Genomic DNA, 72,089 nt, shown 5'->3' with positions numbered 1-72,089 from the left:
ACTGAAAACCCAGAAATATCACCAGCATCTGCGAACTGCAATCAGCCAGCATATAACAGAGAGGCCTAATTAATAATCCAGTGCAGCTGGCCTATTGCAGGACTCCAAGCTGACAAGATGCAATTAGCAGCCAGATGAGGCTGAACACATGGGAACAAGCTGCAATTGCACAGACTCACCAGCGGCAGCAGACAAGAGTAATCTAAAACAGAGCAATGGGAAATCCTGGCATGCAAGACAACTAAATAAACATAAAATAGAAATGAACCACTACCTGTGGTTCATAACACAAGACACCAGTTACTATACTATACTGGTAACATTGGGATATGACAAGAGCGGCACAAGACTCCAGTTACTATACTATACTGGTAACACTGGGATATGACAAGAGCGGCACAAGACACCAGTTACTATACTATACTGGTAACACTGGGATATGACAAGAGCGGCACAAGACACCAGTTACTATACTATACTGGTAACATTGGGATATGACAAGAGCGGCACAAGACACCAGTTACTATACTATACTGGTAACATTGGGATATGACAAGAGCGGCACAAGACATCAGTTACTATACTATACTGGTAACACTGGGATATGACAAGAGCGGCACAAGACTCCAGTTACTATACTATAGTGGTAACATTGGGTAATGACAAGAGCGGCACAAGACACCAGTTACTATACTGTACTGGTAACAATGGGATATGACAAGAGCGGCACAAGACTCCAGTTACTATACTGTACTGGTAACACTGGGATATGACAAGAGCGGCACAAGACACCAGTTACTATACTATACTGGTAACATTGGGATATGACAAGAGCGGCACAAGACACCAGTTACTATACTATACTGGTAACACTGGGATATGACAAGAGCGGCACAAGACACCAGTTACTATACTATACTGGTAACACTGGGATATGACAAGAGCGGCACAAGACTCCAGTTACTATACTATACTGGTAACACTGGGATATGACAAGAGCGGCACAAGACACCAGTTACTATACTGTACTGGTAACAATGGGATATGACAAGAGCGGCACAAGACTCCAGTTACTATACTATACTGGTAACACTGGGATATGACAAGAGCGGCACAAGACACCAGTTACTATACTATACTGGTAACACTGGGATATGACAAGAGCGGCACAAGACACCAGTTACTATACTATACTGGTAACATTGGGATATGACAAGAGCGGCACAAGACACCAGTTACTATACTATACTGGTAACACTGGGATATGACAAGAGCGGCACAAGACACCAGTTACTATACTATACTGGTAACACTGGGATATGACAAGAGCGGCACAAGACACCAGTTACTATACTATACTGGTAACACTGGGATATGACAAGAGCGGCACAAGACACCAGTTACTATACTATACTGGTAACATTGGGATATGACAAGAGCGGCACAAGACACCAGTTACTATACTATACTGGTAACATTGGGATATGACAAGAGCGGCACAAGACACAAGTTACTATACTATACTGGTAACACTGGGATATGACAAGAGCGGCACAAGACACCAGTTACTATACTATACTGGTAACATTGGGATATGACAAGAGCGGCACAAGACACCAGTTACTATACTATACTGGTAACATTGGGATATGACAAGAGCGGCACAAGACACCAGTTACTATACTATACTGGTATCACTGGGATATGACAAGAGCGGCACAAGACTCCAGTTACTATACTATACTGGTAACATTGGGATATGACAAGAGCGGCACAAGACTCCAGTTACTATACTATACTGGTAACACTGGGATATGACAAGAGCGGCACAAGACTCCAGTTACTATACTATACTGGTAACATTGGGATATGACAAGAGCGGCACAAGACTCCAGTTACTATACTATACTGGTAACACTGGGATATGACAAGAGCGGCACAAGACACCAGTTACTATACTATACTGGTAACATTGGGATATGACAAGAGCGGCACAAAACTCCAGTTACTATACTGTACTGGTAACATTGGGATATGACAAGAGCGGCACAAGACTCCAGTTACTATACTATACTGGTAACATTGGGATATGACAAGAGCGGCACAAGACACCAGTTACTATACTATACTGGTATCACTGGGATATGACAAGAGCAGCACAAGACACCAGTTACTATACTATACTGGTAACACTGGGATATGACAAGAGCGGCACAAGACACCAGTTACTATACTATACTGGTAACACTGGGATATGACAAGAGCGGCACAAGACACCAGTTACTATACTGTACTGGTAACATTGGGATATGACAAGAGCGGCACAAGACACCAGTTACTATACTATACTGGTAACATTGGGATATGACAAGAGCGGCACAAGACACCAGTTACTATACTATACTGGTAACACTGGGATATGACAAGAGCGGCACAAGACACCAGTTACTATACTATACTGGTAACATTGGGATATGACAAGAGCGGCACAAGACACCAGTTACTATACTATACTGGTAACACTGGGATATGACAAGAGCGGCACAAGACACCAGTTACTATACTATACTGGTAACATTGGGATATGACAAGAGCGGCACAAGACTCCAGTTACTACACTATACTGGTAACACTGGGATATGACAAGAGCGGCACAAGACACCAGTTACTATACTATACTGGTATCACTGGGATATGACAAGAGCGGCACAAGACACCAGTTACTATACTATACTGGTAACATTGGGATATGACAAGAGCGGCACAAGACACCAGTTACCATACTATACTGGTAACACTGGGATATGACAAGAGCGGCACAAGACACCAGTTACTATACTGTACTGGTAACATTGGGATATGACAAGAGCGGCACAAGACTCCAGTTGTTACTATACTATACTGGTAACACTGGGATATGACAAGAGCGGCACAAGACACCAGTTACTATACTATACTGGTAACATTGGGATATGACAAGAGCGGCACAAGACACCAGTTACTATACTATACTGGTAACACTGGGATATGACAAGAGCGGCACAAGACACCAGTTACTATACTATACTGGTAACATTGGGATATGACAAGAGCGGCACAAGACTCCAGTTACTACACTATACTGGTAACACTGGGATATGACAAGAGCGGCACAAGACACCAGTTACTATACTATACTGGTAACATTGGGATATGACAAGAGCGGCACAAGACACCAGTTACTATACTATACTGGTAACACTGGGATATGACAAGAGCGGCACAAGACACCAGTTACTATACTATACTGGTAACATTGGGATATGACAAGAGCGGCACAAGACTCCAGTTACTACACTATACTGGTAACATTGGGATATGACAAGAGCGGCACAAGACACCAGTTACTGTACTATACTGGTAACACTGGGATATGACAAGAGCGGCACAAGACACCAGTTACTATACTATACTGGTAACACTGGGATATGACAAGAGCAGTATAGAACTCAGATCCAAACTGCGCATGCGTATGCACCGCAGTGCGCTGGTGCGTTGCACAGCTACAACGGGCTTCGTCGGTCAGAGACGGGATGGTGCGAAGGATTCATTCGCACGGGCGTTCATAAGGTGATTGAAAGGAAGAAGGCGTTTGTGGGTGGCAACTGACCGTTTTCTGGGAGTGTGTGGAAAAACGCAGGCATGTCCAGGCGTTTGCAGGTCTGACGTCAATTCCGGGACCTGACAGGCTGAAGTGATCGCAGCAGGCTGAGTAAGTCCTGGGTTACTCAGAAACTGCAGAAGATCTTTTTGTACCGCTCGGCTACACATGTGATCGCACACTTGCACAGCAAAAATACCCCCCCCCCCCTGTTGGTGGCGACTATTTGCAGTACTGCAAAAAGCGCTGCCTAGCGATCAGGTCTGAATGACCCCCATTGTTGTAGTTTAAGGGAGCATTGAGGATAGGGTGGCACAACGTTTTAAAACATATTGTTGGCTACTAATTGCCATTTCCTGTTTTTCTGTCCCCATATTTTAGTATTTATGTGAGCACATACATTGGCTCCATGAAGCTTATATTGATGTATTTTGATGTGTCAGGCGATACATTTTTGGTGTAACATTAGTGCGGCTCCTGGAGTGCGCAGTGATTCTCTGTATCTTAGTTATTGCTACAAATTGAAACATTGTCTTGTGCAGCTTGGAAAATTTATTTTTTATTTCTCTCTCTTTCTGTCGCTTTTCTTACATTGGGCCTAAATCAGAGCTGATCGCTGTTGTGCGAAATCGCAAGGCGGACGATTTTCGAATGAATGAGCATGCGTACGGATCGTAATGCGCAGGCGTAAGGACAAATTGCAAAAAAATCCTGCTTTTTTGATCGCTGAATGCAGACTGGTTGACAGGAAGCGGACATTTGGGGGTGGTAACTGCCCATTTTCTGGGAGTGTCAGGAAAAACACAGGTGGGCCCAAGCGTTTTCAGGGCGGGTGTGTGACGTCAGCTCCGGCCCCGATCAGCCTGTTTGTATCGCAGTGTAGGAGTAAGTCCTGAGCTACGCACAGACTGGAAAAATCATTCGATGGTGAGTTGCGAACAGATTTGCATCTGGCCTGCGTTTGCAAAGCTTTTCGCATGGCATACGCAGACCTGCGCGGGGCGGGTATTCACTCTGTCTGGGCGGTGACTATCTGATCGCAAACCTCTGCAAATTCGCAGAGGAACAATCAGGTCTGAATTAGGCCCATGGTTTGCCTGCGAGAAACAGAGAACAGCGCGTTTCGTGGCAAGCTTTGTAAGGAACGTATAGATGATACATTGTTTTCCTTAGTGTCTCACACCCATTGTACATTGATAGCGTTCATGGTACTGACCCACTTATATGCTCTTATAAAAGGTGGAAGGTAACACTGTGTGAGTGTGCACGTTTGTGTGCGTGTGTGTGTGTGTGCGTGCGTGTGTGTGTGCATGTGTGTGCGTGTGTGCGTGCGTGCGTGCGTGCGTGCGTTGGGTGTTTTGTTTTTTTCTTCAAAACTTTAACCTGTAGTTTTACTGTAGTTTTCTCCCGGTAAAGATCTGCTCCCCGCAATATGCAAATTCCTTTATGTTCAGCGTGTCTGAACCAACACAAAAAAGACTCCTTTGTCACTTCCTCCGTGTTCTCGTGAATCCCAGCTCAGTGGCAGATGTGCTATGCTTAATGGCGCATATACAAGACACATTCCCTAATCCCTAAATGAACTTTTCTCTAAATATATACAAGATAAGCTTTATAGACTCAATTTCGCCACAAGGCTATTAAGTCTACCAGAACTGAATAGTTAAAAGGAAAGAAAAGCCATTGTCTGGCACCTGTTCACAAAATTTTAAGTGTGGAAAATAAAACAAAGCAACCTTTTCCAAGATGCATTTCCTGGCTTTCACCGGGAGGTATATAGATGTATAGATATCTGTGCAATGTACTGTATGCGCACTGTAGGGACGGTTTGCAAATCCGAATGTGACTGTGATATTTTTTGCAAACTGCGCATACATTGTGGATTACATACACACTATGGCCCTCATTCCGAGTTGATCGCTCGCTAGCTGCTTTTAGCAGCAGTGCAAATGCCAAGCCGCCGCCCTCTGGGAGTGTATCTTAGCTTAGCAGAAGTGCGAACGACAGGATCGCATCGCTGCTACAAAAAAAGATTGTGCAGTTTCAGAGCAGCTCGAGACTTACTCCTAGCTAGCGATCAGTTCAGTCTGTTTAGTTCCTGTTTGACGTCACAAACACGCCCTGCGTTCGGCCAGCCACTCCCCCGTTTCCCCAGCCACTCCTGCGGTTTTATCTGGCACGCCTGCGTTTTTTCACACACTCCTCGAAAACGGCCAGTTACCACCCAGAAACACCCACTTCCTGTCAATCACTCTGCGGCCAGCAGTGCGACTGAAAAGCGTCGCTAGACCTTGTGTAAATCTGCATCGGCTTTTGTGAAAGTACGTCGCACGTGCGCAGTGCGCACCATACACATGCGCAGAAGTGCCGATTTTTAGCCTGATCGGTGCGCTGCGAACAACGGCAGCTAGCGATCAACTCGGAATGATGGCCTATATACAGTCTACGTACTAGACATCTGCGCAAATTTATGAGCAATTCTGAGTCATACACGCCTCGGCTTCTAAATGGGCATTTCTGAGTGGCAAGTGGGCGGCAACCATGCAAATGAATGGGTGTGTCAAGGGCATGCTGCCAGACTTATTTGCTCTTCTGAGTCATGCATAGGCAAAGTGGACGCCAAATTCAGACGGATCTCCTGCGCCTAATGTAGGGAAGGTGTTAGTACACACGATAATGATGACAGCCGCTCCCACGTACAGAAGAGTGTGGCAGCGTGACTGTATAGATGTACATGACTCAAAATACAACACATTAGCATCCTGTTTGCGTTCTTTGCAGGCGTACAGAATTGCATTTCTGTGACTCAAAATCAGGCCTTATATATGCAGACACACATATTACAGTCTGCTAATGTGTCAGTAGTTGTTGTTCAGTCATAGGTGGAAAGAGGTCCCCCACGCAGCTCTCCCTGGCGCACATGTTTCTCAAACTCAGTATCCCCTACAGTTCTTGTTTTCTAGGTCATCTGTGGATGAGTATAATGTGACGGTTGGTGATACCTCTGTGCATCTGCAGGGTGACCTGGAAAAAGTGACCTGTGTGGGGTCTTGAGGACCTAGTTTGAGGCCCACTGGCCTACTGGACACAGCCTGTCCTCTCCTCCCAGCATTGTCTGGCTGTACAGGCCTGTGTGCCAAATCAGCAATAACGCTTTCAGAACGCAAATGCCGGGTCACACCCGGGAATTGGAAAAATGGGTTATAATACATATAAAAAGTTAATTTTGCAGCAAGAAAGTGTAATACTATTTTGTAGTATTGTAGTAATCATCTGCTATGTATACTTTTATAGAATAAACTTGATAAATGTTAATGTTCTGATATACCGATGCCGGGATCCCGACGGACGCCGCAATCCCGGCGTCCAGATACTGACGCCGCACGGGATATCAGTGTCAAAATACCGACAGCCAGGATCACAAACGTCTATCCGGCGGGAAGCACTGGCGTCCTGCCGTTAGGGTGGGGTGTGTGTTAAAGTTTAGGCAGGAGAAGGGGGGCTAGGGTTAGGGTGCAGGGCTGGGAAGGTTAGGGTTAGGAACCAGGTAGGGAGGGTTAGGGTTAGACACCAAGTAAGGAGGATTAGGTTTAGGCAGCCGGGAAGGGAGGTTTAGGATTAGGCATCACCTGGGGGGGTTAGGGTTAGGCATCCACAAGGCAGGGTTAGGGTTAGAGTAGGGGACAGGGGAGGGTTAGGGTTCTTTAGAGGGGGCTGTCGTGAATCTGATGGATGGGATGCCTCTGTCGGTATCCTGACCTCCATCATCCCGTCCATTGGGAAATAATACTGAACCCCTAATATGGGCTGTCCACTGCAGTAAATATATACTGTATGTAGGAACCTTGTTTAAATATTCCCCAGTCACCTAATAGAAAACAATATTTAACATATCTGCAAATTGGAAAACAGATGAGCGTCTACAGTAAGAAAAGACCTCGATGCTCCATTTAATGAATGCAGCACAATTACAGTAACAGACTAACATGGTCCTGTATCTAGCGGTGCGTATACGGTATATAGCTGCACATTCACACACACACACACACACACACACACACACATTGCACTATAATGCTGTACACGTGAACGAAAATGCCCAAACTGACAATCGGATCAAAATTTGGATCGCACCTCCAGTGTGTAGAATTTAATAAACGACAAAAATGTTCCTGTCACTTTTTACCGTATCTGCTACAGGTGCTCCTCGGGTAACGGCAAGAACCATGGATTAATATTTACTTACATTAAGACGTCTCAAATTTACATCTCTATAGATTTACCAAATTTTGCTTTGTAATATGTTGACATGGTATAAATATAGGATAATACTAACAATGCTAAAAATTATATACAGACCGATAGGTCTGGCAGCCGTAGCAATGTCTTCTGGGTCCAGCTGTCATCTACGGATGACTTCCAGTGAAGCCAGTAGCACTTGCGGCAGTGAGTATGCCTGACCCAACCCTCCCACACACACACACCAGTTCCTAACCCTAAACTCCCCTCCCATAGCCAGTGGTGCCATGAGGGAGGTACTAATTACCTGGGCGCCCCCCCCCCCCCCCCTTCACCCCCTTACCTGTCAACCGGCAGCAGGCTCTTTCCCAAGCCCAGCTGCGGTGTGGTAGGCTGCTATCGTGCAGCAGTCTCCTCTGGCTGCTGGGGGAAGGGGGGGGGGGGACCAATCGCACTGATTGTGCCCCCTCCCACACCCCCGCAGTGTGCGGTCAAGTGCCGCTTCACTGCGCCTTAACAAGTACTTTCTAAGGTTCTTTTTTTTTTAAGAGGGGGCATCCATCTATATCCACTATTAGGCCATGCCCCCTTTCATTATTGGGGCCTGGGAAGCTTTCTATGCCCCTGACCACAGCCTAACCCTAACCCCCAGCTACACTAATTCCTACCCCTAACCTACCCTCCTGAAGCCTAATCCTAATCTCCCCTTGATAAATATGATCCATCATTTATCTTATATTTACTATTCATTTGTTGAATTAAAACTATTAAAATCAGAAGATTGCACTTACCTCTCATCGCCAGGCTCAGTTATGTGACAGGAGACTGGTCGTGCCTTCATTTATCTACATAGCTTCTGACCAGCTGCCACCAGGACGCAAAACACTTCAGCTGAAGAGAAGGAGAAAGGTAAGGGGGTGGATAAAGGGGAAGAGTAAGAAGGAAAAGTGTGAGGTCACAGGGGAAATGTTAGTGATGGGGGGAAAAAGCAGAAGATATAATTAGAGGAATAGGGAGAGATACACAAAGGGGGGATATAAAGGTCAGATACACAGGGGGCACACAAACACAAATGGTGGGCAAAGAGACAGATGAGAGACAGAGATGCACATAAAAAATTAGAGAAAGGAGGACAAATACACGTAAAAAGTAGACCGAGATATATATCGACAGAGGTACTCATGGAGAGACGAATAGGGAGAGAAGCTGATGCAGAAAGGAAAAGTTCAGAGAGACTGGAAATACACATGGAGAAGGAGAGAGGCCAGAACAGACAGCCTAATGCTGGGCACACACTGGCAGATATATTGGCCAATCAGTTGGTTGTCCAATATATCTTTTGCTGATCTGCAGGTGTGTACAAGCAATATGTCTGTGAAAGACGTCTTGACTTTCACAGATATATTGCATCTGCTGTGAGACACAGCAGATGACCAATATATCTGCAGATATATTAGTGCATCTTTCAGTGTGTATGAACAATCTCCATCTGCATATATAGCTGCAGATCGATTGAACAGCAGATATATCTGCCAGTGTGTACCCAGCTTAAGGGTAAGGAGGCTGGCACAGAAAGGAGAATGCCAGAGAGTCTGGTACAGACAGGAGAAGATAAGAGTATGGCACACAAAGGAGAAAAGCAGAGAGTCTGGCACAGGCAGGGGAAGGCCAGAGAGTCTGGTACAGACAGCAGAATAGCAGAGAGTCTGGCACAGACAGGGGAAGGCTAGAGAGTCTGGCACAGGCAGGGGAAGGCTAGAGAGTCTGGCACAGGCAGGGGAAAGCTAGAGAGTCTGGCACAGACAGGAGAATAGCAGAGAGTCTGGCACAGGTAGGGGAAGGCCATAGAGTCTGGTACAGACTGGAGAATAGCAGAGAGTCTGGCACAGGCAGAGGAAGGCCAGAGAGTCTGGCACAGGCAGGGGAAGGGCAGAGCATCTGGCACAGGTAGGAGAATAGCAGAGAGTCTGGCACAGGCAGGGAAGGCCAGAGAGACTGGCACAGGTAGGGGAAGGGCAGAGTCTGGCAGAGGAAGGCCAGAGAGTCTGGCACAATCAGGGGAAGGGCAGAGAGTCTGGCACAGGCAGGGGAAGGCCAGAGAGTCTGGCACAGGCAGGGGAAGGCCAGAGCGTCTGGCACGGGTAGAATAGCAGAGAGTCTGGCACAGGCAGTGGAAGGGCAGAGAGTCTGGCACAGGCAGGGGAAGGTCAGAGAGTCTGGCACAGGTAGGGGAAGGTCAGAGAGTCTGGCACAGGTAGGGGAAGGCCAGAGTGTCTGACACAGGCAGAGAAAGGGCAGACAGACTGGCACAGACAGAGAAGGGGCAGACAGCAGGGGCTGGCTGGGCAGGGGGGCAGGGTGCCATCTGCCCCCCCGGGCCAGTGCAATTTAAGTGTTCCAGGGCTACCTGACTGCAGAATCCCTATGAAAAGCTGGGCCTCTTCCTTGAGTCTGCCTCCCAGGCTGAAAGTTGCCAGCCAGCCCCTGGCAGACAGGCTGGCACAGAAATGGGACATAGATATGGAGCTAATGCAATTTACAGATTGTACCAACAGCTGTCATTGAGTGGTGGACAGGGCCATCATCAAGCAATGGGGCTCACCAAAGACCAGGGCCACTGCGACGTTGCATTTACGCCTTTGCACAATGTGGGTCCGATTCAGAGGTGGATGCAAATGCAGCCGAAACTGCGTCGACTGGCAGATAACGGTCTGCGATACAAGGTCCTTCTCTAGTGTAGATCCAGGCATATGAATGTGCTAGGGCTGAGATGACTGCTATCAGTATCCATACACGCTGTAATAGCACCTGGTGCGTCTGTAGACACCACCATCGGTCGTACCATTGACACTTGCACTAGCCTTATGTCAGCTGCAAGGTCTCTGTCAGAGTATCACCTCCAACGTGAACAACTGAGTGCACAACCTCTTCAGTGCATAATACTGGTCCATCAAAGGGTGTCCCTTAAAATAAACCAGTAAATGAAAGTATGGATATCTATGCAAATATTATGAACCAGAGACGTTTTGTGTCTCCTGCTGATCAGGGCTCCAGATTGGAAGCCTGGAAACCAATTTGCTTATTTTTTTCAAGTATGTACTATTGTACATGGGCAGACTAGATGGCCAAGTGGTTCTTATCTGCCGTCACATTCCATGTTGCTTCGTTGGCCTCTAAAGCATTTGGATTGTTAGCTGATCACCCAACACCTCTCCAGTATTCACCGAAAATAGTAAGACTTTAAAAACATTTGATTTTCCTCTCTCTCTCTCTCTCTCTCTCTCTCTCTCTCTCTCTCTCTCTCTCTCTCTCTCTCTCTCTATATATATATATATATATATATATATGTTACTAGGTGACATAGGGCCTGATTCAGATATGTACGGGAACCAGATTATTTCCTGCAGTTGAGCAATAACAGTCACATGTGACCAAGTTGCGCTGCGCATATGCTGGGATGGTCTTGCGCCAGCGGTGGCAGAGGGGATTTATTTGCAAAGTGATTGGCAGTCAGGGACTGTTTGGGGGACGTAACGGAGCGTCACAAACACTGGCATGTCACGACCGTTTTGGGGTGTGCTTGAGGCTGAAACTGCGAGCCCGTACGCAGCTGCAGTGTCTCCGGTGTCTCACTTCCTGCGGCCATACTACACGACCATAACGCAACTTGGAACGTTAATAACCGACTGATCTGTGACGGATGCTGCAGTTTTGTACGCCGCGGCTGGGACTTGCAAAGCCTCCGGCCTGCGTCTCAGTACAAATCCCGGCAGCTGCGACATTTGCATATTTTCGCACAGCCGACACGTAGAAATTTGCAGCCTGGAATGCATTTGTGTACGTCTCCGGTTCTCCATGTATGGTTGAGCCTGTTCACCCGTACGTATGTGCCTATATTCCCACGCCTCCTGATCTGTTCCTCCGCAGTGACACATTAATATTTAGACAAGAGAACAAGTTGTTTGCCTTTAATTGATTACATGTCGCTTTAAGAATTTCTCCTAAAATATCCATATGTATCCATGCAGATTACATACAGATCTAGACAGCACATGGCTAGAGAGTCAGTTGGAAGGAACGTGTAAACAGCAGTGACATATGGAAGGCGAGGAGCGGATGCTGAACGAGAGCTGCCATTCCTTGATTGTGGCTGAATAAAATTATCAGCCAGACCTGTGGCTAGAATACTGAACGCCTCCGTCCATCTGGGAATCTCTTGTATTCCAACCCTGTCATCCCAAGATTGGGTTTTTTTTTTCTTGTTTTTTTTTTTTTTTAATGGACGTATGGCAACCTCTTTCAAATGCACGCACAATATCTGTGCTGGGTGAAATATCTTTAGTGCACGAGCCGAGGATGCACGCCCGATTAACCCACGTGAAGGCATCTCCAGGTGTAGACTTAGGTTGTCCGTAAAGTACAGGGAAGAGGGCTGAAGATGATTATTCATGAACCCAGAAGCTCGGTATTAATAGAGATACTGAAGGCTTGTCGTCCCTCCTGCTCCTTCTAACAGTCTTGGCACAGTGACCGGGCCCTGTCGGCGCTCTGCTGGAGGCGGCGTTCTTGGCTGTGAAAACGGGGCATGCCCTCTGTCACTCATAGAGTGCAGCCCTTTCCAACTGTCGCTTTCCAACAACTTTATCATCAATCTCATTATTAACAGCTTCACTGCAGACAGAGGATGCAAACAAGGGTTACAGCCCGTGCCAATTGCCTGGAACGCACCGGGCACGGCACAATGTTACATCCAGAGAGGACGTGCCAGATTAGACAAGATTTAAAGGAAATGAAGGAAGAGAGGGGCTTTTTTTTTTTTTTTGTCCCCCCTTCTCTCCCTCTTAGTATCTTATTATTAAAATATCCATTTTCTGTTGCCTGGGGCCTTAATTTAGGAATAATCCAAAGCTCCAGCTGATTCTGAAAATCAATTTTAAAACTTGCTTTCAAAGAAAGTTCTGAAAGTGCCCCCCTAATCCATTTCGGCACTGAGCTCATTTTGAAAAAATCATATTAGTCAGGGATACATGATCTAATATACCATTTAACTTTAATAATTCAGGTACTTTATGCACAAAAAAAAGAGTATTTTATATGTTGCAAATGCCTTAGGAACGCACATTATTGCCAGAGAGGCCTGCAGGTAATATTCAGATAATTGGCTCTGATTAGTAGATACTTGAGCCGGGGACAAACAATAGTCTAAGAATCCCTCCGGAGCCACTTACCTTACTCTGTCATTAGAGGCTGGCAATTGTTCTCCAAATCATAGAAAATATATATACACACACATATATATATATATATATATATATATATATATATATATATATACGGTCGAGTCACATTATTATGACCTACAGCTAATAGCCAGATTAAACACAGTGTGCAGCGCGGGCGGCAGATAGACGTTCAGTGAACTGTCATGTTAGACGCAGGTCTGGTAGCCCCCAGGTTCATTTTGATGGTGAGCTGCTCCGCTGTATGGTGTCGGTCGGCCCTCACGCACATTTGTAGCAGACGCTCACCTCTCACATCAATGGCACATGGTGTTCCACAGTTTTCACATTATTCACAACGGCGCCATTTGTCCGGTCACTATACACCTTCACCGCAGCAGCACGCGGACAGGTCACACACTGCGCTCTGTCAGAAATACTGTCACCCTTGGCCCGAAAGCCGATAATCATCCCTTACTGCAACTCTGATAAATCGCCCCTTTTACCCATAACAACAACGAGTGATATGTGTGCAGACGGCCTATCGCTCAATTTATATACCCACCAAGCCAGCGCACGGCATGCGACGTACTTCATGGGCTACGCGCTGCTGACGTCACATGTAGGAGGTGGTCATAATAATGTGAATCGACCGTATATATATATATATATATATATATATATAGATAGATAGATAGATAGATAGATAGATATAATATAGTTTCAGTCTCTCCCTGTAACCCAGTAGTATTGCATCAATAGTATATAACATCCAGAGGTGCAGCACGCCTGGTGACACAATGACACCGCTCACACTGGCATAATGGTCGCCAACATTTCAGTGCCCTTTAATACTCAGCACTTTCATCAGCCTGACCAGAGTGCCATGTACTGTATTAAAGGGAACTTTGCATTTTGTTAATTGATAACACTTATTTTTTAAAGCACTCTTACTTTGCAGCATTTTTTCCGTACCTGCCTAAAACTTTTGCACACCCCTGTACACAGCAGCTGTGCAAAATACGCAAATGTTGCAGCCACCAGGATTTGTATTGAGACACCTATTGGTGGTGGCTCTGAACCGCCTCTTGCATACGTAGACCTAACATCGGAAGCTCATTGGTCAAACATCGACCTATGGTCGCACAGCATGGAGGCTGGCAGTAAGGCACCGGAGCCATTGTAACTGCGTACGGTATCGCAGTCACAAGATGTGATAACCCCTCCCCCCGAGATTGAGACATACCTGCGGTACCCATGTATTATTGTGTGTTTGTGGTACGGGTATATGTACCCATGTATTATTGTGTGTTTGTGGTACGGGTATATGTGTCCATGTATTATTGTGTGTTTGTGGTACGGGTATATGTACCCATGTATTATTGTGTTTGTGGTACGGGTATATGTGCCCATGTATTATTGTGTGTTTGTGGTACGGGTATATGTGCCCATGTATTATTGTGTGTTTGTGGTACGGGTATATGTGCCCATGTATTATTGTGTGTTTGTGGTACGGGTATTTGTGCCCATGTATTATTGTGTTTGTGGTACGGGTATATGTGCCCATGTATTATTGTGTGTTTGTAGTACGGGTATATGTACCCATGTATTATTGTGTGTTTGTGGTACGGGTATATGTACCCATGTATTATTGTGTGTTTGTGGTACGGGTATATGTGTCCATGTATTATTGTGTGTTTGTAGTACGGGTGTATGTGCCCATGTATTATTGTGTGTTTGTGGTACGGGTATATGTGCCCATGTATTATTGTGTGTTTGTAGTACGGGTATATGTGCCCATGTATTATTGTGTGTTTGTGGTACGGGTATATGTACCCATGTATTATTGTGTGTTTGTGGTACGGGTATATGTGCCCATGTATTATTGTGCGTTTGTGGTACGGGTATATGTGCCCATGTATTATTGTGTGTTTGTGGTACGGGTATATGTGCCCATGTATTATTGTGTGTTTGTGGTACGGGTATATGTGCCCATGTATTATTGTGTGTTTGTGGTACGGGTATATGTACAGTATATATGGAAAGTGGATATTTCCTGATAGCTCTTATCCAAAAGGCTCTACCAGGAGAGACTTCTACCGTGTCTTCAGTGTCCCTCTTTAGCCATCTGAAGTGTACGGAGAAATATCTTGGACACTCCGAGTAACGGAAGGACAATGTAAACTCTGTAGACTATAGGGGTGGGGCCCGGGGGTGACGTTGTAGCACATCAACTCTTATACGCCGGTCTTTTATTTCCTCTGAACCTGCCACTTTCTTCAATGAGCAAACTTATCCAAGACCTGTCAATAAAAAAACAAACCTCCCAACAAATCAATTCATGGTCAGCTAGCCTGCAATTCCATAGTGAGCTAGCGCCATCTTGTGGGGATGCTGCTCCTTGCACGGTTTCCTTTCCAGAGCATTCAAGCTCTCAAAGGCAATTAGGAAGATTTTACACTAGTGATAAAAGCCGTATAATACTGAACTGTCTGTAAAAATATGTTCTGTACAAATTAGAAATGAAAGCAGATCAGACGACTGTCTCTAGTGATCAGCAACGGCAGCCCTGGTAGGAGGCAAGTGTTCATCGTGGTATAACGCGGTTACTGTGCAATGTATGGATCCGGGAAATGATTTTCCTAATATTTTAACTTTACTATAGGTTTAGTGACATTTGACTGCTATGGTTATACAAAGAAGCGTCATAGAACAGTACATTATTACTAGATACAGGTCTAATTTGCACACTTATCTTCTGCAGAGCATTGCAGAGATATGCTACCTTTGGGCTCTGCATTAATTACCTGCACAGTTTGTGCTAACTGCAAATGTAATTCCTAAAAACCAGTCCTGATGTGCTAGTCCTCAGGGATAGCCAGTAGCGGCGCCTTTAGTTTCATGTTTTAATTTTGAATTCTTATAAATCAGGGTTCTCAGCTCCAGTTCTCAAGTACCTCCGACAGGTCATGTTTTGTAGATGTCTTTAATCATGCACATGTGAGCTAAACTATTTTGTTGGGTCAGTAATAATCCTACCTGCTTCTACAGAAAGAAATTCTGAAAACATGACCTGTTGGGGATATTTGAGGGCTGAGGGTAAGATCCACAGTTAGAACTAGTTCCAGAAATGGAAAAATAATCGGTGAAATCATGAAACGAATGAAATAAGTTTCTGCACAATTATCCAGGGTGTCGGGGTTTGGTACGATTTGCCAGCGTTTGGGAAGCCGAAGGTCAGAATATCGACCGTGGCATCCTGATGTTCGGAAACCCCATGGTCCCCTAACCCCCCCCCTCCCCACAGCCTAACCCTAACCCTCCACGGTGGTACTTATACCTAACTCCCCCTCCCCGTAGTCTAAACCTTATTACTGTATTTTACATTTGCTGGTAAATCAACTGTTTTGAAAATCCGAATATTTCACCGGAGATTCTACCTGTGGGAATATCTCTGTCCAGGTGGAGGGAGAGCAATTGTGGAGCCGAATTGATATGTTCTCTGACTTACAGTATGCTGGGTACTAGTGGCGGCTCCAGAGGAGAGGCCGCAGCTCAGTTCAAAATTCACATCGGGGAGTCACGCCAGCTGCCTCCAACTGCCACTTCAAACTCACTCACTGGCAGTTGGTGTGGCTCCCCTATTTGAACTTTGAACTGACCAGTGGCCCCACCTCTGGAGCCGCCCCTGCTGGGGTACACACTAATACCCCTTTCACATCGCCAATGCTGGATCCCACCCGGGAATTGGAAATGGGTCCTTCTCGGGTGGGATCCCGGCATTGGACCCTAAAGCAGGCTTCCCGACCGAGCAATATGCTGGTTCGGTTGCCGTTGCGGCAGGGGGGCGAAGCCGGCTGGGAGATGAGCTCATCACTGCGCCGCCTCTCCCCGTTAACGCTGCCACTGACCTGGTATTCAACCCAGGAATAACACTACTTTATTCCTGAGTTGAATTACTGGGTCACGCGACCCGGGAATTCGATCATGACCCCTTTCACACTGCACACCGACCCAGCAATATGCCGGGTCGATACCAAGTTATTTGTGCGGTGCGAAAGCGGTATAACTGATATATCGCCCTTCCATTGAATGGGCGATATATCTCTAGTGCATCGCGTTGTGTGTATACCTGATATGTCGGTGAACAACGTCATTCACAGACATATGTACAGCACAGCCGATGGCCAATATATCTGCTGATACAGTTGCAAGAAAAAGTATGTGAACCCTTTGGAATTTCCTGGATTTGTGCATAAATTGGTCATAAAATGTGTTCTGATCTTCATCTAAGTCACAACAATAGACAACCACAGTCTGCTGAAACTAATACCACACAATTATAAGTTCTCATGTTTTTAATCATTTTAATCAGTAGAAGCTGCTTGTGCCCCATGGCATTCCAAATGCCCTAGGCATTTGCCTAGTTTGCCTATGCCTAGGGCCGGCTCTGATCGCCGCGCTGCAAAAAAAACGCTAGCGAGCGATCAGGTCTGAATTACCCCCAATGACTGCAACAGTCTTACCAGTGCAGTAGGCAGGTCAGGGGCGTTTTAACAGAGGAAGGGGCCCCTGTGCAGAGTCCGGGTGGGCCCGCTCCTCTGCTCGGCGCAGTAGTCTCCGGGATTGTGCCAGAGTCTACTGCGCATGCGTAGGTCTCCAGAAATATGGTGCCCGCCACGTTCTGGAGACTAAATTCACTACTGCTCATGCGTGGTGGCCGTTTTGGAGATTTTCACCGTGGTTGCAGCACCCGACGCTGGACTCCGGAGAGGCAAGTATTCAAATATGGGCGCAATGTATGTGGTGTGGGCTTCCCCCTGGACACAGGGGCCGTGTGCACCGAACCCATTATAGAAACGCCAGTAGGGCAGCTCAAGAAAAAATATCCTTTGAACGAGCAATACTGCAGCTGCCGAGGCCTCGTCACTCTGTTCCTGGGGTGTATGAGGCCCGGCGGGTGAGTGTTCCTACAACAGGGGGGGTGAGAACTCCCTCTGATGTCTGCATAGAAGAAACAGACTTTACACTCAATTTCATGTAATAGGAAACATTTTATTGAATAAGCAACTACTGTATATGTAAAACATCCTCACTGTATCTGAGGGCTGTTCTTGAACAGATATTCTGCCTGTAACAGAAATAAACATAGAAATAGATTTAGCATTTTTCCTGATAATACATTATATTACTTAGAGTTAGATTTATTTATAAAACAAAACCGACATTTGACCAAGGAACATACATACATTTATATATATTGTATACACATTTATAAACTCAAATATACTGTATTTATGTACAGGGGCACAGCCAGAAATGTGTGGGCCCCAAAGCAACATTTTGCCCCTGTCCCAATACTTCTGCAGAGACAACTTTCTCCACAGCAGATCTTCATTTTATGCCCCATAGTACTGCCCTAGTTAATGTTTTGCCCCATAGTAGTGCCCCATAGTAGTGCCCTAGTTAATGTTATGCCCCATAGTAGTGCCCTAGTTAATGTTATGCCCCATAGTAGTGCCCTAGTTAATGTTTTGCCCCATAGTAGTGCCCTAAGTTAATGTTTTGCCCCATAGTACTGCCCTAGTTAATGTTATGCCTCATAGTAGTGCCCTAGTTACTGTTATGCCTCATGGTAGTGCCCTAGTTAATGTTTTCCCCATAGTAGTGCCCTAGTTAATGTTTTCCCCATAGCAGTGCCCTAGTTAATGTTTTCCCCATAGTAGTGCCCTAGTTAATGTTATGCCCCATAGTAGTGCCCTAGTTAATGTTTTCCCCATAGTACTGCCCTAGTTAATGTTTTCCCCATAGTAGTGCCCTAGTTACTGTTATGCCTCATAGTAGTGCCCTAGTTAATGTTTTCCCCATAGTAGTGCCCTAGTTAATGTTTTCCCCATAGCAGTGCCCTAGTTAATGTTTTCCCCATAGTAGTGCCCTAGTTAATGTTATGCCCCATAGTAGTGCCCTAGTTAATGTTTTCCCCATAGTACTGCCCTAGTTAATGTTTTCCCCATAGTAGTGCCCTAAGTTAATGTTTTGCCCCATAGTAGTGCCCTAGTTAATGTTTTGCCCCATAGTAGTGCCCTAGTTAATGTTTTCCCCATAGTAGTGCCCTAAGTTAATGTTTTGCCCCATAGTAGTGCCCTAGTTAATGTTTTGCCCCATAGTAGTGCCCTAGTTACTGTTATGTTTTGCCCCATAGTACTGCCCTAGTTAATGTTTTCCCCATAGTAGTGCCCTAGTTAATGTTATGTTTTGCCCCATAGTACTGCCCTAGTTAATGTTTTCCCCATAGTAGTGCCCTAGTTAATGTTTTGCCCCATAGTAGTGCCCTAGTTAATGTTATGCCCCATAGTAGTGCCCTAGTTAATGTTTTGCCCCATAGTACTGCCCTAGTTAATGTTATGCCCCATAGTAGTGCCCTAGTTAATGTTTTGCCCCATAGTAGTGCCCTAGTTAATGTTATGCCCCATAGTAGTGCCCTAGTTAATGTTTTGCCCCATAGTAAAGCCCTAGTTAATGTTTTCCCCATAGTAGTGCCCTAAGTTAATGTTTTGCCCCATAGTAGTGCCCTAGTTAATGTTTTGCCCCATAGTACTGCCCTAGTTAATGTTTTCCCCATAGTAGTGCCCTAGTTAATGTTTTGCCCCATAGTAGTTCCCTAGTTAATGTTTTCCCCATAGTACTGCCCTAGTTAATGTTTTCCCCATAGTAGTGCCCTAGTTAATGTTTTGCCCCATAGTACTGCCCTAGTTAATGTTTTCCCCATAGTAGTGCCCTAGTTAATGTTTTGCCCCATAGTAGTTCCCTAGTTAATGTTTTCCCCATAGTAGTGCCCTAAGTTAATGTTTTGCCCCATAGTAGTGCCCTAGTTAATGTTTTGCCCCATAGTACTGCCCTAGTTAATGTTTTCCCCATAGTAGTGCCCTAAGTTAATGTTTTGCCCCATAGTAGTGCCCTAGTTAATGTTTTCCCCATAGTAGTGCCCTAGTTAATGTTATGCCTCATAGTAGTGCCCTAGTTATGTTTTGCCCCACAGTAGTGCCCTAGTTAATGTTTTGCCCCATAGTAGTGCCCTAGTTAATGTTTTCCCCATAGTAGTGCCCTAGTTAATGTTATGCCCCATAGTAGTGCCATAGATAATGTTATGCCTCATAGTAGTGCCCTAGTTAATGTTTTCCCCATAGTAGTGCCCTAGTTAATGTTATGCCTCATGGTAGTGCCCTAGTTAATGTTATGCCCCATAGTAGTGCCCTAGTTAATGTTTTGCCCCATAGTAAAGCCCTAGTTAATGTTTTGCCCCATAGTAAAGCCCTAGTTAATGTTTTGCCCCACAGTAGTGCCATAGTTAATGTTATGCCCCATAGTAGTGCCCTAGTTAATGTTATGCCCCATAGTAGTGCCCTAGTTAATGTTTTGCCCCATAGTAGTGCCCTAGTTATGTTTTGCCCCATAGTAGTGCCCTAGTTAATGTTATGCCCCATAGTAGTGCCCTAGTTACTGTTATGTTTTGCCCCATAGTACTGCCCTAGTTAATGTTTTCCCCATAGTAGTGCCCTAGTTAATGTTATGCCCCATAGTAGTGCCCTAGTTAATGTTATGCCCCATAGTAGTGCCCTAGTTAATGTTTTGCCCCATAGTAAAGCCCTAATTAATGTTTTGCCCCATAGTAAAGCCCTAGTTAATGTTTTGCCCCACAGTAGTGCCCTAGTTAATGTTTTGCCCCATAGTAGCGCCCTAGTTAACGTTTTGCCCCGTAGTAGTGCCCTAGTTAATGTTATGTTTTGCCCCATAGTAGCGCCCTAGTTAACGTTTTGCCCCGTAGTAGTGCCCTAGTTAATGTTTTCCCCATAGTAGTGCCATAGTTAATGTTTTGCCCCACAGTAGTGCCCTAAGTTAATGTTTTGCCCCATAGTAGTGCCCTAGTTAATGTTATGTTTTGCCCCATAGTAGCGCCCTAGTTAACGTCTTGCCCTGTAGTAGTGCCCTAGTTAATGTTTTCCCCATAGTAGTGCCATAGTTAATGTTTTGCCCCACAGTAGTGCCCTAAGTTAATGTTTTGCCCCATAGTAGTGCCCTAGTTAATGTTATGTCCCATAGTAGTGCCCTAGTTCACAATATACCACACTGTAAGGCTGCCAGTACACATTATGCCACACAGTGCTCCCAATTCACATTATACTATACAGTGTCCCCAGTACATATTATGTAACACTGAAGTGTCAGTTCATACAGTGCAATATTTCAGTGCCCCAGTTCATATTACGTCACATCACACTGCCCCCAGTTTATATTATGCCACATCAGTGTCCCAAATTCATATTATGCACATCACAGTGCCCCAAGTTCATATTATGCCACATTACACTGCCCCCAGTTTATATTATGCCACATCACAGTGCCCCCAGTTCATATTACGCCACATCACACTGCCCCCAGTTCATATTACGCCATACTACAATGCCTCCACTTCATACTGTCCTTATTACAATGCCCCAGTTCATATCATGTAAAATGACAGTGCCCCAGTTCAGATTATGCCGCACTATAGTGCCTCCACCCCATATTATACCACATTACAGTGCCCTGGTCAGATTATGTCACCTTTCAGCCCCCCTTACTATTATAACTTCCATTACACACATCTTTCACTGAAAATGGAATGTCACCCCATTTAGGCCTGGCAGTGGATGAGACTCAATCGCTTAGCAGGAATTCTTGGAACTTGGTAGACAACTATATGTTCTGTGTCCAGGGCCCCCGAAGCTTCCGGGCCCCATAGCAATCGCACCCCCTCCACCCACCATAGCTTTGCCCACTTGTACAGTCCGTAATTATAAGACTTGTCAAAATACATTTTTAAACCTTTATGGCCATGAGTACATCCTTCCTTTGTGACCAGACCGCATGTCACAGTTCTGCTATGTTTTTTAATTAATTTTAACTGCTTAGGGGTATATTCAATAAGAGTCGGGTTCATTCCGACATGCAGTTGTCGGAATGAACCCGACAACCCCTATTCAAAGAGCGGCCAAATCCGACTGTCGGATTTGGCCTTTCCCTGTGTCCTGTCCTGTCACTGCTGTCAGCGGCTGCCGGGTGCGCTGACCGCAGTGGTGAGGGGAGCATCATGAGGTGGCCGGCGGGGGAGCAGTGTGCGGCGGCCGGCGGGGGGAGCATTGTGAGGCGGCTGGCGGGGTGAGCATCGTGAGGCGGCTGGCGGGGGGAGCATCGTGAGGCGGCTGGCAGGGGGAGCATCGTGAGGTGGCTGGCGGGGAAATCAGTGTGCGGCGGCCGGCGAGGGAGCAGCGTGAGGCGACTGACAGGGGGAGCAGCGTGAGGCGGTCGGCGGGGGAGCTTCCAGCGGCGGCCGGAGCTGGCAGCGGGAGTGATCTGTGCGGTGGCGGGGGAGGTACTACAGGTACTACTCTCATCCCCGTAGCCCGCCGCACCACTCCGTCTCCTCACCTCAATCCGACTTGTTTTCAAGTCGGATTGAGTTTGTCGGAAAGGGGGCCAAAACCTATCGGATTTGGCCCCGTTCCCGACAGCAGCAGGTGGATCGGCCGGTATTCTGCCGATCCAACTGCTTTCCGACAGTATTCTGACAAGTCGGGTTTCCCGACTTGTTGGAAAAAATGTGCCCCTATTGAATAGGTTCCGACCTATTCCAGACGGAAACTGCCGTCTTTCCGACAAGACGGCAGTTTCCGACTCTTATGAATACAGCCCTTTGTGTACATTACTAAGTTTCACTCTGTCTGTTGGGGGAATACATAAGGAATTCTCTCGGTGGTATAGTGAAATAGATTTTGTTTCTGTGCACTAAAAATGAAAACAGGCGAATTTATACTTATCTTTACCCAATGAGTGCAACTGAGGAATTCGTCCTACAAGTCAACTGTTCCCAAATGCATATATCAAAGTTTGATGGAAATATAAGACGTACATGTAAAGTTACATTGTTTATATTGTATGTATTATCTATCTATCTATATCTATATCTATATCTATATATATATATATATATATATATAATTCACCATATATAAATATTGTTTACACCATGGTGCCGATCTTCCCTAATTGTCAGCACTGATAGGATTCGGTGTAACTTGGATCTTGCAGACAGGGTTTTCGTGATGGCAGCAGCCTGCCTGGACCGCCCGCATTCCAGCTCACATCAGCAGGTGCTGGACTAGGGAGGGAGTATATAAAGGGGGCATAGTAGCGCCACCCCATATTTGGTCACAGCCATACACAGTTCCGAGCATCTGCTTGCCTGATCTCTGTCACACATCTACAGTGCATCCGGACAAATTCATTTTTTCCCTCAAAATTCTACACACGATACCCCATAATGACAACGTGAAAAAAGATTTTTTGAGATCTTTGCAAATTTCTTAAAAATAAAAAACTCAGGTGCATCCTGTTTCCACTGATCATCCTTGAGATGTTCCTACAGCTTAATTGGAATCCACCTGTGGTAAATTCAGTTGATTGGACATGATTTGGAAAGGCACACCTGTCCATATAAGGTCCCACACTTGACAGTGCATGTATGAGCACAAACCAAGCATGAAGTCAAAGGCAATGTCTGTAGACCTCCGAGACAGGATTGTCTCGAGGCACAAATCTGGGGAAGGGTACAGAAAAATATCTGCTGCTTTGAAGGTCCCAATGAGCACAGTGGCCTCCATCATCCGTAAATGGAAGAAGTTCGGAACCACCAGGACTTCCTAGAGCTGGCCGGCCGTCTAAACTGAGCGATCGGGGGAGAAGGGCCCTAGTCAGGGAGGTGACCAAGAAGCAGATGGTCACTCTGCCAGAGCTACAACATTCCTCTGAGGAGAGAGGAGAACCTTCCAGAAGGACAACCATCTCTGCAGCAATCCACCAATCAGGCCTATATGGTAGAGTGGCCAGACAGAAGCTACTCCTTAGTAAAAAGCACATGGCAGCCCGCCTGGAGTTTGCCAAAATGCACCTGAAGGACTCTCAGACCATGAGAAACAAAATTCTCTGGTCTGATGAGACAAAGATTGAACTCTTTGGCGTGAATGCCAGGCGTCATGTTTTGAGGAAACAATGCACCGCTCATCACCAGGCCAATACCATCCCTACAGGGAAGCATGGTGGTGGCAGCATCATGCTGTGGGGATGTTATTAAGCAGCAGGAATTGGGAGACTAGTCAGGATAGAGGGAAAGATGAATGCAGAAAAGTACAGAAACATCCTGGATGAAAACCTGCTCCAGATCGCTCTTGACCTCAGACTGGGACGAAGGTTCATCTTTCATCAGGACAACAACCCTAAGCACACAGCCAAGATATAAAGGAGTAGAGTAGCTTCAGGACAACTCTATGAATGTCCTTGAGAGGCCCAACCAGAGCCCAGACTTGAATCCGATTTAACATCTCTGGAGAGATCTGAAAATGGCTGTGCACCGACGCTTCCCATCCAACCTGATGGAGCTTGAGAGGTGCTGCAAAGAGGAATGGGCGAAACTTCCCAAAGATAGGTGTGCCAAGCTTGTGGCATCATATTCAAAAAGAATTGAGGCTGTAATTGCTGCCAAAGGTGCATCAACAAAGTACTGAGCAAAGGCTGTGAATACTTATGTACAAATGATATCTTAGTTCTTTATTTTTAATAAATTTACAAACTTTTTTTACGTTGTCATTATGGGGTATTGTGTGTAGAATTTTGAGGGAAAAAATGAAGTTATTCCATTTTGGAATAAGGCTGTAACATAACAAAATGTGGAAAAAGTGAAGCGCTGTGAATACTTTCCGGATGCACTGTACATTTGTATATGACCAGATCCAAAATGACTGGAGCTTTTTCTGAGCCCATAATGCTGAAATGCAAAATCACAGCAAGTATGGGCCAATATAGGCACCAAATAAAAATAAAAATATTTGCTAATCCCTTTATTATGAACTGGATGATGTGGAAAAGATGGAAGAGAACCTCCAATATCTCAATTAACCTACCAGGATATTTTTGGCTTGTGGGAGGAAACCAGAGCACGAGGAGAATATACAAACTCCACGCAGTTAGGGCCATGATGGGACTCAAACCCAGGACCTCAGTGCTGTGACGCAGTATGGCTAATCATTACACCATTTGTACTCCCCCAAAATTCACAAGTTGAAGGTTGACAGTATATAGAAAATAGGGCTATTATCAGGGATTTAAACTCATAGGGGGATAAGACTCTTCCAAGTGTAACTGTTCCGGCAAATCACAAGCAGTTGTCAGCCGTAACTCTGAAATATAGACCATGTGTCCTCTGGAAATATAGACCATGTGTCCTCTGAAAATATAGACCATGTGTCCTCTGAAAATATAGACCATGTGTCCTCTGGAAATATAGACCATGTGTCCTCTGGAAATATAGACCATGTGTCCTCTGGAAATATAGAACATGTGTCCGTCGCTACATAATCTTTTCTCATACATGTTTTAAAGACATAAGAATAAAAACATATCTCACCAGATAATCAACAGGGTCGTCTGGCCTGACCTTACAGCACTCGTTTAGTCCCTCTATCAGCGTCGGCATGACGTTCTTCATCAAATAATTCCGTAAAGGGATTGACTGGGCTTCCAGTAATTCTTGTTCTTGGCGTTTTACCTCTTCAAGGCGACTGTTCTGGAATATTCAGAAAAGGATGTCGGTAGAACACAAATGTTTTGGAGTAATCAAAATAAAAATACATTGATGCTGTGTCAGAAGATATGACAGATCTAGTTATATGACGTCAGCAAGTTACCTAGCTATTTTAGATTACTTGGGGATCTGCTTGAGGTCCTATCCAGAGACTGTCCCACTTGTGTAGTGGTCTCTTGGACCCTGGTAGCTGTAAACCACATCTAATGTCTTCTAGACGACTATATGATAACATGAGAACCACATGCCCTGGCAGCAGACTATGGGGGTCATTCCGAGTTGATCGCTCGCTGGCTGGTTTTAGCAGCCGTGCAAACGCTATGCCGCCGCCCACTGGGGAGTGTATTTTAGCTTATCAGAAGTGTGAACGCATATGCAGCAGAGCTCTACAAAACCAGTGTGTGCAGTTTCTGAGTAGCTCTGAACCTACTCAGCGCTTGCGATCACTTCAGCCTATTCCTGTCCGGATTTGACGTCATACACCCGCCCACCGAACGCCCAGCCACGCCTGCGTTTTTTCAAACACTCCCTGAAAACGGTCAGTTGATACCCAGAAACGCCCACTTCCTGTCAATCTTCTTGCGGCTGTCAGTGCAAAAAAAAACTTTGCTAGAACCTGAGCACAACCACAAAAGGCTTTGTACCCGTACGTCGCGTGTGCCGCTTTTTCACCTGATCGCTGAGCTGCGAAAATCGTCAGCGAGCGATCAACTCGGAATGACCCCCTATAAGTGCAGACCATGGTCTATCCTATTCTATTCTTAGAAGAAACCAGAAGTGAGTAGACACTGACCTGACTATGAGAGCACTGAACAGATAAAAGGTTATTCAGTGGTATATAGGGGGTCATTCCGAGTTGATCGCTTGCTGCCGTTTTTCGCAGCGCAGCGAACAGGTTACTACTGCGCATGCATGTGCACCGCAATGCGCAGGTGCGTCATACGAGTACAAAGCGGATCGTTGCCGAGCGATGGATTTAACGAAGAATCTATTCGCACAGCCGAACGCAAGGAGATTGACAGGAAGAGGACGTGTATGGATGTCAACTGACCGTTTTCAGGGAGTGTTTGGAAAAACGCAGGCGTGTCCAGGCATTTGCAGGGCGGGTGTCTGACGTCAATTCCAGGACCAAAAAGACTGAAGTGATCGCAAGAGCTGAGTAAGTCCAGACCTAATCAGAAACTGCAAAAAACTTTTTCGGCCCGCTCGGCTGCACACGCGTTCGCACACTTGCAAAGCGAAAATACACTCCCCCGTGGGCGGCGACTATGCGTTTGCATGGCTGCAAAAAGTAGCTAGTGAGCGTTCAACTCGGAATGACCCCCATAATCTGCAAGGGATGCATCGACCCAACCTACCCACTCCTCCCAGCGTGCGATCTTCTCTGCATCCTCCTCCTCCTCTCTCCGTTCCAGTTCAGCTTTTCTTTCCGCCTGCTGAGCCAGACTTTTCTCTGCCTCCTTCAGTTCCTGCTCTGCCAACTCTTCTGGGGTCAAGCCGTAGTTCCGAGGTTCGCCAGCAGCCTTAATAATCTCCTTTAAGATGTCTCTGTACAATGGGTCATCATCTTTAGTGACATCTGTGAAGTCCAAAATCTGGTGTTAAAACCCCCAGTTACAGTATCCACAGCACAGGCAGCTCCTGCTGGTGATGAGCGGAAGCTCGTACTGTCGTGATCTAGCAAGGAATTAATGCATTGCTATTGATCCGGTCTCTGGCAGGATCTCCTACTGAGGCATACTGTAACCTAACCGACACACGTTATCTACTGTACACGCATAGCTTACACTTTCAGGGGCCCATGTAGTATTGAACATATTCTTGAGTTGGTCTTGCGCTCATAGAGGCATACGTGGTATATGTCACTTTGGCATGTATTAATAGCACTGCCCAGACACTATTCTCTCTTATGTTTATGACACCTCGGGCCTGATTGAGAGGAGGGGGCAGCTGCATCTGCTCTTACGTCTGTTGCCGGAGTCACAGGTGGGATAATATGCAAATGCTGGAATCTGCCTCCCCCAGTTGTACAAGCGTGCGCCGGATTGTGCAAGCCCTGAGACGCCCAGTTTATGTGCCCCTGCACACCCCTAACACTGTCGCTGGTTCTAGACACTCTACCATCGGTGCCCCATTGACACTTGGGGGTAAATTTACTAAAATGGGAGTTCTATTTAAGATGGGATGTTGCCCATAGCAACCAATCAGATTACAGGTATTATCTTCTAGAAGGTGCTAGATAAATGAGAAGTAGAATCTGATTGGTTGCCATGGGCAACATCCCATCCTAAATAGAACTCCCATCTTAGTAAATTTACCCCCTGGCGTATGTCAGGTGCAAATTCTCCATCTGACGATATATCGGCCCTCGGTTGTGCTGACGCGATATGTCTGTGACGTACGTCATTTACAGACAGGTTCGCAATACATCAGCCGTTCAATGGAACGGCCGATATATCGCCTAGTGTGTACCCAGCTTTACGGTCTGCAGGGAGGTATTATTTATGTATGAGCTAAGAGCCTCTTTCACTGTTCTCTACAATAATTGCGTAAGGCTGTCCATTAGGAATGGAGGAACGGCTGCAGGAGTAAGTATGGGAGTGGGGGACGGGGGGTCAGGACAGAGCCCTGCTAAGGTGGGGGACGACAGGACAGTGGTACTATGGGGGAGAAGAGGGTGTGGGGCCAAGCAGAGTTACTTAGCTCCACAGGCAGCATAAAGGTCAGAGGAGAGGAGCAGCCGCAGATACAACACAACAATGTAGTAGCACTGTTCTACTCCAGCTCCTCCACACAGTGATTCTCTGGTAGGCTTTTTCCCAAGGTCCAGTGCAATAAGGGCTCCTTTGCACCTAGTGCCGACAGCCCTAAGGATGTGCCACCTGTGACCATTTATTAAAGCCCTGGCAGAGCTAGTCAGTGCCACTCAGGACAGCGCTCTGAACTCCCCTGTGAGTAGGGGGTGGATGGTACAACCTGCGGCTCATGTGGCTTTGGTCATTCACAGCATTGGCTAAAGAGGGTTCTCTGAGACACATATTGTCCTCGCACTGAGAAAACCGCCCAGCTGTGTGACCTCTGTGAATGGGGACAGAGGAGAGAGGCGACACGAACAACGGCAACACCTAAACTTGTTCAAATGGAATGATCATTAGAGGGGAGGAGCTTCAGTCTTCAGAAGTTAACTCTTAGGTGCCCAGCTCCTTGGTTCTCACTACAACCCCAAGGTAGGAGTGTCCTCCAGATAGGATGAAGGAGGAACTACTCTTCTACTCTCTAAGCCAAGGGTTCCCAACCTCTGTCCTCAAGGCACAGGTATGCAGTTAATTTGCTGGCTGTCGGGATGCTGGCGGTCAGGATACCGACGCGGACTCCCGACACCCGCTGAAATGCCGGCGGTCAAAATCCCGACCGTCGCCCGGAATCCCCACTTGGGTGGCAGGAATAGATTAGTGCGGCGACCGAATGTTGCCAAGATGCGCCCACCACCATTACTCCTGCTGTCGGGATTCTGGCATCGGTCTGCAGACTGCCGGGTTCTCGACAGCCAGGATAACATACTGATCCCAAGGCACATTAACAGAGCGGGTTTTAAGGATAGCCATACTTGAGCATAGGTGACTGAATTAGTACCTAAGGTATTTTGATCTATCATCTGTGCTCAGGCCTGGATATCTGTAAAACCTGGACTGAGAAGTGCGGTTGGGAAACACTGCTCCGTGAAGAGCTTTACACCAGGTCACATGGCCGGTATTGCATTGTCATTTGTTGGGGGGATTACAAATAATGTCATGGAAACAAAAACACTTCTTCTTTGCTACGTCCTTTGTTGAGATGTCGTAACACGATTTTCTTTAAGAAACAGAAGAAAGCAGACAATCCATCATTTCATGGAACAATGTAGCGGGTTATCTGGTAAGTTATTAATAGGACTCACCAATATGCAGGGGGTGGATTTCAGCCTCGTCAAAGTAGTTGAGGACGGTTTCATCTTCGGTGTTTAATTCCCGGAATGTGGCGAGAGCGGGCAGAAACCGGTCCTGAGTGTAGTCCGTTCCGGCAACTACACTCTCTGGGAGGTTAATCACCCGCCTTCTAAGGAACTCATCAGTCGCATCCAATGAAATAACATACTCTGCGAATAGACAGAACGGTAAACAAAGTCAGTCCACATTTAGCGTATGGAATCCATCTTGGTCCGACCTCTCAGTGTTCCCCTACGGATGGATTTTTGTACATTTTCCAATTATAACACAGTAATTTTGAAAACCTAGAAACTCATCCATGGGGACACACACCTGGGGTGATTGCATTATTGAAGCGTGGAGCTTTTCCCCTGCTCTCCTCCTCTTCTGCCTCTTCATCCGCTAAGCGACAAAGAATGAGAATTTAGGGCAAAGCGTCATATTGTGCCTGCACCAAAGGTTAATCTGAGAGTACCATAAACCGCCAGGGCATAATCCCTGCTTGTCCATGGGGGCCAGGCTGTTACGTACAGTGGAAAAGCTCCTTGGCTTGTTCATAGGTTGCAGGATATCCATCAAGGACAAAACCCTGGTTCTGGCAAGGCATGGATTTCAGTTTCTCCTTCATGAACCTGATCACGTAGCTGTCATCCAGATTCCCTGTGTTTGAATAGAAGAACATCAATTATAAGAGGTTCTTGGAACATATATTAAGAGAAGTACCGTATGTGAAGGCACCATCATCCCTACTGTATTCGGCGCTGGGAGCATAGCTGGGTTTTATACAGAACAATACTGTCCCGCCAGATACCTCCATTCTGTTCCATGTTCTCTCTCACAGAGTCCAGCAGCTCCTGCCATGTCTCCGGCCCATCCTCTCCCTCCTCTTCCTCTTCCTCTTCTGGTGGGGATTTCACCAGTCTTTCCTTTACACAGAGAAAATACCAGAGGAGCGTTTAAGATGTCATTAGATTTACTGGCCTATTTATTAAGGGCCACATAAAACCTCTGTTTCTTGATACTGTTTGCAGCAATAACAGATGAATTAACAGGGCAGCTTACTATTGAAGTTATTTAATAATAACTATTTTACTTATATAGCGCTCATTCTCCTAAAAGGACTCCAATATCTGTGACCGGGTGTATCTCACCCAGCCAGATTGTTTGACCCCACTGGTTTTAGGATATTAGGGGATTTTACCGCTTACTGGTGGTCATTCCGAGTTGTTCGCTCGCTAGCAGTTTTTAGCAGCCGTGCAAACGCTATGCCGCCTCCCACTGGGAGTGTATTTTAGCTTAGCAGAAGCAGAAGTGCGAACGAAAGGTTCGCAGAGCGGGGACATATTTTTTTTTGTGCATTTTTAGAGCAGCTCCAAACCTACTCCTAGCTTGCGATCACTTCAGACTGTTCAGTTCCTGTTTTGACGTCACGAACACGCCCTGCATTCTGCCAGCCACGCCTGCGTTTTTCCTGGCACGCCTGCGTTTTTTCGAACACTCCCTGAAAACGATCAGTTGACACCCAGAAACGCCTACTTTATGTCAATCACTCAGCGGCCAGCAGTGCGACTGAAAAGCTTCGCTAGACCTTGTGTGAAACTACATCGTTTGTTGTAATAGTACTTCGCGCGTGCGCATTGCGCTGCATACGCATGCGCAGAAGTGCCGTTTTTTTGCCTAATCGCTGCACAGCGAACGAAAGCAGCTAGCGATCAACTCGGAATGACCCCCCCTGTCAGTAACTGTCTGTTACTGACTCCACCCACTGCATAGTGGACAGGTAATGCTCCCATCAGCAAGCACCTACACCGGCACTTGGTACCACTGACTCCCACTCAGGCTCCTCCCATCAGCACCTGAAACCGCCTACTTCTAATACAAGCTGCTAAAACACCTCCTGATTGGTGTCTGCTAATTCCCACTGGTCGCTCACCATGGACCAGGCCCTACAGGATAGCTGGCAGAGGGCGGAGCTTGCAGACACTGGGCTCACTGCAGAACAGCTGGAGAACAGAATAGCGGTTTGGGATGTTCCGTTGGTAACCGCACATAGCAGTGGTTTTACATGCAACATTCTTATTGCTCAGTTACTAGAAAAATGACACTTCCCTTGGCACATGGTGCTTGGGAGTATCACATCATACAGATGTTACAGACGTCAGTCCTCTCTGAGAGACAGAGGATGTAGGTGGGAGACTGTCCAGGGATGAGATGCCCCACTAACAGCTCCTTCACATCAATCACACAGATCTAGACGTTCCCGCATCACTTTGGCATAATAAAGAGGCCCCTTATAGTGAGGGCTAAGAGTGAAAATGATAAAATAAATGGTGAAAGCAACAAGGACACTGACTGACCAGTAATGTATGCAGAGACTCACGCTGTGGCCACCACGTTACTGCTTTTTTTGTTGTGTCCACTTCTGTGACTCTATGCTAATGCTATTATCACCCTCCTCTGGTGTCCATCCGTGCATCTGACTGTGGAAGGGCTGGGATGCCACAGACTGAGAGTTATATAGTGGGAGGAGCAGGGTCCCCAGCAGCACAGAGTATATCAGGAGATGAGTGATGTGTCAGTGAGGACAGGTCTGCATGTGACAGGGGCAGTGACATGATGTGAGGAGGGGAATGGAGGCAGCAGGAAGCCACAGACTGAGAGTTATATAGTGGGAGGAGCAGGGTCCCCAGCAGCACAGAGTATATCAGGAGATGAGTGATGTGTCAGTGAGGACAGGGCTGCATGTGACAGGGGCAGTGACATAATGTGAGGAGGGGAATGGAGGCAGCCGGAAGCCACAGACTGAGAGTTATATAGTGGGAGGAGCAGGGTCCCCAGCAGCACAGAGTATATCAGGAGATGAGTGATGTGTCAGTGAGGACAGGGCTGCATGTGACAGGGGCAGTGACATGATGTGAGGAGGGGAATGGAGGCAGCAGGAAGTCACAGACTGAGAGTTATATAGTGGGAGGAGCAGGGTCCCCAGCAGCACAGAGTGTATCAGGAGATGAGTGATGTGTCAGTGAGGACAGGGCTGCATGTGACAGGGGCAGTGACATGATGTGAGGAGGAGAATGGAGGCAACAGGAAGCCACAGACTGAGAGTTATATAGTAGAAGGAGCAGGGTCCCCAGCAGCACAGAGTATATCAGGAGATGAGTGATGTGTCAGTGAGGACAGGGCTGCATGTGACAGGGGCAGTGACATGATGTGAGGAGGGTAATGGGGGCAGCAGGAAGCCATAGACTGAGAGTTATATAGTGGGAGGAGCAGGGTCCCCAGCAGCACAGAGTATATCAGGAGATGAGTGATGTGTCAGTGAGGATAGGGCTGCATGTGACAGGGGCAGTGGCATGATGTGAGGAGGGGAATGGAGGCAGCAGGAAGCCACAGACTGAGAGTTATATAGTGGGAGGAGCAGGGTCTCCAGCAGCACAGAGTATATCAGGAGATGAGTGATGTGTCAGAGAGTACAGGGCTGCATGTGACAGGGGCAGTGTTATGATGTGAGGAGGGGAATGGAGGCAGCAGGAAGCCACAGACTGAGAGTTATATAGTGGGAGTAGCAGGATCCCCAGCAGCACAGAGTATATCAGGAGATGAGTGATGTGTCAGTGAGGACAGGGCTGCATGTGACAGGGGCAGTGACATGATGTGAGGAGGGGAATGGAGGCAGCAGGAAGCCACAGACTGAGAGTTATATAGTAGAAGGAGAAGGGTCCCCAGCAGCACAGAGTATATCAGGAGATGAGTGATGTGTCAGTGAGGACAGGGCTGCATGTGACAGGGGCAGTGACATGATGTGAGGAGGGGAATGGAGGCAGCAGGAAGTCACAGACTGAGAGTTATATAGTGGGAGGAGCAGGGTCCCCAGCAGCACAGAGTGTATCAGGAGATGAGTGATGTGTCAGTGAGGACAGGGCTGCATGTGACAGGGGCAGTGACATGATGTGAGGAGGAGAATGGAGGCAACAGGAAGCCACAGACTGAGAGTTATATAGTAGAAGGAGCAGGGTCCCCAGCAGCACAGAGTATATCAGGAGATGAGTGATGTGTCAGTGAGGACAGGGCTGCATGTGACAGGGGCAGTGACATGATGTGAGGAGGGTAATGGGGGCAGCAGGAAGCCATAGACTGAGAGTTATATAGTGGGAGGAGCAGGGTCCCCAGCAGCACAGAGTATATCAGGAGATGAGTGATGTGTCAGTGAGGATAGGGCTGCATGTGACAGGGGCAGTGGCATGATGTGAGGAGGGGAATGGAGGCAGCAGGAAGCCACAGACTGAGAGTTATATAGTGGGAGGAGCAGGGTCTCCAGCAGCACAGAGTATATCAGGAGATGAGTGATGTGTCAGAGAGTACAGGGCTGCATGTGACAGGGGCAGTGTTATGATGTGAGGAGGGGAATGGAGGCAGCAGGAAGCCACAGACTGAGAGTTATATAGTGGGAGTAGCAGGATCCCCAGCAGCACAGAGTATATCAGGAGATGAGTGATGTGTCAGTGAGTACAGGGCTGCATGTGACAGGGGCAGTGTTATGATGTGAGGAGGGGAATGGAGGCAGCAGGAAGCCACAGACTGAGAGTTATATAGTGGGAGGAGCAGGGTCCCCAGCAGCACAGAGTATATCAGGAGATGAGTGATGTGTCAGTGAGGACAGAGCTGCATGTGACAGGGGCAGTGACATGATGTGAGGAGGAGAATGGAGACAGCAGGAAGCCACAGACTGAGAGTTATATAGTGGGAGGAGCAGGGTCCCCAGCAGCACAGATTCGTGATATGAGGTTCCTGTCACACTAATACAATAATATCTTTATGAAATGAAGAGCATATATTCTACTTGGCATATCATATTTGTGTTGTGTGATTCAGGTAAAGTTACACAAAGCAAGCAACATGAACCTACCAGATTGGCAATGGCGTCTGCGACAACATCTTTGACACTGATGTGATGCAGTTTGTAGTGTTTGCACAGTAACTCTGAGACGGTTGTTTTTCCCACAGCTGGAGGGCCAAGGACGCAGATACGTATTGGCTATATAAAAGAGAACAGCAATGATGAGGCACCTGACATACTGTACACAGATCCCAACATTTCCTCTTTTATAACAGGATACCATAGGCTGAGGCCTTGATTCACTAAGCTGAACCCGTCCAATCACAAGAGCATGCATTACAGACTGCTGAGAGCAAGTGTAACCAATGGGGAATCAGACATTGGACATTTGTTGTTCTGATAGATGAGGAGACAATGGTTCAACGCTGACACATACCTTGGATATCTGATTTACTATACAGAGCTTTAAGGAGACCTAAACTACTTATGAAAGAAGAGGGTGTGCTTCATTATTGCGGGAGTGTATAACAACAATGGCAAGGGAAAATGCAGGGTGGGTTTCTGGCTGCCCAGAAGTTCCCTCTTCTTGGTCAGCGGGCCAAATTATGACAACAGCAATAGTACAAAATATAAATACAAGACCTGACACCACATCATGCAGGGACAAAGCAGAGCTGCTGCACAATATCGAGTGGTAGCAGCTCTCCTACCAAGTTTGCTGTGTGTGTGGAGTCCTCAATCGGTGCACTGGACAAGAGAGCAGCTGCCACGAAGAAGAGACAGGAGCCTTACCATGAGGTGGGAGAATGAGTGTTTAGAAATTGCTGCTCTCTCTCTGCTGGTTCTACTATGTTTGTGTATTTATTTAATATTGTATGTTTAACCTTTTCCTGGCCATTTATTTTATATATGGTATGATAAATATGTTTGATACAACCTATACCATAAACCATCTATAGTGTTAAATATAAATACTGTATTCCATACAGTGTCCAGTGTATAAAAAGTCCAATGTGTACATGAATGTCCAGGATTGGTACTAGATTCCCCCAGACTGCCACACTTGCTCCAATGTTCCTCAGAGTGAGAAATTGTGGATTGCATTAGGAATTTGACAAAGTTTGGAGAGTGACAAAGTGGAGTGAGATAGTGGAAGAGCTGTGCTAAGCCTTAAAAAGTGATAAAGCGAAGAGATAAAGTACCAGCCAATCAGCTTATAGTTGTCATTTTACAAACACAGCCTGCAACATGGCAGTTAGATGCTGATTGATTGGTACTTTATCTCTATCTCTCTCCTTTGTCTTTCTCCTAGCTTTGATATATTCCCCTTAGACTGTTAAATATCCCAGTCATAAACCAGCCTTCAAGCCCTCCTGGAGGAGCTAGCACTTGGACAAACTAAAAGTAGAAGTTGGTAACCTGTACTGTTCACACCAAGAAATGCAAGTCTGTCAAACCATGTTTTGCAGAAACTAGTTTACGAGTCCTGGTCATAGTGTGGATAACCCTATTAGAGAACCCTTTATCATTCAATATGGTGGCTTCAACCACCAAGCTATCAAAGCCAGTGGATCTACAGCTGGGTGCTTAAATGGAACCTGAGAGAGACGGTCTGAATGAACAGGGAGGCGGAACAAAGGATCTTATAGCATGCAGAGAAGATCCCAAAATAACAATCTTCTGGGCAAACCTGAAGCTGCCCGAATCACTCTTGCCTTTTCCTTTTATTAGACTCTTTAGCACACTCAGTAGAATTGCTATTGGAGGAAATAGATTTATGAGCGGAAATGACCACGGGGCAACCAATGCATCCACCTATAAAGCTGTTGGATACTTGGTCTGAAAGCAATACTTGTGGACCTTGTGGTTCGGGCGAGACACCATCTTGTCTATGACCAGCAACCTCCATAAATCCACTAGAGCAGGACTGGCCAAACCGGTCCTCGAGATCTACCAACAGTTCATGTTTTCCAGGCCTCCTGGAGATCTGTAGAATTGTCAGTTAGGAATGAATGCAGCACATCTTAATTAGTAATGACTACACCTGTGCACCAGCTAGGTGGTCTGGAAAATGTGTACTGTTGGTAGATCTCGAGGACTGGTTTGGCCAGCCCTGCACTAGAGGTTGAAACACCTCCAAATGGAGGGACTACACTCTTTGGTGCAGATCTCTTCTGCTCAGGATGTCGGCCTCCCAAACTTCAGGAATTTAGACACCTGTTATGGCATGATACTGTTGGTTTCCCATATGCCTTGGGCACTTTTGGGAACCCCTTGATGATTCAAATAAGCCACAGCCATGGCATTGTGCACCTGTATATTTATAGGATTGTTATGCAGAAGAGACTGGGCCCTACTGAGAATGAGAGAAACTGCATTGAGTTCCAGAACATTAATGGGAAGGTGAGAATCTTGCCATGTCCAACAACCCTGAAATGAAGCCTGGCGGTTGACAACTACCCAATCTCTGAGACTTACATCAGTAGTTACCACAGTCCAGTCCCAGATGGAGAACAGGCAACACTTGGTCAATTTGTGGTTCTGCACCCACCAAGATAGAGATAGGCAAGTCTTTTTGGAAAGAGACATCCACTAAGACAGGTGTAAAGGAGACCTGCCAGGAGATGGAGTTGAAATTCCCTGAAGTAAAATTGGGCAGCTGGAACAGCCTCGAAGGTGTAGGTCATCTTGCCCAGGAGAAGATTAACTGAACCTGATGTCATCACAAGACCATCCTGACCATGGACTGGAGAGACGCAATCTTGTCAACGTGGAATGAATACTTTCTGATGGCGAGTGTTGTAAATCATGCCCTGAAACTGAATCTGCTATGATGGAACAAGGTCTGACTTTTCTAATTTATTGCCCAGCCGTGGGAAACCAGAAACTGTTTTCTGAGCTAAACCTGGAAGCATTTGTTAGGAGGCCATCTCAGTAAGGGATAATATCATCACCCCCAGGAGGTTTCTAAGATGGCCCAATATAACCGCCTTCATTTTTGTAAAGACAAATGGAGCAGATGCTAGACTAAACTGTAGAGCCTAAAAATGTGGGAGCAGGGAGATAAGCATCCTGTATGTCCATGGACACAATGAACTCCTCATGACCTTATGGATTTCATCTTGAAGAAACATATTTTTAAATTAAGATTTAAAGACTTCATATAGAGAGACCTGAAGGAGGCATCTGGCTTCTAGACCAAAAAGAGGTTTGATTAATATTATTTCCCATCGGTCTGTAGGTAGCGGGTAGATGACCTGAGATGGGAATCCAGCACTTAATAGACCTTAATGCTTCTACTGATCTACAGGATACCTGTAGTAGAAAAAAACAATCGGGAAGAAGGCCCTGAAGATCGATATTGGAACCCAAAGCAAAGAGTGGGCATATGTAATAAGGCCTGAGTTGGAGGTGCAGGATGCCGGCCGTTCCCGGGCATTTTTTTTTTAAAGGGGCAATCATTTAGAAGGCAATGATTGCCTCTTTAAAAAAACACCCGCACAACCGGCAAACTCGGACCATATTACATATGCCTCCAGGTCTCTTACCCAAGAGCTGAAAGTGGTCTTCAACAGAATGCCACACATTAAATCGGATGCTTCTGCCAGTCTGAAGGGTTGTCACAATGCTTTTATGTTGTTGTCTCCATATCCTCACCCTACCATCTGCATGGTGTAATTGAAAACATGATTGGTCAGACCACATGACCTATTTCCAATCATTTACTGTCCAATTCCTGTGTTCCTGAGTAAACGGGAAGCGTTTCACCATGTTTGCAGTAGATAGCAATGGTGTACGGACAGGCTTTCTGCTTCTGTAGCCCATACGATGTAATATGCGGCATACCGTGCATTGAGAGGCAATCGTAATTGGACCCTAAAGTGTCAGGCACTAGTAATCAGTGCAGTAAAGTGTCAGGCACTAGTAATCAGTGTAGTAAAGTGTCAGGCACTAGTAATCAGTGCAGTAAAGTGTCAGGCACTAGTAATCAGTGCAGTAAAGTGTCAGGCACTAGTAATCAGTGTAGTAAAGTGTCAGGCACTAGTAATCAGTGCAGTAAAGTGTCAGGCACTCGTAATCAGTGTAGTAAAGTGTCAGGCACTAGTAGTAATCAGTGCGGTAAAGCTCGGGGGAAAAGGAATCAGTGTGGTAAAGCTCGGAGGAAAAGGAATAGGTGTTAAAGCTCAGGGTACTAGTAATCAGTGTGGTAAAGCTCAGGGCACTAGTAATCAGTGTGGTAAAGCTCAGGGCACTAGTAATCAGTGTGGTAAAGCTCAGGGCACTAGTAATCAGTGTGGTAAAGCTCAGGGCACTAGTAATCAGTGTGGTAAAGCTCAGGGCACTAGTAATCAGTGTGGTAAAGCTCGGGCACTAGTAATCAGTGTAGTAAAGCTCGGGGCACTAGTAATCAGTGTGGTAAAGCTCGGGGGAAAAGGAATCAGTGTGGTAAAGTTCAGGGCACTAGTAATCAATGTAGTAAAGTGCCAGGCACTAGTAATCAGTGTAGTAAACCTCAGGGCACTAGTAATCAGTGTGATAAAGCTCAGGGCACTAGTAACCAGTGTAGTAAAGTGTCGGGCACTAGGAATCAGTGTGGTAAAGATCGGGGGGAAAGGAATCAGTGTGGTAAAGCTCAGGGCACTAGTAATCAGTGTAGTAAAGCTCAGGGCACTAGTAATCAGTGTAGTAAAGCTCAGGGCACTAGTAATCAGTGTAGTAAAGTGTCAGGCACTAGTAATCAGTGTAGTAAAGCTCAGGGCACTAGTAATCAGTGTAGTAAAGCTCAGGGCACTAGTAATCAGTGTAGTAAAGCTCAGGGCACTAGTAATCAGTGTAGTAAAGTGTCAGGCACTAGTAATCAGTGTAGTAAAGCTCGGGGGAAAAGGAATCAGTGTGGTAAAGCTCGGGGCACTAGTAATCAGTGTGGTAAAGCTCGGGGCACTAGTAATCAGTGTGGTAAAGCTCGGGGCACTAGTAATCAGTGTGGTAAAGCTCGGGGCACTAGTAATCAGTGTGGTAAAGCTCGGGGCACTAGTAATCAGTGTGGTAAAGCTCGGGGCACTAGTAATCAGTGTGGTAAAGCTCGGGGCACTAGTAATCAGTGTAGTAAAGCTCGGGGGAAAAGGAATCAGTGTGGTAAAGCTCGGGGCACTAGTAATCAGTGTAGTAACGTGTCAGGCACTAGTAATCAGTGCAGTAAAGTGTCAAGCACTAGTAATCAGTGCAGTAAAGTGTCAGGCACTAGTAATCAGTGTAGTAAAGCTCAGGGGAAAAGGAATCAGTGTGGTAAAGCTCGGGCACTAGTAATCAGTGTGGTAAAGCTCGGGGCACTAGTAATCAGAGTGTTAAAGCTTGGGGCACTAGTAATCGGTATGGTAAAACTCGGGGCACTAGTAATCAGTGTGATAAAGCTCGGGGCACTAGTAACCAGTGTAGTAAAGTGTCAGGCACTAGGAATCAGTGTGGTAAAGCTCGGGGCACTAGTAATCAGTGTGGTAAAGCTCAGGGCACTAGTAATCAGTGTATTAAAGTGCCAGGCACTAGTAATCAGTGTGGTAAAGCTCAGGGCACTAGTAATCAGTGTGGTAAAGCGCAGGGCACTAGTAATCAGTGTGGTAAAGTGTCAGGCACTAGTAATCAATGTGGTAAAGCTCAGGGCACTAGTAATCAGTGTAGTAAAGCTCAGGGCACTAGTAATCAGTGTGGTAAAGCTCAGGGCACTAGTAATCAGTGTAGTAAAGTGTCAGGCACTAGTAATCAGTGTGATAAAGCTCGGGCACTAGTAATCAGTGTGGTAAAGTGTCAGGCACTAGTAATCAGTGTGGTAAAGTTCAGGGCACTAGTAATCAGTGTAGTAAAGCTCAGGGCACTAGTAATCAGTGTGGTAAAGCTCAGGGCACTAGTAATCAGTGTGGTAAAGCTCAGGGCACTAGTAATCAGTGTAGTAAAGCTCAGGGCACTAGTAATCAGTGTGGTAAAGCTCAGGGCACTAGTAATCAGTGTGGTAAAGCTCAGGGCACTAGTAATCAGTGTAGTAAAGCTCAGGGCACTAGTAATTAGTGTGGTAAAGCTCAGGGCACTAGTAATCAGTGTGGTAAAGCTCGGGGCACTAGTAATCAGTGTAGTAAAGCTCAGGGCACTAGTAATCAGTGTAGTAAAGCTCAGGGCACTAGTAATCAGTGTGGTAAAGCTCAGGGCACTAGTAATCAGTGTGGTAAAGCTCAGGGCACTAGTAATCAGTGTAGTAAAGCTCAGGGCACTAGTAATTAGTGTGGTAAAGCTCAGGGCACTAGTAATCAGTGTGGTAAAGCTCGGGGCACTAGTAATCAGTGTGGTAAAGCTCGGGGCACTAGTAATTAGTGTGGTAAAGCTCGGGGCACTAGTAATCAGTGTGGTAAAGCCCGGGCACCAGTAGTGAGTGTGGTAAAGTGTGTCAGTTCATGTGTTCTCTTCCTGGTAAATGCTTGTCTTGCTTTTTTATTAATACAATTATTGTGCTTAATTGTAATTAATTAGAATAAAACCACCCTCTTGTAGGACTGATGTCTGTTATATAAATAGTAAGTCATTTTTGCTAACTTTTTTTTATAGAATGTTTGAATTCTTACATGTATTGTATATTTTATACGATCGGTTTTGCTCAAGTGCCGATAATTCAGGAGGCAACGGTATCATGATATATCATGCAAATAATGCGATATAACGTCACACTTACCAGAAGCCCTCGGCTCTGCTTATACTCTTTGACGATCAGCTCTATATTCTCTATCAGTCCATTCTGAGACACCCAGTTAATATTGAAGTTCTCTTTCAGGAATACGGCTTCCATCCGCAGATCCACCAGTAAATGGTCAATCTCCAGTTGCTGTAACACAACACACATAGGCTATAGAAATAGATATTCTGAGAAGGTGTGTGTCACTGATCTCTTATAGCAAAGGACACTACATAGATGCTCCTCTTCCTCAGACACACGCCCCATAGTCATTATAGCAAATGTCACAGCCACCGGGATGTGTATTGAGCCGCGCCCGCAATCGGCATCTCAGTTCTGTGTCTTGCTTAGATCGATGCAACAACGGGAACATCAGTCGCATATCGGAACTCTGTGCATGCCGCAGATTTCTCAGAATGACCGCCTGTACGAAGACCCTGTAATGAGCACTGGAAGACACAGCCACTGGCAGATACACTCAAAATACGTCCCCAATATGGTGCCGTCTGTCAATCGCTCTGCATCTAAATCCTGGCTGTGATAGCCATCACCGTAAATGCGCAGTGTGACTGAGATGCCTGCGCAGTACTAAAACCATCGTCCAGCTACGTCCGAATCGGCATATGAATCAGGCCCATTGTACTTACTTCACTGGCTCATCCATTCTGCTGCAAAAGGGATGGCCTTTGGCCATTGCTGGTTTACCAACAGTTTTGCCATCGATAGCGAAGATCCAATGGTTCTCTGCCATCGATGGCCAACAGCCCGCAAGGGTTTTTATTTTTTTGCACACAGCACAGAGCTTAGCCCAACTCCACAGTTTTCCACTAAGCCCCACACCTTTCCCTGATTGGCCCGCTGCCTGTTGTTCCCCAGAGCAGGAATGCAAACCATTTGATGGCTCCATATCATCGATGCTCACCGACTGTGCCATTGATGGTTAACCCACGATGCTCTTCCCTATGCTGAGGGCACAAAGGAGTGTCTCCAGCACAGTTCCTTTAAGCATTAATTTCCAGATTCCACTGCGCATACGCAATAACCACATGATGATTACCTAGTGATGGCTATACGCTGTAGCAGATGCAAGCTGCAATTGCAGCGATGCTGCCACTATTCAATTATAACCTTTCGATAGCCATCCATACCCCCCCAGCCAGCGGATTATACTATGAAGGTCTCCAAGCCCTCCTAGGACAGATCTAGTCTTTATCTTTGCCAAAAGGAAGAAGCAGGCAAATCTGGCCAGGTTGGTCCTGTCAGAGCAAAACAAGGAGCACCAGTCAGCAGAGTAGGGATGGCCATCGAACATCGATGATTCTAGATCATGGATAGTTTATGCCTGATGGTAAATACGTTTAGCATTGGTGGGGGAGAACCGGATGGTTTCCCACCATTGATGTTACAGAAAAATCAAATATTTATTTATTTTTTCAAGGTGTCAAGACACGAAGCCTAGCTCCACCCTCTGACACCCACAAAGCCACACCCCCAAACTCTGATTGAGCCGCAGCTTTGGACACTAAAGCAGGTGGAACCATCGGGTAGGGATGGCCATCGACCATCGATGATTCAAAATCATCGATGGTCTGTGACCGATGTCGAATACTTTTACCATCGATGGGAGAGACCTAGATGGTTCACTGCTACCAATTTTTTTTATCTGAGGGTCAGTGCACGGAGCTTAGCCCCGCCCCCTGATGCACACAAAGCCACGCCCCCTGCCTTTAATTGGCCCATATTTCATTATAGTGTAATGTAGGAGTGACCATCGATGGGTAAAACAATCGATGGATCCCTTCCAGATGGTTTTACACCATCAAGGTTATCCAACGATGGTCACCATCGATGGTACCATTGATGGATAACCTTGGTGGTGTAAAACCATCAATGGATAACCCACCGATGCCCATCCCTACAGCTGAGACAAACCACCGAAGCAGCCTCATTAGAACGATGAGACGAGTTAGGGAGAATTCTAAGATATAATCACTGGGAAACAAGACAGGTAAATGATCCGCTCCAAAGAGGAATTCTGGGTAAAGCTGTTGCTATGTCTAGAAATAATGCGTTAGACCTTTATATAAGATGCACTGGTATTGGATATTATAGAAAACAAATAACTAGTAACTGTTAGCTCTTTATCCAGGAACGCCATCTCCTTAGATACTCTCTGCACTTTTCCAGGGCCGAGGTGGAGGCTGATACACTGACAAAAGGAAAAAAACAAAAATCAGGAAATAAGTTTAGGTAAATAATCAGTTCCTAAATGTGAAAGGATAATTGTGACTGTCTCGCTGTCAATAATTAATATTGATATACCTTGATAATTTCCTCCAGTGTGTGCGTGGAATCATCTACTGCAACCAGATAGTGGGTCCTTGGCCTCCGGTCCACAATGTTCTGTATCACACTAGATCCGGTAATAGCCAAATATCATTAATAGCTAGAAAACCATAACTACCAAGCACTCTAGAAATATAAACTAAAGATCCCCCTTCACCTAACCAGTACAATTCACACTCACCTAGAAAGCCCAAACCCAATCCCCCCCCCACCCAACACATGTAACCCAATGCATACTCCCACACACTCACCCTCTTCACCCTGCCAGTGACCACCATTTCTCTTCCCAACTGATTACTTCTCATTCCCACCTCCAGGACTTCTACAGCATTGCTCCCCACCACAGGAACTCTCTCCTTCTCCTTATCAGGCTCTCCATCTCTCTCCAAAGCTCCAAACTGGCCCTCAAGGCCCCTTTCCTTATCAAAGCCAACCCTAATACCCCTCTTTCCTTGAGTACTAGTCCTTTTCTTACACATACCACTATCTCCTCCCCCCACCTCGGCATTCATTTTGCTATAAGACTTGCTGCACCCATAGACTGAGATACAGGTTCAGCCAGCAATGATTTTCCAACACTTACCACATATATATTTACCCATTGCCTAATCCCAACCCCACATCTACTGTATCCACCAGAACTGGATCAATTTGTGCTAATGTCCATAGTTACCCATGCCATAATATATAACATATTTCTATCACAATTAGATGAGAAAGAGATTTCTTATGACTAGTCCTTGATAATGAACTTAAAAACGACGCAGGGATTGACCTAGATAAGTGCGACACTATTAACTCCAACTCGGAATGCTGGCTGGATTAGCTCCAAACTGCTGCAGACAAGAACATGAGAAACCTGGTCGTGTTAAAGCTTAAAAACCTGGAAACAGTATGTTGGTGGCTCTCTGCAGATTGTACTCACTCTTGTAGAACGGCTGGTGGATTTAATAACAGAGGGTATAACCCTAGTACCTTAGATATGTACTCCATGGTTTTCTTCTCTGAGACAGAATCTCTGGATAATGTATTCCTGTACGGGAATTGTTTTAGGGGTATCAACAAGATCCCAATCTTTCCCAAGAGAAAGCGGGTGCAATTACGTCTATAAGAGTTAGCTCACTGGGCCAATATTGGAACTGTCTCGGGTACAGCCTATCACTTGCTGAAATATCACTTAAGGACGGCATTAGCCTTTATCCACACCAATAATTTGATAAGTTTATGCGGTCGATGGAACCCTATAGAGCGTGCCATAAACTACTGATAAGGGAGTTTATGAAAATAAAAAACTGTATTGTGTCGTTAAATTATTTAAAAATCCCAAGTAATTTTGGTCTGGTATCATCCAATGCCTCTCCATCTCTGTACCAGTGGTTCCCAATCTGGGTGTTGTGGCACCCTGGGGTGCCTTGGGGCACAAGCAGGGTCATTTCAAATTATTTATGGCCAATGTACTGTAATAGGCAAAACCAGTTCTGGTGACTTCAAATCTGTAGGCAAACAGAAATGAATCCTGTCTCTCACCACAAAACAGAACCTACGGATGATATATAAACACAATTTATTTTATTTAATATATGTATTTTTTCATTTCTCCAATAGAAACTTTTTGGCCTAGGGGTACACTGAAAAAAGTTCTGATTAGGGTGAGACCGTGAGTCAAAAAAAAGTTTGGGAACCACTGGCCTATACATCTAAAAAAAATAGGATTTTGAATACCTACCGGTAAATCCTTTTCTATGAGTCCGTAGAGGATGTTGGGCCGCTCAAAGAACCATGGGGTATAGACGGGATTCGCAGGAGACATGGGCACTTTAAGACTTTCAAAAGGGGCGTGACCTGGCTCCTCCCTCTATATCCCCCACCAGACTCAGTTTGGAACTGTGCCCGGCGAGACGGACATTTCGAGGAAAGGATTTAACAACAAAGGTGAGCACAACACCAGCTCACGCCATAAGCATGCCGTACAACATGGCAGATAACTGAACACATGTCAACGGACATGAACAAGATTCAGCCAGAAGCTGAAAAAACCATAACACCAACTGTGTTTAACCAGAACTACACTGCAGATACAGTACGCACTGGGACGGGCGCCCAACATCCTCTACGGACTCATAGAAAAGGATTTACCGGTAGGTATTCAAAATCCTATTTTCTATTCCTTCCTAGAGGATGTTGGGCCGCTCAAAGAACCATGGGGATTATACCAAAGCTCTAAAAACGGGCGGGAGAGTGCGGATGACTCTGCAGCACCGATAGACCAAAACTAAGGTCTTCATCGGCCAAGGTATCAAACTTGTAAAACTTAGCAAACGTGTTTGACCCCGACCAAGTAGCAGCTCGGCAAAGTTGCAATGCCGAGACACCCCGGGCAGCCGCCCAGGAGGAGCCCACCTTCCTAGTGGAATGGGCATTCACCGATTTCGGTAACGGCAAGCCTGCCGCGGAATGAGCCTGCTGAATTGTTTGACAAATCCAGCGTGCAATGGTCTGCTTGGAAGCAGGACATCCAATCTTATTGGGAGCGTATAAAATAAACAGAGACTCTGTTTTCCGCAATGGAGCCGTTCTGGCTACATAGATTTTCAAGGCTCTGACCACATCCAGAGACTTATACGCAGCCAAAGCGCCAGTAGCCACTGGCACCACAATAGGTTGGTTAATATGAAAAGAGGAAACCACCTTTGGCAGAAATTGTTGCCGAGTTCTTAACTCAGCACGATCTTCATGGAAGATCAAATAAGGGCTCTTGTGAGACAAGGCCGCAAACTCTGACACCCGCCTAGCGGATGCCAATGCCAATAAAATGACAACCTTCCAAGTGAGGAATTTCAACTCCACTTTACGTAAAGGTTCAAACCAATGTGACTGAAGGAATGATAACACCACGTTTAGGTCCCAAGGTGCCACAGGGGGCACAAAAGGAGGTTGGATATGCAACACCCCTTTCACAAAGGTCTGCACCTCAGGAAGTGAGGCCAATTGTTTCTGAAAGAAAATGGACAAAGCAGAAATCTGTACTTTAATGGAGCCCAATTTAAGGCCCTCATCCACACCATTTTGTAGAAAATGGAGAAAACGGCCAAGGTCAAATTTCTCCACATGAGCTTCCTTGGACTCGCACCAGGAAATATATTTCCTCCAAATACGGTGATAGTGCTTCGACGTCACACCCTTCCTGGCCAGGATAAGAGTAGGTATGACTTCACTGGGAATACCCTTTTGGGCTAAAATCTGGCGTTCAACCGCCATGCCGTCAAACGTAGCCGCTGTAAATCTTGATAGACGAACGGCCCCTGCTGCAGCAGGTCCTCGCGCAGAGGAAGAGGCCAGGGATCGTCGACCAGTAACGGCAGAAGATCCGGGTACCAAGTTCTCCTTGGCCAGTCCGGGACCACAAGGATCGCCGGAATGCTTGTCCTTTTTAGAAGCCTCAGCACCTTTGGGATGAGAGGAACCGGAGGGAACACATACACTGAGGGGAACACCCAGGGTGTTGTCAGTGCATCCACCGCGTCCACCTGAGGGTCCCTGGACCAAGAACAATACCTTGGAAGTTTCTTGTTGAGGCGAGACGCCATCACGTCTATATGGGGAACCCCCCATCGCTTTGTCAGCAGCGTGAAGACCTCCAGATGGAGGCTCCACTCTCCTGGATTTAGGTCGTGTCTGCTGAGGAAGTCCGCTTCCCAGTTGTCCACTCCCGGAATGAATATTGCCGACAGAGCGCTTGTATGCCTCTCCGCCCAGCGAAGAATCTTTGTGGCTTCTGCCATTGCCGCTCTGCTTCTTGTGCCGCCTTGGCGGTTTATGTAAGCTACTGCCGTGACATTGTCCGATTGAATCAGAACCGGCAGGTCTCGAAGAAGATGTTCCGCTTGTAGAAGGTCATTGTAAATGGCCCTCAGTTCCAGAACGTTGATGTGAAGATGAGTTTCTGGACTTGACCATCTTCCCTGGAAGGTCACCCCCAGAGTGACTGCCCCCCAACCTCGGAGACTTGTATCCGTGGTCACTAAGATCCAGTCCTGGATCCCGAAACGACGTCCTGCAAGGAGGTGAGAGCTGTTGAGCCACCACAGGAGGGAGATCCTGGTGCTGGGAGATAGAATTATCTTCCGGTGCATATGCAGGTGGGATCCGTACCACTTGTCCAACAGATCCCACTGAAACACTCTGGCATGGAACCTCCCGAATTGGAGGGCCTCGTATGCCGCCACCATCTTTCCCAGCAATTGAATGCATTGATGAATGGAAACCGTTTTCGGTTTCAATAAGAGTTTTACCAAACTCTGAATTTCCAGAGCTTTCTCCACAGGGAGAAAAACCTTCAGCTGGACCGTGTCCAGAATCATGCCCAAAAACGCCAAACGGGTTGTCGGGATCAACTGTGACTTTTGCAAGTTCAGGAGCCAGCCGTGCTGTTGCAGAACTGACATGGACAGTGCAATGTCCTGTAACAACCTGTCTTTGGACTTCGCCTTTATCAGGAGATCGTCCAAGTACGGGATAATTGTAACTCCTTGCCTGCGCAGGAGAACCATCATTTCTACCATTACTTTGGTAAAAATCCTCGGAGCCGTGGACAGACCAAACGGCAACGTCTGAAACTGGTAGTGCGTATCCTGGATAGCAAACCTCAGGAATCATTGGTGAGGAGGATAAATGGGGACATGAAGGTAAGCATCCTTTATGTCCAAGGAGACCATGAACTCTCCTTCCTCCAGACTGGAGATCACCGCTCTGAGAGACTCCATCTTGAATTTGAATTTCTCTAGATATAAGTTGAGAGATTTCAGGTTGAGAATAGGTCTCACCGAGCCGTCCGGCTTCGGCACCACGAACAGGCTTGAATAAAAGCCCTGCCCCTGCTGATCTAGGGGTACCGGGACCACAACCTGATTTAGACACAATTTTTGTACTGCACCGCAGACTAGTTCCCTTTCCTGCAGTGAAGCTGGCAAGGCTGATTTGAAAAACCGGCGAGGGGGCACGTCTTGAAACTCCAGTGTGTACCCCTGGGATACAATCTTCAACACCCAAGGGTCTAGACCCGAGCGAACCCAGACCTGACTGAAAAACCTGAGACGTGCCCCCACCTGAGCGGGTCCTTGTAATGGGGACCCGGCGTCATGCGGTGGGTTTAGGAGGTGCCGGGGAGGACCTCTGCTCCTGGACACCCGAGGAGGCGGGTGCCCTTTTTCCTCTACCTCTACCTCTGGTAGCCAGAAAGAAGTTGCCTCGGCCCCTTCTATACTTGTTGGGCCGAAAGGAATGCATTTGATAATTTGGCTGTTTCTTTTGCTGCGTAGGAACCGAGGGTAAGAAGGTAGATTTACCCGCGGTAGCTGCTGATACTAAAGCAGCAAGGCCTTCACCGAAAAGTTCTCCTCCCTTGAAGGGAAGGGATTCCATATTCCTTTTGGAATCAGCGTCAGCATTCCACTGATGAGTCCAAAGCGCACGTCTAGCCGCAATGGACATAGCATTCGCCTTAGCACTAAGGAGGCCAGTGTCACGTACAGCCTCTTTCAAGTATGCAGCTGCATCTCTAATATAACCCAGCGTCACCTGGATGGAAACTCTATCTAGATTCTCCCAATCAGAAGATAAAGTGTCTGCCCACTTTTCAATAGCACTACTGACCCACGCGGACGCAATAAGAGGCCTGAGCAACGTCCCTGTAGTAGTGAAAATAGCCTTCAGGGTAGCCTCCTGCTTACGGTCCGCCGGCTCCTTAAGAGTCGTCGACTGAGCTGCAGGGAGGGCTACCTGTTTTGACAAACGCGCCAGGGCTTTGTCTACAGTGGGGGGGGATTCTCCCACGGGTCCCTATCCGACTCGGGGAAAGGGTATGCCACGTTGATTCTTTTAGGAATCTGAAACTTTTTATCAGGGTTATTTCTAATGCTATCAAAGAGAGCGTTCAGTTCAAAACAAGGAGGAAAAGTAACCGAGCGCTTTTTCTCCTTGTAAATCAGGACCTTGGTTTCAGGTGTAATAGGGTCCTCATTAATATTCAAGATATCTTTATCAGCTACAATCATATACTGAATACTCTTAGCCAATCTTGGAACTAATCTGGAATCAGCATAATCGACATCGGCATCAGAGTCCGTGTTGGTACCTGTGTCAACTAATTGGTCAAAACTACGTTTGTGTGACCCTGCAGGGTCTTGCAACTGTAATAAAGCGTCCTCTACTGTTCTCTTCCACACCTGGGATTGAGACGCAGACTCATCAAACTTTTGATTTAATGATGTGACACTAGCATGCAAAGCATTTAAAGCAGGGGTGTCAAACTCAAATTCATCGGGGGCCGCATCAGCAGTTTGGTCCCCATCAAAGGGCCGGTTGTATCTGTAGGTCTATCCAAATTTACCGCTCCACCTGCCTTATATGTGCCCAGCCATCTGCCCCCTTTTAAAGTGCCCAGCCATGTGCCCCCTTTTATAGTGCCCAGCCATGTGCCCCCTTTTATAGTGCACAGGTCCCCATTTTACACATTGCGGCAGGCACAGGTCCCCATTTTACACATTGCGGCAGGCACAGGTCCCCATTTTACACATAGCGGCAGGTACAGGTCCCCATTTTACACATTGTGGCAGGCACAGGTCCCCATTTTACACATTGTGGCAGGCACAGGTCCCCATTTTACACATAGCGGCAGGTACAGGTCCCCATTTTACACATTGTGGCAGGCACAGGTCCCCATTTTACACATTGTGGCAGGCACAGGTCCCCATTTTACACATAGCGGCAGGTACAGGTCCCCATTTTACACATTGTGGCAGGCACAGGTCCCCATTTTACACATTGTGGCAGGCACAGGTCCCCATTTTACACATAGCGGCAGGTACAGGTCCCCATTTTACACATTGTGGCAGGCACAGGTCCCCATTTTACACATTGTGGCAGGCACAGGTCCCCATTTTACACATTGCGGCAGGCACAGGTCCCCATTTTACACATTGCGGCAGGCACAGGTCCCCATTTTACACATAGCGGCAGGTACAGGTCCCCATTTTACACATTGTGGCAGGCACAGGTCCCCATTTTACACATTGTGGCAGGCACAGGTCCCCATTTTACACATAGCGGCAGGTACAGGTCCCCATTTTACACATAGCGGCAGGTACAGGTCCCCATTTTACACATTGTGGCAGGTGGTGGAAGGAGGGAGAGAGAGAGAAAGAGAGGAAGGGAGAGGGGCTGACTTACATTTGAAGCGGTTCTCGCCGCTCTTCAGCCGCCTCTCCCTCCTCGTCTGCGCGGCTCCCTTCTCCCTCCTCCGACGGGGTTTCGTTGAATGACGCGTTTGCGCCGTGACGTCACGACGCAATCGCGTCATTCCGCGAAACCCCGCCCCCCCCAGCTGGGCACTCGGGAGAAGGGGGTTTCATGGCGGCGGCACCGCGGGCCATCAGACGAGGTCTGGCGGGCCGGATTTGGCCCGCGGGCCTTGTCTTTGACACCCCTGATTTAAAGTATTTAACCAATCTGCAGTCGGCGGTGCCGACATGGCCACTCCCAAAACATTTGGTGTCCCCAACAAATCGTCCCCCGGAGAGGAATAATCAGCCTGCGACATGTCGACACCTGAGAAACAGCACACACACCAAGCAGTGAGGGAACACAAAGGGAAATAGCCAGCTCACACCCCAGCGTCAAATAAGCAGGTCTGTGAACACCAAAGATGTCCCAGAGCTGTCTGCGCTTGTTTTACATAAATAAATATGCCCCCTCTTATGTCTGTTTAGCCCCCTGGTACTTGCTGCGAAGAGGAAGGACCAGCGACTTCAGCTTGTGGAGGAGGAAATGGCGCCAGTGAGCCGTGAGGAAGAAGCTCCGCCCCCAACATGGCGCGCTTCTTCCCGCCTTTATTATTTAATTATATGCCGGCGGGGGTTAGGGGTCAGTGCCAGGGCACTGTAGGATTAAGCCAGCCTTATATATGAGGTAATATATACTCTCCAGGGTGCCCCCCCCCCCCAGCGCCCTGCACCCAGCGGTGTGTACTCAGCGGGAGCTCGGTGCGCACTGTGTATAGCCGCTGTGCGGTACCTCTACAATGCCGTCTTGAAAGATGAAGAGAAGTCTTCTTTCTTCTTATACTCACCTATCTTCTGACTTCTGGCTGAAGAGGGGGACGGCAAGTTGTGGGAGGGAGCATCCAGGAGAGCCCGGCGTTCGTCTCCCCTCAGGAGCTGAAGGCATCCTGTCAGCAGCAGCAGAGCCCTGGAACTCATCAGAAGTGGGTCTAGACTGCTCTCCCCTCTTGCCCACGAAGCAGGGAGTCTGTAGCCAGCAGATCTCCCCAAAATAAAAACCCTAACATTAAGTCTTTCAGAGAAACTCTAGGAGCTCCTCCTAGTGCCCTGTGTCTCGTCCGTGCACATTTCTAAAACTGAGTCTGGTGGGGGATATAGAGGGAGGAGCCAGGTCACGCTCTCTTTGAAAGTCTTAAAGTGCCCATGTCTCCTGCGGATCCCGTCTATACCCCATGGTTCTTTGAGCGGCCCAACATCCTCTAGGACGAAATAGAAATTACTTTGGAAATGTGTTTATCTGTCGTCGAGTCGTTTCGCTAGTGTGGGTAGAAGGAGATAGTTCCATGTTGCAGAAAGATTTACCCGGCCAAGTCAGTGATGTGAATCAGCGGGAAGACGTTCTGGCCTTCTCCAAAGACGGGTAATGCCGGAGTCGTTCCCAACCACGCTTCCTACAAGCACAAAACATAGAACATTTAGTGTCTGCAGTCATCGTGCGACATTTCAATAGGGCGACATGGCGTTCAGTCCTCTAGCCTGCCTGCCGAACGGCTGGATCTGTCCAATCTGAACACCCATGTATAATATCAGACGCTGATCTGGGCATCCAGCGCTGGCCCTCAGTCATACGTTTACAGACAGATTCACACGGCAGAATAAGTCTTTTTGTTGAGGTTACTTACTTTAAAGAATGCATGAAGGATACCTTCTTCTGCCCCGTACGGAAGCCCGGAGGCGATCACGTACGTTGAGAATTTGCCCTTGTTCTGTGGAAACAAAGAATCATGTCTGTTTTACAACAAGCAGCGTTCTCAGAGTGTATAGTCGGGATTACATTTCATGACGGCTCAGTGAGGTCATCACAACTGCAGTAGCATACGAGTGGCCGCGTCTGTACCAAACTCAGAAAACAGATTTATCCTCTTCACACAGCGGCCGACGCAGAGATGAGCACAAGATGGCGTAACAGCTACGTCATTGGGTATGTGGAACTAAATTGTATCTTCACCATAAGACTCAGGGACACACATCTCTGCAGCCAGGCCGCCCCTATCCATGTGCTTGGCTTGATACAGTCATCCTTATTAGCGCACATTGCATTATCTATCCACTGCTCCGTCCCCCTCTCTATCCCATGCTCCTCCCCTTTCCGTCCACTGCTCCGCCTTCTCTGTATAATGCTCTGTCTTGCTCCACCTCCCTCTCTGCCTGCTGCTCTGTCCTGCTCCATCCCTTCTCCATCCACTGCTCCAACCCCCTCTATATCCACGGTAGCTGCTAGAATCAAGTGGGCTAAGGGACCTTTTCCGTAAGGGGGAGGAGTTACGACGCAAGGGGGAGGAGCTAGGCCAGCGGGATAGTTCCTCTACTATCCACGCCACCAACTATTACCTTTAGTAATTAGGTGGCGAGCGAAGCGAGCCACCGTGCCCGAAGCGTGGCGAACGAAGCGAGCCCGCGAGGGTACTTTTCGGGTACCCTGTTCGCCCGTAGCTCCTCCCCCTGGTGACGTAGCTCCTCCCCTAGGTACGTCACAAGGTCCCTTCAGCCACTCCGATATAGAACCAACCCTATATCCACTGTACCCCCTCTCTCTGTATGATACTCTGTCCTGCTCCACCTCCCTCTATCTGGTGCTCCGCCCCCTTTCTGTCTGCCGCTCCAGCACCTCGCAGTCTGCTGCTTCTCCCTCTGTCTGTATTCTGCTCTGTCCTGCTCCACCTCCCTCTCTGTCTGCTGCTCCGCCCCCTTTCTTTCCGCCGCTCCAGCACCTCTGTCTGCTACTTCTCCTTCTATCTGTATTCTGCTCTGTCCTGCTCCACCCCCCTCTGTATGCTGCACTGTCCTGCTCCACCTCTCTGCCTGCTGCTCTACCCCCTCTCTGTCCGTTGCTCCACCACCTTTCTGCCTGCTGCTTCTCCCTCTATTTGTATGCTGCACTGTCCTTCTCCACCTCTCTGCCTGCTGCTCCGCCCCCTCTCCGTTGCTCCACCACCTTTCTGACTGCTGCTTCTCCCTCCATCTGTATTCTGCTCTGTCCTGCTCCACCTCTCTGCCTGCTGCTCCGCCCCCTCTCCGTTTCTCCACCACCTCTCTGTCTGCTGCTTCTCCCTCCATCTGTATTCTGCTCTGTTCTGCTCCACCCCCGTCTGTATGCTGCACTGTCCTGCTCCACCTCTCTGCCTGCTGCTCTGTCCCCTCTATGTCCGTTGATCCACCACCTCTCTGTCTGCTACTTCTCCCTCTATCTGTATTCTGCTCTGTCCTGCTCCACCCCCCTCTGTATGCTGCTCTGTCCTGCTCCACCTCTCTGCCTGCTGCTCCGCCCCCTCTCTGTCCGTTGCTCCACCACCTTTCTGCCTGCTGCTTCTCCCTCTATTTGTATGCAGCACTGTCCTGCTCCACCTCTCTGCCTGCTGCTCCGCCCCATCTCCGTTTCTCCACCACCTCTCTGTCTGCTGCTTCTCCCTCCATCTGTATTCTGCTCTGTTCTGCTCCACCCCCGTCTGTATGCTGCACTGTCCTGCTCCACCTCTCTGCCTGCTGCTCCGCCCCATCTCCGTTTCTCCACCACCTCTCTGTCTGCTGCTTCTCCCTCCATCTGTATTCTGCTCTGTCCTGCTCCACCTCTCTGCCTGCTGCTCCGCCCCATCTCTGTCCGTTGCTCCACCACCTTTCTGTCTGCTGATTCTCCCTCCATCTGTATTCTGCTCTGTCCTGCTCCACCTCCCCCCTCTGCTTGCTGCTCCACCTCCCTCTCTGCCCGCTGCCTCTCCTGCTCTGTCCCCTCTCTATCCACCGCTCCAACCCTGTCTCTCCCTGCTGCTCTGCCCTGCTAGGCTGGGGTCTGTCCCATCTCCCTAGCAGTGGAAGCCATTGAGGCACCAGCCCCACCGCACATGCATGAAGCAGACAGGACAGACTTTAGCAGAGTATTATATAAAGTGATCTCTGTTTACAGCAATCCACAGTAAATGGAAAGACACAAACCCATATATACTATAGTTATGTTGGTTTTAAACAGGCAGAAAGTTTGGGCCTATGTCATGTCACCGGATTGGTGGGTCCATAATAAAATATGTTCAATTATAACATTTTCATTGGCCAATAAAATGCACTATTCATAAACTATGGAAACGCTGACGCTGTATGTTTTCAGTTGGTGCTCTGGTCATCAGAGGACTTAAATTATTGTTTCCTTTATACATCAGGTAATGAGCTATATAACATGAAGTATTTTATTATCGGTGTAGGTATAAGAGAGGATAAAAGACTACTGAGAACTTTTATCTCTGGTGCTTAGATTGAATTTTATATAACTATGATCACCTCATTGGGTATCATACAGTAAAAGCCTTTGCACATTAGTGCTTTCCGGCAACAACACAAATATACCTTCCCTTGGAACAGGCAACTGTTTCTCTTTAATATTTAACTCCACAAGAAGGCAAAATATCAAATCACATATATTGCTATAGCGATAAAACATTGGTGGTCATTCCGAGTTGTTCGCTAGTGGTTTTCGTTCGCAGCGATTAGGAAAAAAAGCGGCGCAATGCGCATGCGCGATGTACTTTCACATCAGCCAAAGCTATTTCACACAAGGTCTAGCGAAGCTTTTCAGTCGCACTGCTGGCCGCAGAGTGATTGACAGGAATGGGGCGTTTCTGGGAGGTAACTGACCGTTTTCAGGGAGTGTGCTGAAAAACGCAGGCGTGTCAGATACAAAAGCAGGCGTGCCTGAGAAAACGCAGGCGTGGCTGGCCGAACGCAGGATGTGTTGTAATAGTCTGCAGTGATCGCAAGCTAGGAGTAGGTCTGGAGCTGCTCAAAAATATTTTGGTGCCGCTCTGCGATCCTTTCGATTGCACTTCTGCTAAGCTAAGATACACTCCCAGAGGGCGGCGGTATAGCGTTTGCACGGCTGCTAAAAGCAGCTAGCGAGCGAACAACTCGGAATGAGGGCCATTATGCATTGTTCACATAGCCTTAATGTCCTTTACAAATGCAATTCTGTTCAGCACCACTAGATGTCACTGTTAACTTTTCCTAACAGTCTTCATATAATTTGTATAAAACAATGTAATAAAAAAAATGTCAGCATCAAACTGAAACAGAATATGACCAATAAATACTCACCGATTTCCCCAGCTTAATTATCAGCTTTTCAGCACTTAAATGATCTTTAAAGTTTGTGTGGCATCGTCTTCTTCTATAGTCATCTTCAGTGAACGGGATTTCTGGATCATCCTTTAAAGAAACAGCAAATTAGAGAACAAAAACAAAAAAAATTACGGAAAACCAGCAGCAAGTTGTCCTGTCATATTAGTGAACAGTGTATTTGGTTGCAGTCATCACAATACTGATATGTCTACTGGCAACGGGAGATTACTGGTATATTTACAAAGGGGTGAAACGCGGGACTGTAACTCACATACCGGATCTAGAGGTTTGCTTCGCGCCCAGGTCATGACGGTCGATAGCAATATAAAGATTTTTTGGCTCTCAAAGTTTTCGATCTCGGTGTGCAGTGCTGGGGAATGGACAAAGTTCTACTTAGAATGATATAAAGGCATTTCTCTCAAAGCATAAGGAAAGTAATGAATTAGCATTATAAAAGCGACATGAAATTTGTAGGACCGACTGTAAATCCCCAGAACCATAGTTATCAACACTCTCGGAGTATCCAGGAGACTCTAGAATTTTAGCTTCTTCCTAACTCCAGAGAGAGTGCAGATCAACCTCTAGGATCCACCCAATTCTCCAGAGAAGTTAGCAGTCCGGGTATTTGATTACATGGTTGGTGGTGAATCTCGTCCTTGTGACTCCGACAACTGGTGTACAATGCGCCTAAATGGGCTGCCCAGGGCATATTGAGGTACCCGTCTACTAGTGGTGCACCGACATGTGGGGAGAGGGGCAAATGTTTGAAGAGATAAACTGTGCACAAATGTATATGTTATATCAGAGTTCAACCTCCGACCACTCCAGAAACACCTCTTACGTTTTCACGTTTTCCTCCTGCTCCGTTTCAAAGTTATCTGTGGCTTAAAGTTATCATGACGGTATTGGGAGAGTAATTATTACAGCTGGTAATTCAGCCTCCTTAATAATTTGTTTAGAGCATCTGAAAGGTACATGGAACCGGCACATAAGAACCACTTGGCCCATATACATGTGGGCATTATTCACAGGTGCGGCAGTATATACATGTGGGCATTATACACAAGTGCAGCAGTATATACATATGGCATTATACACTGGTGCAGCAGTATATACATGTGGGCATTATACACAGGTGCAGCAGTATATACATAGGGCATTATACACAGGTGCAGCAGTATATACATAGGGCATTATACACAGGTGCAGCAGTATATTCATGTGGGCATTATACACAGGTGCAGCAGTATATACATGTGGGCATTATACACAGGTCTAGCAGTATATACATTTGGGCATTACACAGATGCAGCAGTATATACATGTGGGCATTTTACACAGGTACAGCAGTATATACATGTGAGCATTTTACACAGGTGCAGCAGTATATACATGTGTGCATTATACACAGGTACAGCAGTATATACATGTGCGCATTATACACAGGTACAGCAGTATATACATGTGCGCATTATACACAGTACAGGAGTATATACATGTGTGCATTATACACAGGTACAGCAGTATATACATGTGCGCATTATACACAGTACAGCAGTATATACATGTGGACATTATACACAGGTGCAACACATACTTGCCTACTTTTGAAAAAGCATTTCAGGGAGAGTGTACACACACATACATACATACATACATACATACATACATATCAGATCGATAAATTGCTTATTATCTTTGCGAGGATTCTGGTAACCCCTCTTTAGGAAACAGAAGACTGTGACACAGTTGTCACCTGAATTGCGGTGTTTAGCATTAGAACGATCCATACATAAAGAAACTTAAGAATGTAAGCTCTCACGAGCAGGGCCCTCTTTCCTCGTGTGCATTGACTTCCCTACTAATACCATTATCTACTCCATGTCACTACAATGGCACCTAACCCTCGGTTTCTGCCACTATGCTGCTTATCTGAGAGCTGTGACCAATGATACAGCAATGTTTATAAACCATGTACTTGTTTTTCTTGGTCTTGTAATGTAAGTGACTGTTCTCCTGTGTGCTCATGTGTTTATGTACTTTGTTAGATGCTGCGGAACCCTTGTGGCGCCACAGAAAGAATAAAGAATAGTAATAATAATACTAGCATGGAAAGTATTGTACAATGAAATATAGGATGAGATTTTGTTAAAACTAGATTACTGTATATGCTGCCCTCTAGTGGTAAACGATAGCACTACATGTAACTGTACGGCCGTGAAGGCTGACCCCAAACAAAAACAATGAACTAGAAAGCCACCCCCCACCCTCCCCAACGTATGCACACACACAAAAAAAAATCAAACTCCCCCAAAAAAGTCATAGGTTTTTTTTTGAGAAAAGAAAAACGCTCTCGTTTTATAAATGATAAATCATTTTTCTTGACACATAGTAAGAGCAGGAGGAGCGGTATGCATCCATTGCTTTGCATTTGTTTTATTTTCAACCAATTAGCTCTCGGGATGATTCAAATATCCTATCTACTTCTCTATCATTTATTTTATACATATTCCCTCCCTCCCAGGGCCGTAATAGGGCGATAATATCTTCTATATTTTCACCAACTTTCATCACTTGTTGAATTGCCTACATGTAGCTCATTACCATAAATAACGCATCACAATCACCAGCTCACGCATCACAGTGATGTCACAATGCCACTGTAAGCAGGGAAAATCTCTGTCTACAACCTGCTGGACTCAGTTGCTACTCAGACCTCAACTGGGTAGCTTCATACACAACGCGAAGGAAACGGACCGTGCCTTTCTGATTGTTTTCAGCAGTCAGAGTTATCACAGACCGTAATTAGAGTTTGATTCCTGCAGACACTTTTATCTGCGGGTTCAACAAATCAAGAAGAAGACCTTGAATAAGAATGTGGAACGGTTTCCCATTCTCGTGCTGCCGCAAGGCAAGCCTACCGGATGAAGACTCATCAACTGCTGTAGAGGACAGCGAGACTGGAAGATCTGGTGAGAGACGTTCACTCATCTGGCGCTTCGGGCGTTTTATGGCCAAAAAGGGACAACCCAAAACTGGCCAAACTGATGTCACCCACCTTGTCAGTGAGAGCCTGAAGAGTTCCCTGTCCTGTGTTGATTTATCAACCTACACACAGGCCACGCATGATACTTTTGCAAAGAGGGAAGCACCCGATGGCTGCGGGCCAGCAAAATACCAGATGGTACAGGCAACCACCAGCGAACTCCTGAGCTGTCTCGGGGAGTTCATCCGTCGGAGATGCAACAAGCTGAAGAATCTGTCACCTACACAGATTGCTCTATGGATGACAAGCATAGACAGGTATCTCTCTGGATGCGGACAGCGAGTAGGCTTCCTTACCCCGGCCAATGTAGTCTTCCTCTACATGCTTTGCTGAGAGGTCATTCCATCAGAGCTGGACAGTGAGCAGGAACTACATGCATATCTGTCAACATGTCTGTACCTGGCATTCACCTACATGGGTAGTGAGACCGGCTACCCACTGAGGCCTTTCCTGGTCGAAAGCTCAAAGGAAGCCTTTTGGAGCCGTTCCCTCTATGTGATTGACTTGATGAGCTCAAAGATGCTGCGCATCAATGCTGATAGACAATATTTCATCCAGATCTTTGGTGATCTTAGAGCTGAGGGTGGACAGGAGAACACAACAATGGCTTAGGATTCGTCATGACTTGCCGGTGTTATATAAAGAAAAGGCCATCACACATCAGAGTTCCAGGCCCCATCCCCTGACCCGGCAGAGAAGCCTCATGTCCATTGGTGCTCCATCTGGCCGCCGGCAAATCGTGCCGATATCGTCTGGATGTGTATTCGACCTAAGCTACTCCAGGCTGAGAGGCGACTCTTGTATTTAAAATGTTCTTTGCATTTACAATAAAAAAAGTTTTTGTTTCTATAAAATTGGTTGTTGTATTGTTTTGCTTGACAGGTCTCATACATGGATAGGGTTCAACTATGCAAAATTCTCCAATATTCTCACTGTAACAATGCACTGTTGCTTAGAGGGGTCTGGTGGGGTATAAAGGATGATACTGTCTCAGATATAATTTGTTCCCGTCTTGATCATTTCCTAGTAACATGGGATAGGCTCTTAAACAATACAGGGATGTGGTTTCTGCTCTGTAGAGACAGATGGCATAAAAGGTGACCGGGCCCCTCAGGTGACATGGCAACTTCCTCCAGGCTCCTCTAGGGGTTCAGAGGAGCTACGGAGGCTCTCCGTGGCTACCCAAGCTGTGATTTGCGGTGACCTACCTCCAGGCTCCTCTAGGGGTTCAGAGGAGCTACGGAGGCTCTCCGCGGCCGCCCAAGCTGTGATTTGCGGTGACCTACCTCCAGGCTCCTCTAGGGGTTCAGAGGAGCTACGGAGGCTCTCCGCGGCCGCCCAAGCTGTGATTTGCGGTGACCTTCCTCCAGGCTCCTCTATGGGTTCAGAGGAGCTACGGAGGCTCTCCGCGGCCACCCAAGCTGTGATTTGCGGTGACCTACCTCCAGGCTCCTCTATGGGTTCAGAGGAGCTACGGAGGCTCTCCGCGGCCACCCAAGCTGTGATTTGCGGTGACCTATCTGCTGTTATGCAGCCAACCACCCCAAAGGAAAATTATGTAACATGGGATTTTTATACATAAAAACTGGGATCATAAAGGGCACTGTAAGACCTGCAAATGTATTATAGAAATTAAGAACAATTTTTTATTTTTAAAGGGCAGCATGAAAAAATGTGACAGACTCCAAAGGGGGAAATTAAAATTAGTGCAGAGTACAAGGGGGGGAGGAGTTGGAATTCCAGCACTAAATATAAAGTGTCCGGACTCCAGCTAAGCGTTTCTATACCCGGTATGCATTTAAAATACCGCCCGACGGAATCCCGGTGGTCGCAATACCGACGCTGTAGCCCCAACAGGGGTGCAGTCCCGCCGCCGGTATACCGGCGAGGTTGGAGATTCTCCCTCTGTGGGTGTACACGACACCCAGAGAGGGAGAATAGAACTTGTGGCAAGTGAAGCCGCGACGTGCTCGCTCCACTGCCGACACTCTAGAGGGCGGGATGCCGCTGTCGGTATAGTGACAGCTGGCATCCTGTCGTCGGTATCCCATACCGATCCTCTATACCCCAGTGTTCCTATTGGATGAAAAGGGGAATATCATGTTACATGCAATACTTTGTGCAGATAAAGATGTTTCGTTCATCAATGGTTCGTGCGCCACTGAATTGACTATTTATAACCATCGTATAGTAAATGCCTCAGGGCCTAATTCTGAGTTGATCGCAGCAGCAAATTTGTTAGCAGTTGGGCAAAACCATGGGCAGGGGGGACAGATGTAACATGTGCAGAGAGGGTTAGATTTGGGTGGGGTGTGTTCAAACTGAAATCTAAATTGCAGTGTAAAAATAAAACAGCCAGTATTTACCCTGCACAGAAACAATATAACCCACCCAAATCTGCACATGTTACATCTGCCACACCTGCAGTGCACATGGCTTTGCCCAACTGCCAACTGCTAACAAACTTGCTGCTGCGATCAACTCAGAATTACCCCCACTATACGGGATAATTCATGCAGAATGAGCGATCCACCAACCTGATGCAGCCCACGAAGCCTCATCGATTTGGCAAGGGTCTTCAGTGATGTTGTAAATGATGACATCGCTCTCCAAAAGACGACTTAATAGTTCATCTCTACTTGAGATCTACAGATATAAAGCAGAGGGATGTAACGTGTCTAGGAATGAGCGATACGGCATCAACATTTCACAGAACTCAATACTGTCTCGCAGAAGTGCTAAGTCCTGGTGCTACAATCTTCTTGCTTTGCCATGCTAGGGAACAGCCATTCCGCACGGCGATTGTAAATTTGGATTATGGGCCTAATTCAGACCTGATGGCTATTGTGCGAAATCGCAAAATGGCCGTTATCGAATGACTGCGCATGCGTACGCATTGTAATGCACAGGCGTGATCCCAAACAGCAAAAAAATCCTGCATCATTTTTGATCGCTAGGCGAATGCAGATTGAATGACAGGAAGCGGGTGTTTGAGGGTGGTAACTGACCGTTTTCTGGGAGAGTCAGGAAAAACGCAGGCGTTCCCAAGCGTTTTCAGGACGGGTGTGTGACGTCAGCTCCGGCCCTGATCAGCCTGTTTATTTTGCACTGTAGGAGTAAGTCCTGGGCTACGCACACACTGCACACACTGGAAACATCATTCGATGGTGAGTGAGGTGTGAACGGATTTGCAGCTGACCGTTTGCAAAGCTTTTCGCACGGCGTACGCAGACTTGCACGGGGCAGATTTTCACTCTGGCTGGGCAGCGACTATTCGCAGAGGTGCAATCAGGTCTGAATTAGGCCCTATGCTCTGATGCAACACTTTACTCCCCGCAGGGCGAGGATACACATTGCTCCACCATGATGCAGTAGGTTTAGGGGGCGATTATGCAAAATGTATTGCTGTAGCGTCACACTGGGTGGAGCTTGATGGTACGAATAACATTAACACGCTGGGTTCCGCCCACCGCTTCTCTGCCTGGCCTGGCTCACGTGAGATTGCCAGACTCATGGGTCTATTACCTACAATACTGACAGTTTCCCAGACATCCCAAGAAAGTCGCTAAGTGTGGTTTTACTGCATGCCAAAGCCATTTAAATCAATCCTACAGCTAATTTATACAGGCCGCTCTCTGTACACTATTTTGTTAATTAATTAATTTGTATTATTATTATGATCCTTAAGTTATCTAAGGCCATTGTATCCTGCTGTCCTGTAAGAATCAGGAGGAACTATTTTATTATAATACTGTAATAAACTGAACTAACACTGAACAGAACTCCTTTGACAACCAGGTCCCTACTCAAATTTACTGTAGAGCCAGTAGCGGATTTTGCCACGGGCAAGCAGGACTTTTGCCCGGGGTGCCGCCTTCCAGAGGGCGCCGCACCATGGCAAGATCCGCTATTGCTGTGCTCTCCGCTGCCTGCTGTGTCCCCCGCTGGTTCCCCACTGTGAAGGGAACTAGACGCTACGCGTCTAGTTTCCCTTCGTGGAGAGGACCTTTGCTGTGTGGTGCGCGATGACGTCATCGCGCACCGCACCGCAATGTGGGACTGGCACAGACGCTAGGGGTCATAATTGACCTCTAGTGTCTGTCTATGCCAGATCCGAGGAGAGGAGCGGCGCCGGCGGAAGTCTGCAGCAATCGGGAGCGGGGATAGTAAATATTCTTTTTTTTTTTTTTTTTTTCAGCGGCGCTACTCTCCTGTACAGGGGGCGTAACTGACCACGCCCCCTGTATGAAGCAACGCCCCTATTTCCTGCCCGGGGCGCCGAAAGGGCAAGAACCGGCCCTGTGTAGAGCTGGCTTAAGAGGGGAGGGTGTCTAGTGTTTACGCTAGGCTGTTTTAGCAGGGCGCCGAGCCATGCCCGATTTTTTAAGGGCAAAACCCGCCTTGCCCTTTCTGCGGCGCCCTGCTAAAACAGCCGCCCGCTTTCTGCCCTCTCAGCGTGTAAAGAGCGCAGCATCCATTCACGCTGTGAGAGAGCTTGGGGGAAGCCCAGCACCTCCGTAGGTGCTGGGCACGCCCCCAACAGTGACGCCGTCGGCCGCCCACGCCCCCCGTCTGTGGGCTGAACCGCGTGCCATTGGCCACGTCCCCTATTTGCATGGGCACACCCCTTCTGCAGGCTATAAGACCTGGAGCACAGCTTATCTGTACATATCCCGTTTACATGAATCATTGCTGAGAAACGTTACAGTGAATGTCATCAGGGCATGTAGTTATAATCCCGGCGGGGGGGGCCAGGACTATTCCCACTTGTGGGTGTCCACGCATTCTGGCGGCTGGGATCCCGGCGTCGGTATGCTGACCGCTGGGATCCCGACCGCCAGTTCCCCGATCCCAACCCGTCATCGCTGCTGGTTCATCCTCTACATCGAGCCAGCGCCAAGTGCAGTGTAACAGGAGAGTTACTAGAAAGCAACAACAAAGAAAAGCTTTACCGTGTAAGTTTCCACAGGAAAATTCAGCTTCTGGCCAAGAGGACTGGACAGAGTCCCTACTACCTGGAAGAGACCCTGCTTCTGTTTACTGTCCACTGCATCCTCTTCAGCTGACTGGTTCTCTTCTTCTTTTTCATCGTCTTCTACTTCTTCAAGGGAAGCTCCAACGATGCAGCCTGATAAATACTGGAAAATGAGAAGAAACATGGGGGGTCATTCTGAGTTGATCGCTCGCTAGCTACTTTTTGCAGCCGTGCAAACGCATAGTCGCCGCCCACTGGGGAGTGTATTTTCGCTTTGCAAGTGTGCGAACGCCTGTGCAGCCGAGCTGTACAAAAATAGTTTGTGCAGTTTCTGGGTAGGTCTGAACTTACTCAGCCGCTGCGATCACTTCAGCCTGTCCGGTCCCGGAATTGACGTCAGACTCCCACCCTGCAAACGCTTGGACACGCCTGCGTTTCCCCAACCACTCCCTGAAAAGGGTCAGTTGACACCCATAAACGCCCTCTTCCTGTCAATCTTCTTGCGATCGGCTGTGCGAATGGATTCTTCATTAAATCTATCGCCCAGCAACGATCCGCTTTGTACCCGTACGACGCGCCTGTGCATTGCAGTGCATACGCATACGCAGTAGTGACCCGATCGGTGCGCTGTGAAAAACGGCAGCGTGCGATCAGGTCGGAATGACCCCCATTGAGGGAGAAATTCATTCATCAGCAATTTGTTCTTGATGTGACCCCAGCATCCTCTGGGACGTATGAGAAAATAATTGTAAGCAACTTTTTTCTTCTATGTATTTGGTACTTTTGCAAAACATACAGTAAGTATGGAGTATTGTACAACTTCTGACATAAGGAGGCCCCGAACCGGACTGGAGGCACTAGGCGGGGGTCAAACACAGCCTCCCATGTTCTGCACCTGTATGGTCCCAGGTTGCGCAACCACAGCCCGCTGCCCCAGAACCTGCAGCGCCCAAGGCAACCAACTAGGTCCACGCAGTTGTGGCAGCGGCACTGACCGTGAGTCACGGATACAAGGGTTGCATTGCTCTGCTACATGGAAAGGGGCGCTAAAGACAAATCAGAGAGCCGGGTGATGCCACCCTAATATACAGTAACAATGAATGGAAACCCATCGCTTATAGTGACTACATAAAAGGCAGTGATCGCAAATACGCGCTATGGCGCGTATTTTACCCAGAAACGACCGCCCGGGACTCACATTTAGAAGATGAGCGGGTCCCACAGGACGCGCTCATCTGGATGTGTGTTTGCATCGATCGCGCCAGTAGGTCAGCGGAACGCAGGAGGTGACTGGATGTTTCCTTAGCCAATCACCTCCTGTAGTCTCCAGCCAATCACAGCCTGCAGTGTCTCCCGCCAGTCCGCCCGCTTTGAATCCTGCTCCCCTCCTCCACGCTGACCCAGGCCCCGCCGCCAGTACCTGAATCTGTGCGGCAGCGCTGACAGACTGGCCCCGCTCACCCGACTCCGCCTCCTCCCCGCTGCACGCTCTGCCGCCAGCACCAAGCGACCAGCCACGCTCACCAGGCACCTCTTCTGCGACGGTGAGTAGCGCTTCGTATCTGCCTCCCTCCTCCTCAGCGGCATATGTGCCCGGGCTGCAGTAGGCTGCGTGTGGTCGTTGGTGAAGGTTTCATGTGCTCTACCTGGCGCAATGTGTATAACGTGCTCTACCTGGCGCAATGTGTATAACGTGCTCTACCTGGCGCAATGTGTATAACGTGCTCTACCTGGCGCAATGTGTATAACGTGCTCTACCTGGCGCAATGTGTATAACGTGCTCTACCTGGCGCAATGTGTGTAACGTGCTCTACCTGGTGCATTGTGTATAACGTGCTCTACCTGGCGTAATGTGTATAATAACGTGCTCTACCTGGCGCATTGTGTATAACGTGCTCTACCTGGTGCAATGTGTATAACGTGCTCTACCTGGCGCAATGTGTATAATAACGTGCTCTACCTGGTGCAATGTGTATAATAACGTGCTCTACCTGGTGCATTGTGTATAACGTGCTCAACCTGGTGCATTGTGTATAATAACGTGCTCTACCTGGCGCATTGCGTAAAACGTGCTCTACCTGGTGCATTGTGTATAATAACGTGCTCTACCTGGTGCATTGTGTATAATAACGTGCTCTACCTGGCGCAATGTGTATAATAACGTGCTCTACCTGGCGCAATGTGTATAATAACGTGCTCTACCTGGTGCATTGTGTATAATAACGTGCTCTACCTGGCGCAATGTGTATAATAACGTGCTCTACCTGGTGCATTGTGTATAATAACGTGCTCTACCTGGCGCAATGTGTATAATAATAACGTGCTCTACCTGGTGCATTGTGTATAACGTGCTCTACCTGGCGCATTGTGTATAACGTGCTCTACCTGGTGCATTGTGTATAACGTGCTCTACCTGGCGCATTGTGTATAACGTGCTCTACCTGGTGCATTGTGTATAATAACGTGCTCTACCTGGTGCATTGTGTATAACGTGCTCTACCTGGCGCATTGTGTATAATAACGTGCTCTACCTGGCGCAATGTGTATAATAACGTGCTCTACCTGGTGCATTGTGTATAATAACGTGCTCTACCTGGTGCATTGTGTATAACGTGCTCTACCTGGTGCATTGTGTATAACGTGCTCTACCTGGTGCATTGTGTATAACGTGCTCTACCTGGTGCATTGTGTATAATAACGTGCTCTACCTGGTGCATTGTGTATAACGTGCTCTACCTGGCGCATTGTGTATAATAACGTGCTCTACCTGGCGCAATGTGTATAATAACGTGCTCTACCTGGCGCAATGTGTATAATAACGTGCTCTACCTGGTGCATTGTGTATAACGTGCTCTACCTGGTGCATTGTGTATAACGTGCTCAACCTGGTGCATTGTGTATAATAACGTGCTCTACCTGGCGCAATGTGTATAATAACGTGCTCTACCTGGCGCATTGTGTATAACGTGCTCTACCTGGCGCAACGTGTATAATAACGTGCTCTACCTGGTGCATTGTGTATAACGTGCTCTACCTGGTGCATTGTGTATAATAACGTGCTCTACCTGGCGCAATGTGTATAATAACGTGCTCTGCCTGGTGCATTGTGTATAATAACGTGCTCTACCTGGCGCAATGTGTATAATAACGTGCTCTACCTGGCGCATTGTGTATAACGTGCTCTACCTGGCGCAACGTGTATAATAACGTGCTCTACCTGGTGCATTGCGTATAACGTGCTCTACCTGGCGCAATGTGTATAATAACGTGCTCTACCTGGCGCAATGTGTATAATAACGTGCTCTGCCTGGTGCATTGTGTATAATAACGTGCTCTACCTGGCGCAATGTGTATAATAACGTGCTCTACCTGGTAAATTGTGTATAATAAAGTGCTCTACCTGGCGCAAAGTGTATAACGTGCTCTACCTGGTGCATTGTGTATAACAACGTGCTCTACCTGGTGCATTGTGTATAATAACGTGCTCTACCTGGCGCATTGTGTATAACAACGTGCTCTACCTGGTGCATTGTGTATAATAACGTGCTCTACCTGGCGCAAAGTGTATAATAACGTGCTCTACCTGGTGCATTGTGTATAATAACGTGCTCTACCTGGCGCAATGTGTATAATAAAGTGCTCTACCTGGCGCAAAGTGTATAACGTGCTCTATCTGGCACAGTGTGTATAAGAGGTTCTACCTGGCGCAGTGTGTATAGGAGGTTCTACCTGGCACAGTGTGTATAGGAGGTTCTACCTGGCGCAGTGTGTATAGGAGGTTCTACCTGGCGCAGTGTGTATAGGAGGTTCTACCTGGCGCAGTGTGTATAGGAGGTTCTACCTGGCGCAGTGTGCATAGGAGGTTCTACCTGGCGCAGTGTGCATAGGAGGTTCTACCTGGCGCAGTGTGCATAGGAGGTTCTACCTGGCGCAGTGTGCATAGGAGGTTCTACCTGGCGCAGTGTGCATAGGAGGTTCTACCTGGCGCAGTGTGCATAGGAGGCTCTACCTGGCGCAGTGTGCATAGGAGGTTCTACCTGGCGCAGTGTGCATAGGAGGTTCTACCTGGCGCAGTGTGCATAGGAGGTTCTACCTGGAGCAGTGTGTATAGGAGGTTCTACCTGGCATAGTGTGTATAGGAGGTTCTACCTGGCGCAGTGTGCATAGGAGGTTCTACCTGGCGCAGTGTGTATAGGAGGTTCTACCTGGCGCAGTGTGTATAAGCGTCACTACTGTGTGGTGTAATGTGAATTGGCACTATTATGTGGTCACGCCCCTTCCCTATAAAGCCACGCTCTTAAAATTTTGCGCCGCGCCTACGGCGTGCACTGCCTATACTTTGCGATCTGGGCGGTGGAATACCAATTCACTTTCTGCCTAAGGGCACCAAAATGTCTAGTTACACCTCTGCTGCAGGGTGTCCTGCATGCTACACAGCCCAGCAGCACTGTCACCCCACCCCCCCACCTTGCAACACGTTTGTAGTGTCCAAACAAGATTAAGATTAATAAGAACCTTCATTCCGATGGGACCCAGAAAGAGACCGGTAGGACCCCAATTTTTAAAAGTGAGGGGTCCCTGGGACCCACTTTTTTGGGGGGCTAAGCGCGATCACTGAAGGGTATCCGGTCTTTAGGTCGACACTCATTAGGGCGGCATGGTTATTAGGTCGACATGGCAAAGGTCGACACGTGAAAAGGTCGACATGAGTTTTTCACATTTTTATTTCGTTTTTTTTTTAACCTTTTCATACTTTACAATCCTCGTGGACTACGATTGGGAATAGTAATCTGCCCGAAGCATGGCGAGTGAAGCGAGGGGACACGGTGCACTAATTGGGGTTCCCCGTCACTTTACGAAGAAAACAACAAAAAATATTTTAAAAAACTCACGTCGACCGACAACCTTAACTGTTTCGACCTATTTACTGTCGACCCAACGAACCACACCCGCATAAAGACATATTAGTCTCAGCACTGCAGGATGCACAGTTACAGAACACATATCAGCAATGTACTATGCAGCGCTAACCCTGCACCAGCGTCACTCCCAGCACAGGCAGTCACTCCCCACCTTCCCCCTCAGAGGCTCCAGCTGTCACCCAGCACACTGACCCGGATCCCTCCCTCACCTGACCGATGTTCCTGGCAGCGTACGAGTCCAGGCTGTTAATAAAGATCCTTTTGGGTCTGACGAACCTGTTCTCCTCCTCCGCCATCTTGCTTGCTGGCAGATGCCTGCTGGTTGCTAAGGACACACAGCGGTTGCTAGGGGCGTGCCTCCGTCCTGCTGGTTAGGGAAATGGTCGCGCGCTGCTAAGGCAACGGCGGGGTCCTTTCCCGTGCAGGCAGCGGCGTGGCCACCTAAATGCTGCTGCCCATGGTTACTGTATATTCAATGGAAGCAGTAGTCAGCCCTGCGGCTCAGTGACTGTCTCCTGGTTACTCCCTGCGAGCTGTACAAAATGAAAGTAAACAGGAGATTGAAGAGGGGCGGAGTTTGTGCATGGGGGCGGGGCTTCACGGCACTGTGCATTCAGCATGGGGGAGAGGAGGAGAGCTCGGAGGCGGGACGGGACGGGACAGACAGACACACACACTGTGCCTGCAGTACCCACCCAGTGATTTTACAGGGAGGAGTGAGGGGGACTGTGTGGGAGGGGACACTGTATAGGAATATGTGTGAGGGGGACACTGTATATAAATATGTGTGAGAGGGGGGAGGGGGACACTGTATATGAATATGTGTGAGAGGGGGGAGGGGGACACTGTATATGAATATGTGTGAGAGGGGGGAGGGGGGCACTATATGAATATGTGTGAGAGGGGGGAGGGGGGCACTATATGAATATGTGTGAGAGGGGGGAGGGGGACACTATATGAATATGTGTGAGAGGGGGGAGGGGGACACTGTATATGAATATGTGTGAGAGGGGGGAGGGGGACACTGTATATGAATATGTGGGAGGGGGACACTATATGAATATGTGTGAGTGGGGGGAGGGGGACACTATATGAATATGTGTGAGAGGGGGGAGGGGGACACTATATGAATATGTGTGAGAGGGGGAGGAGGGGGACACTATATGAATATGTGTGAGAGGGGGGCACTATATGAATATGTGTGAGAGGGGGGAGGGGGACACTATATGAATATGTGTGAGAGGGGGGAGGGGGACACTGTATATGAATATGTGTGAGAGGGGGGAGGGGGACACTATATGAATATGTGTGAGAGGGAGGAGGGGGACACTGTATATGAATATGTGTGAGAGGGGGGAGGGGGACACTGTATATGAATATGTGTGAGAGGGGGAGGGGGACACTGTATATGAATATGTGTGAGAGGGAGGAGGGGGACACTGTATATGAATATGTGTGAGAGGGGGGAGGGGGACACTGTATATGAATATGTGTGAGAGGGGGGAGGGGGACACTATATGAATATGTGTGAGAGGGGGGAGGGGGACACTGTATATGAATATGTGTGAGAGGGAGGAGGGGGACACTATATGAATATGTGTGAGAGGGAGGAGGGGGACACTGTATATGAATATGTGTGAGAGGGAGGAGGGGGACACTGTATATGAATATGTGTGAGAGGGAGGAGGGGGACACTGTATATGAATATGTGTGAGAGGGGGGAGGGGGACACTGTATATGAATATGTGTGAGAGGGAGGAGGGGGACACTGTATATGAATATGTGTGAGAGGGGGGAGGGGGACACTATATGAATATGTGTGAGAGGGGGACACTGTATATGAATATGTGTGAGAGGGGGGAGGGGGACACTGTATATGAATATGTGTGAGAGGGGGGAGGGGGACACTGTATATGAATATGTGTGAGAGGGGGGAGGGGGACACTATATGAATATGTGTGAGAGGGAGGAGGGGGACACTGTATATGAATATGTGTGAGAGGGGGACACTGTATATGAATATGTGTGAGAGAGGAGGAGGGGGACACTGTATATGAATATGTGTGAGAGGGGGACACTGTATATGAATATGTGAGAGGGAGGAGGGGGACACTGTATATGAATATGTGTGAGAGGGGGACACTGTATATGAATGTGTGTGAGAGAGGAGGAGGGGGACACTGTATATGAATATGTGTGAGAGGGGGAGAAGGGGGACACTGTATATGAATATGTGAGAGGGAGGAGGGGGACACTGTATATGAATATGTGTGAGAGGGGAGAGGGGGACACTGTATATTTATGTGTCTGACAGTATATATGTGACATTATGCATGTGACTGTGTGTGCGACTGTACATATGTATATTTATGTGTGTGACAGTATGTATGTGTATAAGTACTGTATGTGACTGTATTAATGTGTGTGACAGTATGTATGTGTATAAGTACTGTATGTGACTGTATTTATGTGTATAAGTACTGTATGTGACTGTATTTATGTGTCTGACAGTATATATGTATGTATATGCATATCGCCCCAACAATCACGATGTGATGGGACAGTACTGTTTTTTGGGTTCTGTCCCATCAGTGGGCAGGAGCAGAGGGAGGGACATAATGCTCCCAACTACAGTGCGCATGAGGCTGGGGCTGCTGGGGAAGCATGAAGTGAAATGGGCGTGTGACTTGTGGCCACCCACCACTTTATGTGCACACTGAACGCTTGTGTACTAAGGAGGTCATTCAGACCTGATCGCTAGCAGGCGTTTTTTGCTGTCCTGCGTTCACATAGTCGCCACCTACAGGGGAGTGTATTTTCGCTGTGCAAGTGTGTGATCATATGCGTAGCAGAGCTGCTAAAAAGCAGTGTGTGCAGTCTCTACACAGCCCGGGATTTACTCTTCCAGTGCGATTGATTCCTGCTGATCGGGGCTGGAATTGACGTCAGACACCCTCCCTGAAAACGCTTAAGCCCGCCTGCGTTTTTCCCGACACTCCCTGAAAACGGTCAGTTGTAACCCACAAACGGCCTCTTCCTGTCAATCACCTTGCGAACGCCCGTGCGAAT

At 47.3% G+C, this 72,089-nt stretch overlaps 1 protein-coding gene and 1 pseudogene across 1 annotated transcript; one reads left to right on the top strand and one right to left on the bottom strand.

The window, feature by feature from the left end:
- Positions 1-18,132: 18,132 nt before the first annotated feature.
- AK7 (adenylate kinase 7) lies at positions 18,133-69,533 on the bottom strand. The gene is made up of 18 exons (XM_063948451.1): positions 69,230-69,533; positions 64,076-64,261; positions 61,661-61,769; positions 56,353-56,447; positions 56,054-56,164; positions 52,597-52,680; positions 52,277-52,365; positions 43,614-43,704; positions 43,423-43,500; positions 41,292-41,441; positions 34,646-34,774; positions 30,551-30,665; positions 30,271-30,399; positions 30,073-30,141; positions 29,712-29,909; positions 27,133-27,353; positions 25,598-25,756; positions 18,133-18,229 (listed from the first exon to the last, which is right to left on the bottom strand). The coding sequence occupies exons 1-18, from the start codon at positions 69,314-69,316 to the stop codon at positions 18,191-18,193; spliced, it is 2,139 nt and encodes a 712-aa protein (XP_063804521.1). The 5' UTR covers positions 69,317-69,533; the 3' UTR covers positions 18,133-18,190.
- Positions 58,635-59,977, top strand: LOC134980572 (cyclin-dependent kinase 5 activator 1-like; annotated as a pseudogene).
- Positions 69,534-72,089: the final 2,556 nt, after the last annotated feature.

This window comes from Pseudophryne corroboree, chromosome 12 (assembly GCF_028390025.1).
Source record: "Pseudophryne corroboree isolate aPseCor3 chromosome 12, aPseCor3.hap2, whole genome shotgun sequence".
NCBI lineage: Eukaryota > Metazoa > Chordata > Amphibia > Anura > Myobatrachidae > Pseudophryne > Pseudophryne corroboree.
Note: the sequence above shows the minus strand (reverse complement) of the source record. Positions and strands in the feature narration are given on the sequence as shown.

Bases quoted from the DNA above. Each gene is read 5' to 3' on its own strand.
- AK7 (XM_063948451.1), bottom strand. From the start codon at position 69,316: ATGGCGGAGGAGGAGAACAGGTTCGTCAGACCCAAAAGGATCTTTATT. The intron at 43,705-52,276 runs GTAAATCTTTCT...TACCGGATCTAG, and splicing joins CACATCACTGACTTGGCCGG to TGTGATACAGAACATTGTGG. The intron at 29,910-30,072 runs GTGTGTGTCCCC...GTCTATTCGCAG, and splicing joins CAATAATGCAATCACCCCAG to AGTATGTTATTTCATTGGAT.